This window comes from Giraffa tippelskirchi, chromosome 2, assembly GCF_054371585.1.
Source record: "Giraffa tippelskirchi isolate mGirTip1 chromosome 2, T2T-mGirTip1v1.2.pri, whole genome shotgun sequence".
Classification (NCBI taxonomy): domain Eukaryota; kingdom Metazoa; phylum Chordata; class Mammalia; order Artiodactyla; family Giraffidae; genus Giraffa; species Giraffa tippelskirchi.
This window is the reverse complement of record NC_137276.1, coordinates 104,553,612-104,625,700: the sequence shown is the minus strand read 5'-3', so window position 1 is coordinate 104,625,700 and position 72,089 is coordinate 104,553,612. Positions and strand designations below refer to the sequence as shown.

At 44.2% G+C, this 72,089-nt stretch overlaps 1 protein-coding gene across 1 annotated transcript; it reads right to left on the bottom strand.

Annotated features, from left to right (window-relative positions):
- Positions 1-53,174: 53,174 nt before the first annotated feature.
- B3GALT5 (beta-1,3-galactosyltransferase 5) lies at positions 53,175-54,110 on the bottom strand. The gene has a single exon (XM_081573637.1). It carries the CDS (start codon positions 54,108-54,110, stop codon positions 53,175-53,177), a length of 936 nt encoding a protein of 311 aa, XP_081429763.1.
- Between the last annotated feature and the right edge of the window lie 17,979 nt (positions 54,111-72,089).

Sequence of the window (72,089 nt, the reverse complement as noted above, 5' to 3'; positions counted from 1 at the left end):
GCTTCTATGCCCTGGCTATTATAAACAGTGCTGTGATGAACATTGGGGTACATGTGTCTCTTTCAATTCTGGTTTCCTCGGTGTGTATGCCCAGCAGTGGCATTGCTGGGTCATATGGCAGTTCTATTTCCAGTTTTTCAAGGAATGTCCACACTGTTCTCCACAGTGGTTGTACTAGTTTGCATTCCCACCAACATTGTAAGAGGGTTCCCTTTTCTCCACATCCTCTCCAACATTTATTGTTTGTAGACTACAAATGGTTTTTAAAAATCAAATAGTATGAAAGGTTACATCATTAAAAAGGAAGACTCCCTTGATCCCTAACCCCAGTGTTCTTCTGCGAGGTAATCACTATCAGCATTTTCAGGGTATACTTCCAGAGATGGGCTCGGCAGGAAATTATGTATTTTCATTCCATTTCAAAATCCAACCAAACTAGCAACAGCAATGTGGGCAAACTGGGCAAGATATCAATGCAACAACATCACATAAGCAGGATACTAAAAATTTCATCTTTCATGCACAGTTTCTCTGGATGCAACAGAAGGATGTGCTACACCCATAGAAGAGTGGAAACGGGAGAAAGGAGGCAGTGGTTCCAAGAAATGGGATCCAGCCTGTCAGCTATGCAGCCTCCCTGCCTGGTCCAACAGGGGCAAGAACTCCGAGAGAGGGCTCTGGGAAGAATTACATCAGGAAGGCTACCACTTGGTGCAGAGAGCTGACTCATTGGAAAAGACCCTCATGCTGAGAAAGATTGAGGGCAGGAGGAGAAGGGGGTGACAGAGGTTGAGATGGTTGGATAGTATCAACAACTCAATGGACATGAATCTGAGCAAACTTCGGGAGGTGCTGAAGGGCAGGGAAACCTGGCATGCTGCAGTCCATGGGGTCGCAAAGAGTCAAACTTGACTGAGCAACTGAATAACAACAACAAATATGTAAACTTTACAAATGAAAAATAGATAAATTCCAGCAGGGTAGGAGGAACTTTCATGAACAAAAATGTAAGCACTACACAATACTTTTCCTAGCAGTTAATGATATTTACATGGTTATAAATTTGTTGCTGTTCAGTCACTGAGTCATGTCCAACTCTCTGTGACCCCTTGGACTGCAGCATGCCAGGCTTCCCTGTCCTTCACTATATCCTAGAATTTGCTAAGACTCTAGTCTACTGAATTGGTTTTACTATCTAACCATCTTACCCTCTGCAGCCCTCTTCTTTTGCCTTCTGTAGGGTAAGGGAGTTAGAGAAGCCAAGGTTCGGAAAAAGAACGAGACTGGCACTTTACAGGAACAGATCAACTTCAATGAGGCAAGAAGGAGCAACAGTCAGATTAATAAGCTGCTGCACTAACCCAAGAAAAGAGTGAGTATATATAGGCATATATGTGGAAATCTACTGTCTTAAGGGTGCCTGTTCTTCTCCAAGGTTGTTCGGGTAAGTTATCTCTTAAACAGCTGGGACAAGGAATTCTGGAGATGGGCCGGAGGCTGGGACTGGCTGGGAGCTGGGCATAGTTAAACTTAATGTCCATTTTTTTCTTTGGGTGAGAGAGTTCTTTGTTTTGCATGGAATGGTGGTGAGGACCCAGAGGGGAGTTTTAACTCCAGGCTATTTTGAGCCGCATAAGTTTCCTTCACTTTCAATCTTTCCCTGCATCAGGGTCTTTCCCAATGGTCATAAATAATAAATAGCAAATAAAGGTTCAACCCCAAATTGTGATATAAGGAGAAGATAAGGGCGGTTAAGTGGTGGCAGGATGGGTGAAGTGGCTGAATCATTTTCTGCAGGAAGTCAATAGAAAATGCCTGAAGCAACGTAAGCATATTATTATAAGCATAGCATTATTATTATTATTATAAGCATAGCACTTTAAGTGTATTATTTAGAAATAGAGACACAAATACCAGAAGAGACAGCAGAGGGGATCAGTCTGGCAGGGGAGGTGGGGTAAAGGGCTGCTTTTTTCATTACTTAAAGCCCTATATAGCACCAGTGGCCTTTTACAGCATGTACACGTATCATTTTGTTTAAAAATAATTAATTTTTCAAATGTGTCTATAGGAAAATTCATATAAATTTAAACATAGGAATGACATTGCTCATCTTCAATGTGGTTCAGCATCCCAACTTCAGAGCTATTAATTTCTATGGATTCTTCAGCACACAGCTCTTAATCATATACTTAGAAGGGCTGAAAAGTAACTTTATTAATCAGGATAGGATGTTTGATTAAACAGCCAAATAATCCCTGAAATGTCAAGGACTGAATACAATAAAGGCTTACTTCTCACTCATGGATTGTGGGATCGAAGTCATGATTTACAAAGCCACTTCTGTGGACAAGTGTGGACACTGTCTCTTAGTCACCTTGTGTCTTGGATTGTTGATCAGAGGAGTTGGCCCCAAATGAATCACAAAGAAACTGACAAGACTTCCAAGATTATTAGGTGAACATTCTCAAGGTCAACCAGTAGAACAATCCAGAAAAGCATTATCTGTAAATGGACAAACAGTAGAGGAAAGTGGAGCACCATGTGACAGGGGATAGGTGTATGAATCTCACCTACCTTCCCAGGAAATGGGGATCGAATCCCTTTGCCCACCTCCCAGAGCCATCCTGAGACGTGTGCTAGGAGAACAGGCTCTGTAAATCATTGACAGTCCACAAACACGAGGTGTTAAATTGTGTCATATCCACAGGTAGATATGAGTACTCTTTGCCAAACTTATGTTCTATAACACATTTATTATCTGTATATTGCATTATTACTGGGAGAAAATTTCCTTATCACTTACTTTGTTTTTAAAGGTCTTAACTAAGGATTATATATTATATAGCTAAAAAAAAAAGATTCCCTTGAGTAACACAAAGGGTTACGGGTCACCTGCTTGTTCTCATGCTCTCTGCCCCTGTTGGGCATGGAAGGCTTGCTGTACCATCCTCTGTAAAATGAGCCTGCACACCATCATTCTAACTGAAACCAAGGCTTCCTTTAAGTACAAGTGTCAGGTTCACTGCTGACATCAGTCTCTAACCTACATCTTATCTTTCTAATCCAGTTATATTATTTTTGTCCCATCTTTATAATTCTCCAAATGTACATATGCTGCTTAATCTCTGCAACCTTTTACCTTTTGCTAAGCCATTTTTTTTCCTTTAGTGGCAGTAAGAATCTTTGATAAGAATGTAAGATATATTGGTGTCAGACTATAGAGAAAAAAAAAATATTCATCTGAATATATACCCTTGCTCACCATGATACTCTAAGATTTTATGGAAGAAACACACAATTTCACAGTTTCCTTAAATCGGTGTCTGCTGTTACTACTATCGAATGGGACTTCTGTGGTTCCCTGAGACATAAGCCATCTCTAAACAGGAGCAATACCATTACAACAAGTTGCCTCGAAATTCACTATCAACAGTGGAGAAAAGGCCTGAGGAACCCACACCTGTTCTTTAATGCTTCAACCCGGGAGTCACACCTGACATTTCTGCTTACAGCCTATTGGTTGGAACTGGTCACATGACCTCAGCCTAGTAGCAGAGGAGCCACTACCTTCTGTTGTACCAGGAAGAGGAAACTTAAATGAGATTTGGTGACACTGTGTCTATCTTAATAGGGAAATGCAAAGGTTCCCTGAGAATTCACAGCCAGAGTTCATAGGTTGACATAGGAACTCAGCAAGAAGGGCTTCAAGAAAGAAATCCCAAAGCAAGTGACCATAACAAAATACCTTTACATTTATACCCCAAGTATCAAGTGTTTCTGGAAACAAAGTAGATTTAAACTTCTCTTTGTCTTAATTAAATAGAGTGTAGGCAAACCTTAGAGATATGGGGCAGTTTGCTTCCAGACCACTGCAAAAAGGCAAACATAATAAAATGAGTCACACAAATTTTTGGTTTCCCAGCACATATAAAAGTTGTATTTACCCTATACTGTAGTCTGTTAAGTGTGAAATAGAAATGTCTTAAAAAGTACATACATAATTAAAAACTATTTTATTGCTAAAAAAATGCTACCCACCAGCTGACAACACAGGGTTGCCACAAATCTTCAATTAAAAATATACAGATCTCCACAAAGCAAAATCAAATGAAGCACAGTAACACCAGGTATGTCTATATTCTGGGGCAACTTAGCTTTTCTCTGGTGGCTGCAAAAGCAGTTTAGTGCAGGGGGATTAAAAAAAAAAAAAGCATTTAATTTCATTTTCCATCCTGCCAATTAACTAGAAAACATTAAAGCAAGTCAGGGTCTGTTGCGTCTCAATTAAGTTCTTCAGCTAAAAGTGAAAAAAAATTCTTGTTCTGCCCAACTCAAAGGCTGTTGTGAAGTCAAGTGAAATTATGCATAAAAGTGTTCTGTGATGATAAAGTGCTATCTTTAATTGATGGAGGGTTTTGTTTTACCAGTTGGCTTCTTTTTATATAACTCACCATGTTACAGTTTGGCTTTGAAAATTAAAAAATGAATTAGGACAAACAAGTTTTACTTGTGGTATCACCTTGTAATAACTCCTCTTTCTGTTTAATGCTTTAGATGCCATAAACATAGTGATGAGATTGCAATACCCACATTTTTCCTCTTTGGTCTAATATATTGGGCAAAAGTAGGACCATGCTCAACTTTTTGTTTTTGTTCCAGACCTACTTGGTAGTGCTGTTGACTTGTAAACACAGTCTAAGGAATACATTGAGGGTAATTTTTCTCTGTTTGTGTGTGTGTGTGTGTGTGTGTGTGTGTTTATTTTGGAAAATGTCTAACATATACTGTGGAAGGCAGAATAATGCCTCCCCCAAGATGTCTACTCCTTAATTCCTGGAACCTGTGAATACATTAGGTTACACAAAAATGGGAAATTAAGGTTGCAGATGGAATTAAGGTTGCTAATCAGCTGACTTTGAGATGGGAAATCATCTTGGATAAACCTGGTGGGCCCAAGGTGCTAGTCGCTCAGTCACATTTGACTCTTTGCGACCCCATGGATTGTAGCCCGCCAGGCTCCTCTGTCCATGGAATTCTCTAGGCAAGAATACTGGAGAGGGTAGCCACTCCCTTCACCATGGATTGTAGCCCGCCAGGCTCCTCTGTCCATGGAATTCTCTAGGCAAGAATACTGGAGAGGGTAGCCACTCCCTTCACCAGGGGATCTTCCCAACCCAGGGATCGAACCATAGTCTCCTGCATTGCAGGCAAATTCTTTACCATCTGAGCCACCCAGAAAGCCCTAGGTAATCACCAGGACTCTTCAAAGCAGAAAACATTCCCTGGCTGGTGAGAACCAGAGTGAGGACAGCATGAGAAGGCCTCAACCTGCCTTTGAGGATTTGAAGATGAAGGAAGCGAGGCATGAGCCTGGGAAGATAAGCAGTTTCTAGAAGATAGAAAGGCTAGAAAAGAGACTCTCGCCTGCAGTGTCCAAGGAGGCATGCAGGTCTGCCCTTTAGGCACCGCGGTCTTAGCCCAGGAAGGCCCCCGTCGAACTTCTGAGTCTACTGGATTGTAAGAGAATACATTTAAGTTGTTTTAAATCGCTGCACTTGTGGTTACTTCCTACAACATTCATAGAAAACTAATACATATATGAAAGTAGAGAGAAGAGTAAAAAAAAAAAAAAACATGCACCTATTAGCCAGACTTCAATAATCATCCACTCATCTTGCTTCACTGACACACTCCCCCACTTCCTTCCAATCACATCAAATAATTTTGAAGCAAATCCCAGACATTTTGTCTCTTGACACTTAAAAATTTCAGCACGTGTCTGTAAAATGGAAAAACTTTTTTTTTAAACTTTTTATTTTATATTGGAGTATAGTTGCTGGGCCGGGGGCTGGGGGCTGAGGGCCGGGGGCGGCAGTCGAGAGGGGCTAGGCCAGGCCGGGGGCTGGGGCCGGCGGCAGCGGTGGCGGCGGCAAGAGGAATTACCCAAGGCCCAAGGTAAGAGAAACCCAAGTAAGACGGTAAGTGTTGCGAGAGGGCATCAGAGGGCAGACACACTAAAACTAAAACTACAGAAAACTAGCTAATCTGATCACACGGACCACAGCCTTGTCTATCTCAATGAAACTAAGCCATGCCGTGTGGGGCCACCCAAGACAGATGGGTCATGGTGGAGAGGTCTGACAGATTGTGATCCACTGGAGAAGGGCATGGCAAACCACCTCAGTATTCTTGCCTTGAGAACCCCATGAACAGTATGAAAAGGCAAAAGGATAGGACATTGAAAGATGAACTCCCCAGGTCAGTAGGTGCCCAATATGCTAATGGAGATCAGTGGAGAAATAACTCCAGAAAGAATGATGGGATGGAGCCAAAGCAAAAACGATACCCAACTTTGGATGTGACTGGTGATAGACGCAAAGTCTGATGCTGTAAAGAGCAATATTGCATAGGAACCTGGAATGTTAGGTCCATGAATCAAGGCAAACTGGAAGTGGTCAAACAGGAGATGGCAAGAGTGAACGTTGACATTCTAGGAAACAGCGAACTAAGATGGACTGGAATGGGTGAATTTAACTCAGATGACCATTATATCTACTACTATGGGCAAGAATCCCTTAGAAGAAATGGAGTAGCCATCACGGTCAACAAAAGAGTCCGAAATGCAGTACTTGGGTGCAATCTCAAAAACGACAGAATGATCTCTGTTCGCTTTCAAGGCAAACCATTCAATATCACGGTAATCCAAGTCTATGCCCTGACCAGTAACGCCGAAGAAGCTGAAGTTGAACGATTCTATGAAGACCTACAAGACCTTCTAGAACTAACACCCAAAAAAGATGTCCTTTTCATTATAGGGGACTGGAATGCAAAAGTAGGAAGTCAAGAAACACCTGGCGTAACAGGCAGGTTTGGCCTTGGAGTACAGAATGAAGCAGGGCAAAGGCTAATAGAGTTTTGCCATGAGAACGCACTGGTAATAGCAAACACCCTATTCCAACAACACAAGAGAAGACTCTACACGTGGACATCACCAGATGGTCAACACCGAAATCAGATTGATTATATTCTTTGCAGCCAAAGATGGAGAAGCTCTATACAGTCAGCAAAAACAAGACCGGGAGCAGACTGTGGCTCAGATCATGAACTGCTTATTGCCAAATTCAGACTTAAATTGAAGAAAGTAGGGAAAACCACTAGACCATTCAGGTATGACCTAGATCAAATCCCTTATGAGTATACCGTGGAAGTGACAAATAGATTTAAGGGACTAGATCTGATAGACAGAATGCCTGATGAACTATGGACAGAGGTTCGTGACATTGTACAGAAGACAGGGATCAAGAAAATCCCCATGGAAAAGAAATGCAAAAAAGCAAAATGGCTGTCTGAGGAGGCCTTACAGATAGCTGGGAAGAGAAGAGAAGCTAAAAGCAAAGGAGAAAAGGAAAGATATTCTCATCTGAATGCAGAGTTCCAAAGAATAGCAAGGAGAGATAAGAAAGCCTTCCTCAGCGATCAGTGCAAACAAATAGAGGAAAACAACAGATTGGGAAAGACTAGAGACCTCTTCAAGAAAATTAGAGATACCAAGGGAACATTTCATGCAAAGATAGGCTCGATAAAGGACAGAAATGGTATGGACCTAACAGAAGCAGAAGATATTAAGAAGAGGTGGCAAGAATACACAGAAGAACTGTACAAAAAAGATCTTCATGACCCAGATAATCACGATGGTGTGATCACTCACCTAGAGCCAGACATCTTGGAATGTGAAGTCAAGTGGGCCTTAGAAAGCATCACTACGAACAAAGCTAGTGGAGGTGATGGAATTCCAGTTGAGCTATTTCAAATCCTCAAAGGTGATGCTGTGAAAGTGCTGCACTCAATATGCCAGCAAATTTGGAAAACTCAGCAGTGGCCACAGGACTGGAAGAGGTCAGTCTTCGTTCCAATCCCAAAGAAAGGCAATGCCAAAGAATGCTCAAACTACCGCACAATTGCACTCATCTCACATGCTAGTAAAGTAATGCTCAAAATTCTCCAAGCCAGGCTTCAGCAATATGTGAACCGTGAACTTCCAGATGTTCAAGCTGGTTTTAGAAAAGGCAGAGGAACCAGAGATCAAATTGCCAATATCCGCTGGATCATCGAAAAAGCAAGAGAGTTCCAGAAAAACATCTATTTCTGCTTTATTGACTATGCCAAAGCCTTTGACTGTGTGGATCACAATAAACTGTGAAAAATTCTGAAAGAGATGGGCATACCAGACCATCTGACCTGTCTCTTGAGAAACCTGTATGCAGGTCAGGAAGCAACAGTTAGAACTGGACAGGGAACAACAGACTGGTTCCAAATAGGAAAAGGAGTGCATCAAGGCTGTATATTGTCACCCTGCTTATTTAACTTATATGCAGAGTACATCATGAGAAACGCTGGGCTGGAAGAAACACAAGCTGGAATCAAGATTGCCGGGAGAAATATCTATAACCTCAGATATGCGGATGACACCACCCTTATGGCAGAAAGTGAAGAAGAACTAAAGAGCCTCTTGATGAAGGTGAAGGAGGAGAGTGAAAAAGTTGGCTTAAAGCTCAACGTTCAGAAAACTAAGATCATGGCATCTGGTCCCATCACTCCATGGGAAATAGATGGGGAAACAGTGGAAACAGTGTCAGACTTTACTTTTTTGGGCTCCAGAATCACTGCTGTTGGTGACTGCAGCCATGAAATTGAAAGACGCTTACTACTTGGAAGGAAGGTTATGGCCAACCTAGATAGCATGTTTAAAAGCAGAGACATTACTTTGACAACAAAAGTCTGTCTAGTCAAGACTATGGTTTTTCCAGTGGTCATGTATGGATGTGAGAGTTGGACGGTGAAGAAAGCTGAGCACCGCAGAATTGATGCTTTTGAACTGTGGTGTTGGAGAAGACTCTTGAGAGTTTCTTGGACTGCAAGGAGATCCAATCAATCCATCCTAAAAGAGATCAATCCTGGGTGTTCATTGGAAGGTCTGATGTTGAAGCTGAAGCTCCAATACTTTGGGCACCTCATGCGAAGGGTTGACTCATTGGAAAAGACCCTAATGCTGGGTAGGATTGGGGGCGGGAGGAGAAGGGGACGACAGAGGATGAGATGGTTGGATGGCATCACTGACTCGATGAACATGGGTTTGGGTAGACTCCGGGAGTTGGTGATGGACAGAGAGGCCTGGCGTGCTGCAATTCATGGGATCGCAGAGACTCGGACACGACTGAGCGACTGAACTGAACTGAACTGACTGATAGTTGATTAACAATGTTGTAATAGTTTCAGGTGGACAGAAAGGGACTCAGTCATGCATATACAGGTACCCATTCTCCCCCAAACTCCTCTTCCATCCAGGCTGCCACATAACGCGAACAGAGTTCCCTGTGCTGTACAGTAGGACCTTGATTGTCATCCATTTTAAATATAGCAGTGTGTGCATGTCCATCCAAACTCCTTAACTATCCCTTCCCCCATCTTTTCTCCTCTGATAACCATGATTTTGTTTTCTGTGAGTCCGTTTCTGTTTTGTAAATAAGTTCATTTTTTGTTTGTTTGTTTTAACTTCAAACTTTTTATTTTGTATTGGGGTATAGCCAGTTAACAATGTTGTGACAGTTTCAGGTGAACAGCGAAAGGACTCAGCCATACATATACATGTATCCATTTTCCCCCAAACTCCCTTACCATCAAGGCTGCCACATAACACTGAGCAGAATTCCCCATGCTGTACAGTAGGACCTTGTTGGTAGAGCTCTTCTTTTAAACGTAACTGTGACACAACCATCACAACTCAAAATTAATGATAATCCCATAATATTGTCAAGTATTCAGCATGAGTTCCTACTTCTTCATTATCTCGACATTATTTTATTAGAGTCTCTGTGTTTGAATCAGAAGATGAAAACAGCCATAAATTACAATTGGTCAAAATGCTCCTTTATTCTCTTTCACTCCATTACATCCTCCCCTTGCCACCATCTTTATTTCTAACAATGTACTTATGGAAGAGAGTGGATTGTGTGTCCCAAAGAGTTAGTTTCCCACCATATGGGACTTAACTGTGTGCTGTGTCATCAGGCAGGTTCTTCTGTCCCATGTGTTTCCTGCCCACTGGTAGTTAGATTAAAAGGTTTAATCCTATTAGAGATGTTTTTGTGTTTTTTTTGCAAGAATACTTCATGGCTGGTTTTGCTCCATTCTATCAGAAGGCCATAACACCTAGTGGTCCGTCTTTTCTCTGAAATAAATGTGTGTGCATGCATGTACATGTAGTCACTAAGTTGTGTCTGACTCTTTTACAACTCCATGGTCTGTAGCTTGCCAGTCTCCTCTGTCCATGGGATTTGCCAGGCAAGAATACTGGAACAGACTGCCATTTTCTTCTCTGAAATAAGTAGTCATTTATAATTATTGCTTTGTTCCATCCTTTGTAAACCAAGAGTTGCTAAATGGCGGCACTCTCAGTCTAAGGCTCCTTTACTTCCGATCTTCAGTGTTAGTTGCTCAGTCATGCCCAACTCTTTGCAAACACATGGACTACCCCACCAGGCCCTCTGTCCATGGAATTCTTCAGGCAAGAATATTGGAGTGGGTAGCCATTCCCTTCTCCAGGGCATTTTTTCCCAACCCAGGGATCAAACCTGAGTCTCCTGCATTGACAGGCAAATTCTTTACCATTGAGCCAGCAGGGAAGCCCAGGCTCTGGGTAGAGGTGGTGAAACTGGAATTTGACAAAGTTTGGAAGGATACAATGGAGCAGCACTATTACACTCTGCAGGCCCTCAGGGTCAGAAGCAGTGACAGAGAGACAGACAGACAGACACAGATATCCTGGTGTATTCTGGCTTGTCCCACCCCTCCTGAGCCTCTTGTCCAGCTCCTCCCTGCTCACCGCTCTCTTCAAGGCACATGGTCAAGCATCCATCTTCCCAACCACCACCCCCCCACCCGAGAAAAAAATTTGCTACAAATGGTCTTTGTGGTTTTTCGAGGTTTGGGGTTGAAACAGCCTATGTTCAGACCCTACCTGAGCCACCCACGACCTGGGTACCCTCTGATAATGGCAAACTCCTCCATTCTCACCTGCAACATGAAGGGACACTTTTTAGAGCCTAGTGGCAAGTTGCCAGGGCATATGGTAACAGATGAGGGATGTGGTTCTGGCCACACTCACCCTGATTAGCCCTGAATCTGTTTTCAGAAGAAGTAATGGCAAGGGGCAGGAAGTACTTTGGTCAACTCTTCCCACAGTGCACAGAAACCTTGGTGGGTAGTACTGTGGTTATGCCTTCAGTGCATGACAAATGCATTTCTCCAGGTGCAGACAAGATTTTTGCAAAGCACTGGCATTGAGCTGCATTTTATATATGTCCAAATAATTCCCAGCAGCTGACCACTCAAAATATATACTAAATAGACAATAGATAGGAAGGTAGATCAATCAATAGACAAAGATATAGGGATAGATAGATTTAGATATAAATGATAGGTATATAGATATAAACAAAGGACAGACAATATAAATGATAGATAGACATGATAGATGGATAGACAGATAGAAATAATAGAGATATAGATAGAAACAAAGAAATAAAAGAGATAGATAAGTAGAAAGATAGAAATAATAGAGAGATAGATAGATATAAATAATAGAGAGATATAGATATAAATGGGGCTTCCCAGGTAGCGTTAGTGGTAAAGGATCCTCCTGCCAATGCAGGAGACATTAGAGACTCAGGTTCAATCCCTGGGTCAGGAAGATCCCCTAAAGTAGGACATGGCGACCCACTCCAGTACTCTTGCCTGGAGAATCCCATGGACTGAGGAGCCTGGTAAGGTACATCCATAACATCACAAAGAGTCGGACGCAACTGAAGCAACTTAACATGTACACATAGATCTAGATAAATGGTAGGTAGATAGATAGAGCCAGACATCCAGGTGTATGAAGTCAAGTGGGCCTTAGGAAGCATCACTATGAACAACGCTAGTGGAGGTGATGGAATTACAGCTGAGGTATTTCAAATCCTAAAAGATGATGCTGTGAAAGTGCTGCATTCATTACGGCAGCAAATTTGAAAACTCAGCAATGGCTATAGGACTGGGAAAGGTCAGTTTTCATTCCAATCCCAAAGAAGATCTATGCCAAAGAATGCTCAAAATACTGCACAATTGCACTCATTTCACATGAAAGAAAAGTAATGCTTAAAAAGTCTCCAAGCTAGGCTTCAATAGTACTTGAACTGAGAACTTGAAGATATTCAAGCTGGATTTAGAAAAGGCAGAGAAACCATAGATCAAATTGCCAATATCCATTGGATCATCGAAAGAGCTAGAGAATTCCAGAAAAATATCTACTTCTACTTCATTGACTACACTAAAGCCTTCAACTGTGTGGATCACCACAAACTGTGGAAAATTCTGAAACAGATGGGAATAACAGAGCACCTTATCTGCCTCCTGAGAAATCTGTATACAGCTCAAGAAGTAACAGTTGGAACTGGACATGACAATGGACTAGTTCAAAATTGGGCAAGGAGTACATCAAGACTATGTATTGTCACCTTGCTTATTTAACTTGTGTGCAGAGAACATCATGAGAAATGCCAGGCTGGATGAAGCACAAACTGGAATCAAGGTTGCCGGAAGAAATATCAATAAATATGTAGATGATACCATCCTTATGGTAGAAAGTGAAGAAGAATTAAAGAACATCTTGATGAAGGTGAAAGAAGAGAGTGAAAAGGCTGGTTTAAAACTCAGCATTCAAAAAGCAAAGATCACAGCATCCTGTCCAATCACTTCATGGCAAATAGATGGGGAAACAATGGAAACAGTGACAGAATTTATTTTCTTGGGCTCCAAAATCACTGCAGATGGTGACTGCAGCCATGAAATTAAAAGATGCTTGCTCCTTGGAAGAAAAATTGTGACAAACCTAGACATGGTATTAATAAACAGAGACATTACTTTGCTGACAAAGATCCATACAGTAAAAGCTGTGGTTTTTCCAGTAGTCATGTACAGATGTGAGAGTTGGACCATAAAGAAGGCTGAGCACTGAAGAATTGATGCTTTCCAACTGTGGTGCTGGAGAAGACTCTTGAGAGTCTCCTGGACTGGAAGGATATCAAACCAGTCAGTCTTAAAGGAAATCAGCCCAGAATGTTCATTGGAAGTACTGATGCCGAAGTGTAAACTCCAATACCTTGGTCACCTGATGCAAAGAAATGACTCATTGGAAAAGACCCTGATTCTGGGAAAGATTGAAGGCAGAAGAAGAAGGGGACAACAGAGGATGAGATGGTTGGATGGCATCACCAACTCAACGGACATGAGTTTGAGCAAGCTCTGGGTGATGGTGAAGGACAGGGAGACCTGGCCTGCTGCAGTCCATGAGATCACAAACAGTTGGACACAACTGAGAGGCTGAACAACAACAATGCATAAAATATATGCTGTGGATATAATATTCCAATAAAATTGCTAATGAAAAAGAAAAAGAAAGAATCACAGATGGATTGAAGGGAAGCCAAGATCAGAGTAAGTGAGAATATGGAACTCTTTCTGTCAGAATGGGACAGGCTTGCCCACACTGCACCACATGATGTCAAGTAGACTGTGTGCATACTGGGGGCAGTGGGATGGGGATGGAAGAGAAGTGGAACTGTATGTTGGAGAACCGCTGGATTAAACAAAATTAAACAGGCTTCTTTACTGCAGGACTTTTGGGAAACTACAAAGTCCATGGGCAGAGTGAACCTCAAGAGAAGATTCACAGGCATGGCTACCCAAATTTCTCTGATCTTTGAACACACTGCCACAGACTAATGAAAAAAACTGAACAGATAAAGAACAGACTGACCAAGTGGTATTGCAGCCTGGATGGCGTGGGTCAGTAGGACATTAAAGGCCATCAGTTCCTTCTGAGTAACCAACCACATGCAAAATGCCTTTCTGACCTCAGAATTCTTTTCTAACCAATTCAAGTCTCCCACATGATGGCTGGAAGGTCAGGTTTTCATTAGCCTGAAAAAGCTCCTGATTTACTTGATGGAAAAACAAGTAGAGACTACAGATGATCCAAGAAGGAGTTTCAGTTAGATGAGAGTGAAGAGCATGTCAGATGTCACCAAAATAAAAACCTGGAAAAGTGAGTGTAAGATATTGGATGTAAGTGCCACACCCTAAGTCTAAAATGGGACATGTAGATCTGTAAAAGAGTGACTCAGGGAAAACTTCACATTTTGCATGCAGCTTAGTTAATTATTGAAAAGCAGAGACATTACTTTGCCAACAAAAGTCCGTCTAGTCAAGGCTATGGTTTTTCCAGTGGTCATGTATGGATGTGAGAGTTGGACGATGAAGAAAGCTGAGCGCCGCAGAATTGATGCTTTTGAACTGTGGTGTTGGAGAAGACTCTTGAGATTCCCTTGGACTACAAGGAGATCCAATCAATCCATCCTAAAAGAAATCAATCCTGGGTGTTCATTGGAAGGACTGATGTTGAAGCTGAAACTCCAATACTTTGGCCACCTCATGTGAAGGGTTGACTCATTGGAAAAGACCCTAATGCTGGGTAGGATTGGGGGCGGGAGAAGAAGGGGATGACAGAGGATGAGATGGTTGGATGGCATAACCGACTCGATGGACATGGGTTTGGGTAGACTCTGGGAGTTGGTGATGGACAGAGAGGCCTGGCATGCTGCAATTCATGGGGTCGCAAAGAGTCGGACACGACTGAGCGACTGAACTGAACTGAACTGAACTAGTTAAATAAATAAATAAATAAATAAATAAATAAATATATATATATATATATATATATATATGTGTATATATATATATATATATGTGTATATATATATATATATATATATATATATATATAAATGATGTTCCCCCATGAGAATCAGTTGGTAAACTGACTCTCAGAGTAGAAGCAAAAGCAAGATTTACAAGAGAATGAGGGTATGGAGAAAAAGCTTCATTTTGGGGTAATAAATCTTACTTATGCTTTTTGGGGGTGGGGAGTAAACTGACTAGTTAATAACTAGCAGGGTGGGAATTTGGACATTTTGTCCTTGAGGAATTCAAATAAGTGTATCCAAAAAATCCAATTTCAGTTACTTGTCGGTTCACCAGAAAACTTTGAGAGTTGACTATGGAGCAAGAGCAATCGCAACAGGTTATATCTATGGAATGTTGACCACCATTCTTCCATCTACACCTACACCTTAGTAAGGCCACACAACTAGACTGACAGAAATTTCACATGAATATAATGGAGTGTTATCTTCAAAATGTTGGAAGGAAATAATTGCTAATCTAGAATTTTATATCCAATTGAACTAACATGCAAATGTGAAGCCATAATTAAGACATTTTCAAACACACAAATAGTAATAACGTTTACCACCTGTGTGGTATCACTAAAACAATCAGGAAGATGTACAAACCCATATCTACATCATGGGATATGTTGTTCAGTCGCTAAGTCATGTCTGACTCTTTGTGACCCCATGGACTGCAGCATGCCAGGCTTCCCTATCCTTCCCTATCTCAAGAAGTTTGCTCAAGCCCATGTCCATTGAGTCAGTGATGTCATCCAACCATCTCATCCTCTGTGGCCCCCTTCTCCTGCCCTTAATCTTTCCCAGCATCAGGGTCTTTTCCAATGAGTCAGCTGTTTGCATCAAGTGGCCAAAGTATTGGAGCTTCAGCTTCAGTCCTTCCAATGAATATTCAGGACTGATTTCCCTTAGAACTGACCAATTTGATCCCCTTGCAGTCCAAGAGACTCTCAATAGTCTTCTCCAACACCACAGTTCAAAAGCATCAATTCTTCGGTGCTCAGCCTCCTTTATGGTCCAACTCTCACATCCATACATGACTACCAGAAAAACCATAGCTTTGACTGTACAGAACTTTGTCGGCAAAGTAATGTCTCTGCTTGTTAACGTGCTGTCTAGGTTTGTCATGGCTTTTATTCCAAGGAGCAAATGGTTTTTGGAGCCCAAGAAAATAAAGTCTGTCACTGTTTCCATTATTTCCCCATCTATTTGCCATGAAGTAATGGGACCGGATGCCATGATCTTTGTTTTTTCAGTGAAGAGTTTTAAGCTGCTTTTTCATTTCTTCTCACTGTTTCTAATATGCTCTCAATTCCTAGACATAGGTCTCCAGCTCAGATGTTTCTCCTGGGTTCTCAGACCTGTACAATCTACTACCTCCCAGACAGCACTATTCAAATGGCTCCATCCATTGCAAACTCTCTCTGTGCAAGTTGATAAAATAAAATGCATATGCTAGGGCAAAACAAGAAGAAAATAACATATAATTCTATCTGTGTGTCTGTTTGGGCCTCCTCCCTTCCTAATGAGTACTGGGTGTTGGCATTTCACATTAACCAGAGCTGCCCAAAGACCAGTGAGCCTGCTTGACTAAAAAGATCAATTTCTTTCTTTCTTCTGACTCTAACAGTGTAACTTCTTAAACAATAGCATTCTTTTCCAGCTCTACAGGAAGTCAAGGTGACTTGCTGCTCCCTCTGTCTGTTCTTATCTGGGTCATGCATCCTTGATGAACTTTATATAAAATATCAGTATGTCATTTTGATGTACGATCTTTCATCTCACTTTTTTCATTACAGTCCTTATATCTGTTTTTCATTTGCTTTGTTTTCTAAATTCTTTAGTATAACATTGAATAGAAACAGTAAATTAAGCTTCTTGTCTTGTTTCTTACTTTAAAGCAGGGTTTCTTCCCTTTGCTGAACTATGTATCCAAAAAAATTTTAAGGCCTTTGAAGCTATGTAATTCAACACAAAGGAACTGCATGATCTGGGTAGATTAACATGTGTGGGTCTTATTTTCCTCATGCATTAATTTGTCAGTTAATTGAGTAATCACAGTTAATACTCATTTATTCCACTTTGCTAAACATAGAGGTTTAGAGATGCTAAACATCCTTTTTTAAAAGTATTTTTTATTGAGGTACTGGTTTATAACATCATATGTTTCATGAATACAACATTATCTTTTGACTTCAGCGCAAGCTATATAGCTTGTTTGCTGCCAAATGTTTAGTTTTACCGGTCACCCTATAGTTGACCTCCTTACCCACTTTGCCCTTCCTCCACCTCACTCCCCCTCTGGTTACTACTCTGCTCTCTGTATCTTGTTTGTTTTGGTTTGCTTTGCTTTGCTCATTTATTTGATTTATTATTTTTATTATATTTCATATGTGTGCGTGCCCAGTTGCTTTAGTTGTGTCTGACTGTTTGCAGCTCTATGGACTGTAGCCCCCCAGGCTCCTCTGTCCATGAGATTCTCCAGGCAAGAATACTGGAGTGGGTTGCCATGCCCTCCTCCAGGGATCTCCCTGACTCAAAGATCAAACCCACATCTCTTATGACTCCTGCTTTGGCAGGCAGGTTTTTTTACCATTAGCACAACCTGGGAAGCCCTATATTTCATACATGAGTGCAAAAGGAAAAAGAAAGCAGGCAGGGTTTCTCAGTCTCAGCACTACTGACTCTATATGAGGTATATCAGCATTCCTGGCTTCCACCCACTGCACGCAATAGCACAGAGCCCGCACCCCAAACACACCCTCTGCCCCTGCAGGTCGTGACAACCAAAAACATCTCCAGACATTACCAGATGTCCCCTGAGGGGCAATATTGCCTCTGTCCCAGTCCAGAAGCACTGCTTTCAAAGATGTTCTCACGTTTCACCATTAGTTTTGAATTTTGCTCTGAGCTTTCTGTATACACCAATTAGGGTTTAGGGTTACAAACCACAGAAGCTGTTTCAGGCTAAACTTATCACAAAAGTCACAACAGAAGAGAGATACTTGGCTTCTAACAGAATCAATGAGAAGGCTGAGAAAAGCAGGCTTAGAGAATAGGCATGAACCAAGGAGTGATGTGGGAAGCCAGGGCCCAGGAAAGTTTCCAAGAACAACCTGGTGAGGGTACTGGCTAGAAGCTCCTTCCCTTTCCTGCTTCTTTATGAAAACTGTTTCTGACCAAGGTCACTGGTAGAGCATCGTATCCAAGAGGCTCAAGTCACAAAGAAGCTGGGGTGGGCAGGGGGCGGGATCTGGACTTTGGGACTTTCTAGAGTGGTAAATCAGAGAAGGCAATGGCAACCCACTCCAGTACTCTTGCCTGGAAAATCCCATGGACAGAGGAGCCTGGTTGGCTGCAGTCCATGGGGTTGCTAGGAGTCAGACACAACTGAGCGACTTCAATTTTCACTTGCATGCATTGGAGAAGGAAATGGTAACCCACTCCAGTGTTCTTGCCTGGAGAATCCCAGGGACAGGGGAACCTGGTGGGCTGCCGTCTATGGGGGTCTCACAGAATCGGACATGACTGAAGCGACTTAGCAGCAGCAGCAGAGTGGTAATTGGGACCAAGGTCTCACTGACACAGTTAAGTGGATTTTCCAGATGTAGGAAGGAGATTCAGATACTGGGCAGCCTAAAAATATGTGCAAATGTTGTTGTTCAGTCACTAAATTGTGTCCAGCTCTTTGCGACCCCCATGGACTGCAGCATGCCAGGCTTCCCAGTCCTTCACCATCTCCCAGAGTTTGCTCAAATTCATATCCATTGAATCAGTGATGCTATCTAAACATCTTATCCTCTGCTGTCCCATTCTCTTTTTGCACGAACATTGAGATGTAAAAGATAATCAGTATGCATTTATCAGGTTAAGGAAATAATTTCAAAGCCAATCTTTTTTTTTACATGAGGGCTAGTTTGTGATTTTTGCATCTATTTTCTTTTTAACTTGACTTGAATATGAGTTTTCCATTGCTGTGTAGCAAATTGCCTCATACCATTTATTCTCTCACAGCTCTGCAGGTGGCAAGTCTGAGTGTGCTGGAGAGGGTTCCACTAAGGACCTCTAACTGTTGCAAGGTGTCAGTCAAGCTGGATCTTTATCTGGAAGCTTGGGGGAAGAATTCACTTCCAGGCTCATCCAAGCTTTTGGCACATTCAGTTCCTCGAAGTTATAAGACTAAAGTTCAACTTCTGTGTTGGCTGTCAGCTGAAGATGCCCACATTCCCTGACAATGGCTGCCCTACCCTTAACCCAGCAATAGCATGCTGTTTCCTCAATCTTGGCATCACTATGACTTTTCCTTCTGCCACCAGCCAGGAAAAACTCTCTGCTTTTTTTTTCCTAATTTTATTTTTGGCTGCACTACAAGACTTGTGGGATATTAGTTCCCTGACCAGGGATCAAACTCACGGCCCCTGCATTGAAAGCTTGAAGTCCTAACCACTGGATTGCCAGTCTCCTGGAGAATTCCATGGACAGAGGAGCCTTGCAGGCTACAGTCCGGGGGGTTGCAAAGAGTCAGACACAACTGAACATGCACACCCACACACCAACCACCCAGATAATAGCTCTTTTCATTAACTCAGAGTCAACTGATTAGTAACCTTAATTACATCTGCAAAATCCCTTTATCCATGTAATACAACATAATCATGCCTGTGATGTTTCATCATAGTTACAGTTCTGGAAGTTAGGGTGGGAGATCTTGGAGGATCATTTTAGAATTCTGTCCCACCATATCTTATGAAGTTGTTCGTATCTGGCTCCAAATTATCTAGTCTTGTCCTTTCAGCTCAGGCTGTCATAACAAATACAACAGACTGGGTGGTTTAAAGGACCAGGTTTGGCTCAGAGTCTAAGATCAAGGCCCCAGCAGGCTCACTTCCTGTGTGAGAGACAATCTCTCTCTCACATCGCTTCTTATATGGGCATTGATCCCATCACGAGGACTCCATCCTCACAATCTAACCACCTCCACAAGGTCCCACCGGCAAATACCATCACACTGGGGTAAGGGCTGCAATATATGAATTTGAAGGGGGCACAGACATTGAGTCCAGAGCAATTCATCACTCAGTCCTTCCCTTTGGAACGTGCTTCTGTTGCATTGAACAATATTCCCCCCACCAACTCACCATGCTCCTACTGACATTCAGCCCTTCCACACACACAACTTCCTGTCCCTGAAGCCTTCCAGCTCCTCCCACGAGGATGAGTCTCACACAGGTCTCAGGTTAGAGTTCAGTTTTTCTGGAGAGCTTTCCTGGTCCCTCAAGAATACATTGACACCTCTCTATGTGCACACACTGCACCCTGCATGTAACTTACCAAAGCCCTTATCACACTGCACTGTGAACACCTGTCTACAAATCATTTCCTTTTTATAGAAGGCAAGAATCCTGGCCCACAACACAATAAATGTTCAACAAAAATTTGATGAATGAATGAATAGTAATTGGCAGTCAGTACACTTGGAAATCTAAGCATCTAATTCCCTTAATTTATATGCCTCTGGAGTGAAGTAAGTCAGAAAGAGAAAAACAAATACCGTGTACTAATGCATATATGTACTGAATCTAGAAAAATAGTACTGATGACCCTATTATAGGGAAGAAATGGAGATGCGGATGTAGAGAACAGTCTTGTGGACACAGCAGGGGAAGGAGATGGTACGAAGAACTGAGAAAGTAGCAAAGACATATATACACCATCATGTGTAAAATAGATACCTAGTAAGAAAGTGAAAGTGTTAGTCATTAAGTCGTGTCCGACGTTTTGTGACCCCTTGGACTGTAGCTCACCAGGCTCCTCTGTCCATGAAATTCTCCAGGCAAGAATACTAGAGTGGGTAGCCATTCCCTTCTCCATGAGATTTTCCCAACCCAGGGATAAAACTCAGGTCTCCAGCATTGCAGGTGGATTCTTTAGACCAGTTAGACCTAAACATTGACGATACTGACTCCTATTTACCTTACCACCGTCAGAAGAATGTCCATGAGCTGATCATGCCTTCTTTCACTATAAAACTTGTCACTGTCTTCTCCAAGTTGGGACAGTTGGTTTTGAGGACATTAGCCCACTGTAGTCCCCTTTGCCTGGCAAAGCAATAAAGCTCTCCTTTTCTACTTCACCCAAAACTCTGTCTCTGAGATTTGGTTCAACAATGGTGTTCAAAGAAGCTGAGCTTTGGGTATCATGGGTAACATTCTTTCCTTTGGATAAAGCCTCTGTCTTAATTCATGTGATTCCACTAAGACTGTATCAGTCACCATCTATGACCCTCAAGGCTGCAGGGCCATAAGAATGAACCACAATTCAGATGTGGCCCATCAGAACTCTCCCTCCCTCCACCACCCCTACCCTCACCAACATGGATTGACCCAAGGCATGGGCCTGTGTCACAAGCAGACCAGTCAGAGGACTTTGAATGAAGGAACAGAAGCTCAAAAGATGCTTTCTCCTTCTGCAGGTGCAACTCTCAGGGTTGATGGCCTCTGTCCACTGGCAGAGAAGAAAATAAGGTTATCTAGTCTTTGCTGGTAAGGTCTTTAAGGTAAAATGAAGTTGTTAGGGTGGGCCCTGACCCAATATAACTGGTGTCCTTATAAGACATCAGGATAGAGGGAGGGCCACCTGAGGACACGGGGAGAAAGTAGTCTACACAGGGGTTCCCAACCTCCAAAATCTAATGTCTGATGATCTGACATGAAGCTGATGTAATAATAATAGGAATAAAGTGCATGACAATGTGCTTGAATCATCCCAAAGCCATCCCCCTCCCTTGCTCCCTCCTGCCTCTGCCCACCCACCTGCCCCTGCTCAACCCCAACACCAAGTCCATGGAAAAACTGTCTTCCATGAAACCAGTCCCTGGTGCCAAAACGATCAGGGACTGCAGGAAGCCAAGAGGCCTCAGAGGGAACCAGCACTGCCAACAATACCTTGATCTAGGGCTTTCCACCTCTAGGGCTGACAGCAAATAAATGTCTGTAGTTTAAGTCTCCTGCTCTGTGGTATTTTGTTACAGCAGCAGGAGCAGACTAATACATGTGAAAAGAGGTATTTTGATCTTGGGTGGCCTCAGCCTGCAACAAGCTGGAGTAGGGCTTGGGTTCCCAGCCCAAGACTGAGGCTGGGTTGCATTAGATCCTAGCCACAAGACCAGTGGTCAGTGATAGGGGCCCTAGCCTTCAGCTTTGCAGAAAATAGTTTCTACAAAGATGGAAAGTAGTGAGGCAAGTAAAGCATTTGTTAAGAGAAGAAAAGTGCAGTACATGTGAATAGACACACACATGGACTCAGAGGGAAAGTCCCTGAGCCTCATCCTCATGACATTTAAATTACTTTTATGGGCTATTTCTTCTGGGTTTCATTGGGCCAGTCATTCTGATTTGTTCTGGTTCACAGACTATATTTGGTATATCTCAGGAACCTCCCGTGTGTGACCTTGCATCTCTTAGCCAAGATGGTTCCTACTGAAGAGGCCTGTGGGTAGAACATCCTTGACATGACTCTCCTTTGGCCTCCAAGGGGCCTTTTCTGTACATGTGTGGTCAGGGAGGTCTCCTGACTTAGGGAATGAGAAGTATGTGGTCTGTGCTGGGTCCAGCCTCCTCCCTTAATTGCCCTGCTATTCTTTTCTTGGAGTTTCAGTCAATAGAGAATAAATCTCCAACTGCTTTACCCTGGGGAAGGGGGGAGAGAGTGGCATCTGCCTCCTGCCTTGATTTGACTCAGAGGGAGTGTCAATGACAGGGAAGAGAAGAGGTGTGTGATTTCATCCTGGAGTTCTCCAACGCTGGCAGGCCAGCCTGGGGAGCATACGTGGAACCAGCAGAGGAGACCAGGAAGGAGAGGCCAAGGTGGGAGGAAATCCAGCAGAGCGTGTGGTCTCGGACTCGGGGGAGGGGAGCCTGAGGGAGCAGGCTGGGCTCAGCAGTGTTAGAGGGCGCTGAGGGTTCCAGCGAGATGTGGGTGATGGGCAGGTGGGTCATGGGTGCCTCCACCAGGACGGTCCGAACAGTGGCCAGGTGAGGGAGAACAGGAGCTGAGGAGGGGTGGTAGGAAGGCTGTTCTTTGGAGAGGTGATAATATTAAGGGAAAATAGAGGAAGGGACCGTACTGAGAAAGGAGGGAAGTCCAGTGAGTTGTCTTTGAGTGGAGAATGAGAGCACTTGTGTGTCGTGGGAATGTTCTAGAAGGGAGGCATGACTGGCACTGCAGATGGGGGAAGTGACAGTAGTGGGAGTGGAGTCTGAGGGGAGCATCAGGAGGGGCAGGTCGGGCCTTTCAGGGGACCAAGGACAGCCCCATCTCATCACTGGAGGGAAGGAAATTCTTGGCTGGGTGGTCACCCATCCTTCTGAAACCAAGCAGGACCCTGTGGGGCTCCTGGGCATGGAAGCCTTCCTGTGTCCCCCATTCCTTATTTGTGGAACAGACCCCAGCCTCTATGACCTTCCCTGTGTCCCAAAAGTGAAAGTAAAACTTGGTCACTCAGTCATGTCTGACTCTTTGGGACCCCATGAACTGTAGCCGCCAGGCTCCTCTGTCCATGGAATTCTCCAGGCAGGAATACTGAAGTGGGCTTCCATGCCCTTCTCCAGGGGATCTTCCCACCTGAGGGATCAAACTCAGGTCTCCCACGTTGCAGGCAGGTTCTTTACCATTTGAGAAACCCTCACCAAATGGAAGCGACCACATGGGGCCAGGTTAAAGGAGTGCAGGCCCTGAACACACCCTGATCCTATCAACCCCATCCTTGAATCATTGCTAGAAACTCCTCACCAAATCCTCCCAGGTGAGACACACAGTTTTGAGGACACGAGCCCTCTGTGTCCCCCTTTTCCTGGCAAAGCAATAAAGCTCCTTTTTTCTACTTCACCCAAAATTCTTGTCTCTATGATTTGATTCAGCACTGGGGCGGGCTTCCCTGGTAGCTCAGTTGGTAAAGAATCTGCCTGCAATGCAGGAGACCCTGGTTCAATTCCTGGGTCAGGAAGATCCCTTGGAGAAGGGACAAGCTACCCACTCCAGTACTCTTGACTTCCCTGGTGGCTCAGATGGTAAAGAATCCACCTGCAATTCGGGAAACCTGGGTTCGATCCCTGGGTTTGGAAGATCCCCTGGAGCGGGGAATGGCAACCCTGCCTGGAGAATCCCCACAGACAGAGGAGCCTGGCGGGCTACAGTCCATGGGGTTGCAGAGTCAAACACGACTGAGAGACTAAGCACAGCACAGAGGCAGTTTTCAGCATCACTTTGAAGCTGTCCCATTCTCTGCCGGTCCCTAGGCTTCCACCCCTCTGACACATACAGCCTGCACCCCTGCCTGATTCCTCCAACTTCTTTTTTTTTTTTTTTGCCTTTATTTGCATTCATTTTTGCAGCATTTATTCCCAGGCCATAAATTTTTGTTCCTCCAGTTTCTTCTGGGCTATCTTTTTCTTCTGTGCCACCTCCTCTTCTGGTTTAGGAACAATCTGTTCTTTTCAATAAGGATCATCTTACTGTGGCAGGGAGAGCCCATGTATGGGTTGATCTGACCATGAGCTCTGTAATTCCTGCACCGCATCTTGGGGGCTTTGTTCACCGGATGTGCTCAATGACCAGAGAATCTACATCTAAGCCCTTAAGTTCAGCACTACTCTCTGCATTTCTGAGTATGTGCAGTAAAAATTCAGCACTCTTTTTGGGCCACCAACCCTGTGTCCAGCCCCACTGCTTGGCCTGTGCACGTCTACCACCAACTTCACCATTGTAATGACGGAATGGCACATGTTGCTTCTTAAAGGTGACATCCTTCAGATTCATGGCTTTTTGGATATGCATACCCTTAATGGCCTGGGCAGTTTCTCAAGTGTTCTCAAAGTGAACACAAAGATCTGAACCTCTTGATCTGCATGACTTTGTGGGGTTTTCTGGGTCAAGCACACCATCTTTAGAAGTCATGTTTAGAAGTCACAGGTTACTTACTGGAAAAACTCCTTCCAACTTCTATCTCGAGTCTGAGATGGGCTGAGGTTGCCGTCTGCAGGAAGCATGGGTAGATGGTGACCTGCAGGTCTGCGGTACCACAGGAATTGTGGCAAATACACACTCAAGTCAAACAAAAATACATCTGTTTTGATCATTTTATTTCCATGTAAATGACACTTTGAAAGATCAAGGATTCTAGCTCTAACTCAGAGATGAGTCACCAGGAAAATTCTAAAGGTACAGTTGGTATCAGTTCGCAAGGCTTGAGTTCTTAAACTTAAATGGTAGTTTTAAAAAATAGAAATATACCTGAGAGAAAGAAAATCACAAAGGGTGCCTGCCCCTAAAGCCCCGGGCTTATGAGTCCTGACAGGAGACCTCATCTCTTGCCTCTCACCAAACACTGTACCCTCAGGACCCCACAAGAGTTCCAAACCTCAAGGGAAACAAGGAATCCCCATTTGTTTCAATGATAAGCATGTCAAGGTTGTTAAGCTTATTTTTCTAAACATATAAAATTAAAGTTGAATTTTTAAGATATTTTCCCCAAACAAAAAAATATAGAAAACATCAATGTTGGGGGAGGTGGAGTTTGTTCAGTTTAACTCTTACATTGCTGACTTTCCAGAACACAAGTTTATCACATCATCGACAACTGAGAACAAACCAAGTTAAGTGTACTCTGCTCTCATAATAGCTTAATTTTATTAAAGATAAATATCATTAATATATCATAAATAAATACATATGCCTACTTCCAAAATATGACATAAGAGTCTAGTAAATTCTCCTAAAATACAGGGAGACAACATTTTCAGGTTATCAGTCAGCAGTATAGTATTATTTTTACTTCTTGTCTTTTAGGTCCCCAGCCTCCAAGATCTAATGTCTGATCTGAGGTGGAGCTGATGTAGTAGTAATAGAAATAAAGTGCGTGATAAATGTAATGTGCTTGAATCAACCCCAAACCATCCCCCCCTCCCACGGGTCTATGAAAAAATTGTCTTCCAGGAAACCAGCCCTTGGTGCCAAAGAAGTTGGGGACCTCTGAGACAAGCAAATTTTGTCCATGAAGTGCTCTCAGTTGGCATTAAATAATTTCCAGGCATGCTGGATTTTTCTTGACGTCTTATTTGACCAGGTGAAAAACAGATCAATCCCCACCCCCACCCTCTGCCATCTGACATTTTCCAAAGCATAATTTAACTAAGAGTATCACTACTTCTTTGGTTTCTCTCTCTCTTTTAAATAGTTATCTACTTGGCTGTACTGGGTCTTAGTTGCAGCCAGAGAGATCTAGTTACCTGATTAATTAGGTATCAAACCCCAGCACCCTGCATTGGGAGCACTGAGTCTTAGCCACTGAACTACAAGGAAATTCCCAGTTTGTCTCTTTGTTTGGGGACTCAAGACCTTGCACGGCCTCCCCCACAGCATGTGTGGCAGGAACTCTGGGCCAGGCTGGGCAAAGGCCACCCCAGCCACCCGAACTCTGCCTGCATTGGGCAAAGGCCACCCCAGCCACCCTAACTCTGTGTACTCAACCAGAGTACACAGGCAGTGGAACAAACAGATAAGGCAAAACAGCGTGCCTTCAAAAACCACTTTTGGCTATGGAATTCATTTTTCTACTTATGCTTAGGCTGAGTGTGTCTGATAAGAAAAGAATTAGGTTTTTAAATTAATTAAAAACTAATTTTTTTGCCTGTCTCTACTACCATCGGCAGGCACTGGGACATACCCTGCTTCCTTGTCCCCTCGGCTCGTCCAGCCTTCATAGTTCTTTAACCCGTATGGGGGGAAGGTGGCTTCACTGCTCAGGTTCTGATCTGAGAGCAAAGAATTCTTCCCTCATAGTCATACTTAAAAGCAGCAAAATAAAGGAACTCAAGTTCCTAACTTCCCACAAGCTACAAATCCTCCCATCAAATTCAAAACAGAATGTCAGTACAGTTCATCTCCCAGACACATCGTTGGGAGTTTATTTCTAATACACCTCAGCCCAAGCTCACATACAGACTTCTGGATCATATAGAACCAAACAAATAAAATTATGTGTCAATAACACTCTAGAAAAGAGGTTTCAAGAATAGTGTTTGAAGGGACCTGCATTTCACTTCATCTTTTTCTCCAGTCCACCATTCTGCCCAAACATCTAACCCAAAAACTAACTGACAAAGTATTTCCTCCCTATCAGGCAGAGGGCTGAACAGAGAGAACAGACACCTACAAGAAGGTGACCACACCCAGGAAATTGCTAAAATGTCAGTCTTGATGTGACAAATACGGAAATAAATTCTTAAAAAAAAAAAGAAAGAGAAGACAAATACTTCCCAGTGTGGGATATGAAGGAGAGATAAGCATCTCATCTATTTTTAAAATCAGGAGGAACAGCAGCTGTTGTATTAAAGCAGTCTTGTTAATTACTGAATCTCTGGTAAAGTCATAGACTTCTGCCTGGAGAGCCCATGAGAACCACGGCAACCTGGCCTCTTCCTTTTAGCCTGTGTATCAGGGCTCAGTGGCACAGACCACTCTAAATAGTAGTGTATGCACAGTCCTTGCTTCTGAGAAATACATCCAAATTCAAGACGCTGTTTGATCTCTTTCACTTTCTTTCACTTTTTCTATATATCCTGCTTGAAAAGTGGAGTCTGGAAAATCTCTGAACAAGGCGACTCTAGACCATTCCTGCAGCCTCGATTCCTACCACACCCAGCGCAGCATGTACCTGCTCTGTCATAGAGGACAAAGGGACCTCTCAGACTCTCACTGACGCCCCCAGAGCTGAGAACACTGGGGGCGCCTTCTCTTTACATCCCACGTGAGCAAACTTCACCTCACTCCTCTTACTGCCCTTCACAGACTCGGGGAGGTCAAGTAACAACAGAAACTGGTCACCACTGAGCACCTCTGCTTACAGCCTCAGATCACCCACACGGGCACACACATACATGCACACATGCTGATAGAAGCCAATGCCTGTAGTGTTGAATCCACACTATTTTGAAGGATAGCTTCTTTTGCAAGGTCTTCAGATAAACAGAGGTGGAAAGTAGGCTGGGCTGGCCTGGAGGGGTTCATGTTCTGAAGCCAGACACTTGTTCAAACCATCAGATGGAGAGCTGAGTGAGCTCAGGACAGGGCTGGCCAGGACAGGACAGGTCAGAGGACCCAGCTAAAGAGGAGGTTCCTGGGACACCACTGATGACAAAGGGCCGAATCCCAGGAGATCACACAGGACAGGGAAGGAGCAGACAGAGATGTTGTCAACACTTGGGAAAGAAATGGTGGCAGATGGAACAAGACAAGATGGCAGACCCCTTGGACAGCTGGGCGGGGGCAGAGCTGAGCTTCCTGAGAGACTCATGAGGCTTGCCAGTCCCTAAGCGCCATGGGAGGGCTCACCTACCACGCCCTGGTGAAAGGGGGGGCACTGAAGGCCAAGAGGTGGGGAAGGGGTGGTCTCTTCACATCTGAGCATCCCTGTCAAGTCAACAAGTCACTCTGAACCTCAACTCAAAACCAGGGAGTTGTTTATAATAAGAATGGCTGCTGTGAGGAATTGAGACAGCAGGTGTGGAAGAGGTTTATGGTGTCTATTGACAGAGATGGCACTGAACAAACACTGCTTCTTTCGGTTGACAAGAGAACAGACACCCCCTTTATCCTCTTGACATCATGTGTTTGCCCAGCTAACGCTCTGTTTGCAGAACCCATGGCCGTGAACCTCAGCTTGACCCTCATTCCTGGTGTCGTGTAAAAAGCACTGACCATATTTGCCCAAAGAGTGAATAAACAGATGAATGAATGGCTGACATGAGCTTTCTGATGCTGGTTTCTGCTCCTGGAGATGCTGCTAATTGAAGGACTTGGAAATGTCACTCCACTTTCCTGAGTCCTGGTTTTCTTATCTGGAAAAAGCAGGCTATTTTTTGGACTGCAGATAACCTTGAAGGCACCTCCAGCTCCATTTGTTTATCACGTGTTCAGGCTGTCATACTTTTTTAATGAACTGAGTCAGAAACACAGTGCTCTGCAATGCTGAAGAAAGCAACGGATAGAAGAACTTCTTCAGGAGTGCCAGGGAACATCAGAAGGAGAGAAAGGAGCCAGAGCTGAACAAAGTCTTAAAGACTCGCCCCAAAGATCTCTTGATTGGCCCACAGATCACTATAAAATGCACCAAAATCCAAGTCCAGACACTGACCTTCAGCAGAACCACTCAAGTTACTGATCAATTCACACGCATCGTCTTGACTAACACAATAACCCTGTGAGGTGAGAACAACTACTGTCCCATTTTTCAGATGGAAAAAAAAAAAAAGCGAAGTCAAGATAAGTGACTTGCTTGTTGAGTGAGAGAGGGAGGGAAAATTCAAACCCAGGCAGCCCCACCCCCAGAGCAGCCACATTCAAGAGGATCCAAGAACTCCCAAGAAAATTAATTTGTTTTGTTTTAAAAGTGCATGTTAGCACTTTATGCCAGCCTTCGGGCATCAGTGGAGCATTGCTAGGGTGCCTAGCAGGACTTGGGGTCACCAGTCTGATCTCTGAAACATCCGGCAGCTCATGGACGGGAGGACAGAATTCCCTGAGGGAAATTGCTCAGCTTCCCTGACTGTTTGAGTTTCCTAATCAGATCATCTTTTCAAAAAAAAAAAAAAAAAATTTACTCTATTTACAGCAAAATGGATGGATCTATAGAATATTACACTAAGTGAAGCAAATATCACATGATATCACTTATATGTGGAATCTAAAAAAGAATGATACAAATGAACTCATTTACGAAACAAACTCACACGCTTAGAGAACAAACTCATGGTTACCAAAGGGGAAGGTGGGAGGTGGGGGATGGGGGGTGGGTAAATTAAGAGTTTGGGATTAACAAACACACACCACCATAAATAAAATAAACAACAAGGACATACTGTATAGTACAGGAAACTACAGTCAATATTAACCTATGATGGAAAAGAATCTGAAAAAGAAAATATACATATATATATATATATATATATATCACTTGGCTGTACACCTGAAACTAACACACATAGTAAATCAATTATACTCCAATGAAGTTTTTTAAAATTACTCTGGATGTAAAGTGGAGGAGAGGTTGGAAGGCACTGTGATTAGATCTGTGAGATCAGATAGAAACATGCTGCGTAAGGTCAGCTGACCCAAGATGGTGGCCTGCACTGAGGCTGCAACGATGCACGTGGAGAGACGGTGTCAAAATCACAGGGATAGGCAACCAACAGGCATGGCAGGGCGGCAGAGAGGCAGAGGAAAGTTACAGAACTGAAAGAGCAGATGGTCGGTGACAACATTCCCTACAACTGGAAACTCTGGGGGAAGACAAGGCTTCGGGGCCGGAGACTGAGGAATGTGTTTTTGATGTGTCTTTTAGATGCACCTGGAGAGTGTCTGGAAGCAGGTGCTACTGGGGAACTCCAGGAGAGAAGGTCTGGTGAGTTTTGGTGGTTTGGAGTTTTCCTTCCTTCCTTTTTTATAAAGTGCTCTATTGCTACAATGGTGTGCTTTAAGACAACAGAAATTAAGTACATAAGAAGGAAAAAGTCAGTACACAATTGTGGGTGTAGCATCAGACTGAGGGTCAGCACCCCTCTGAGTGCTGACTTGAAGCTCTAATTCTACAAATCTTGATTTTCACACATAAACTAAAGGGATGAGCTCCAAAACCTCTTGAAGTTTGGAAGCACAGCAATTCTACCTTCATCTGAAACTGCCTTTGTACCTTCTGTTCCAGCTGTCACCATTTTTAGAAATGAGGTCTATTTCCTGACAACTTGGTTTATTGTGTCATTCTCCTAGGAGTAAAAGTTGGATACAGTTGAGAAGAAGAAGCAAATTTCTATAATTATGAAAACAGAAGGACACTCCTGGTGGCTCAGTAGGTAAAGAATCTGCCTACAACATAGGAAACCCGGGTTCAAACCCTACATCAGGAAGATCCCCTGGAGAAAGGAATGGTTACCCACTCCAGTATTCTAGCCTGGAAAATCCCATGGACAGAGGAGGCTAGTGGGCTACAGTCCATGGGGTCCTAAGAGTCAGACATGACTTAGCAACTAAACCACCACCAGCAACAGAAGGAGGTTGTAGATGATAAGATGGGGTTGGGGGAATGTGGGCAGGCACACAAAGTACATTATAGAATTCTATTTACTTCTCAATGCGAGAGATTTCCTATTTCTTAAAGGAGAAGGCCTGAAGTCATGAAGCACTACTATATAGCATTTTTAGGTTTTCAGGTCCTAGTTTTCAGTAAAAACAGGATTTCAGCATCCCATTTACTGAATGATACTGGAACTACACGTTGGATCCATAGTGTTGGCTACATTTTAGAACTCTTTCACCATTAGTTGAGGCTCCCTGCTTCCCCTTTAAGATCACCTTAAAATGGCCACAAAGGTCATCACATGTCCATTGGGAAAAGATTTATTGAGTATAGACTGTGTACCAGGAATTGTGCTAAGAATGTAAGGTACATCAGTGGAGAAAACAAAGAACCATTCCTGCACAAAGCTTTTGTTCAACTGGAGCAAACTATAAACAATAACCAAAATAGATGCATGATAATAAGTAGATATGCTATACTCTGTTAGAAACTGATAAGTGCAATGAAACAATATAACAAGGCAAGGGGGCACCGGGTGCGATGAGTTGCAATTCCACAGAAAGTGATCAGGATGAGGCTTTTAAAGAAGGGATGATGTATGGCCAAAGACATTAAAGAAGCAAAGAAATAGGCCATGAGACTGTCCGAGGAAAGGGTGACCCTGACAGAGGCCCTGAGGCCATTAAGAGTGTACCTGGGACATTCTAGGAAGAGCAGGAAGGCCAGTGCAGCTAGAATAGTACTCCCTTTCAGGGAGGCCAGAGTGAGTGAGGGGAGGGCAGGAAGGGAGGAGGTTAAGAAATAACATAGGCAGACAATGATTTAAAAGATGTGACATCATTGGAGGGTTTCCTCAGAGATGGGTTTAGAGCAGAGAAATGAGATGCTCTGGTCCATATTTTCAAAAGAGCAGTCTGGACGCTGCTTAGGAAACAGATGAAGAGGATGCAATGATGGAGGCCAAGAGCCCAAGTAGAAGCTACTGCAGGGACACAAGTGCCAGATGATGGGGGCTTCGGGCAGGGACAGGTCGGGCAGTGATTGGCTTCTGGATATAAAACAAAGGCAGAGCCGATGCACTGGTTAAGAAAGAGGAGTCACAGATGCCTTTGAAGTGTCTGACTTGAGCCTCTTGATGAAGGTGAAAGAGGAAAACGGAAAAGCTAGCTTAAAACTCAACATTCAAAAAATGAAGATCACAGTATCTGGTCCCATCACTTCATGGTAAATAGATGGGGAAACAATGGAAACAGTGACAGACTTTATTTTCTTGGGCTCCAGAATCACTGCAGATGGTGACTGCAGCCATGAATTAAAAGACGCTTGCTCCTTGGAAGAAAAACTATGACAAACCTAGACAACATATTAAAAAGCAGAGACATCACTTTGCCAACAAAGGTCCATCTAGTCAAAGGTATGCTTTTTCTAGTAGTCATGTATGGATGTGAGAGTTGGACCATAATGAAGGCTGAGCGCTGAAGCACTGATGCTTTCCAATTGTGGTGCTGGAGAACAGTCTTGAGAGTACCTTGGACTGCAAAGAGATCAAACCAGTCAATCCTAAAAGAATTCAGTCCTGAATATTCATTGGAAGGACCGATGCTGAAGCTGAAGCTCCAATACTTTGGCCACCTGATGGGAAGAGCCAACTCTTTGGAAAAGACCCTGATTCTGGGAAAGATTGAGGGCAGGAGGAGAAGCAGGGCAGGGATGAGATGGCTAGATGGCATCACTGACTCAATGGACACAAGTTTAAGCAAACTCCAGGAGACAGTGAAGGCTAGGGAAGCCTGGGATGCTGCAGTCCAAGGGGTCGCAAGAAGTTGGGCACAACTTAGCAACTGAACAACAACAAAGACTGAGGGATGGAAGGGCCATTACCTGAGGAAGCGAAGGCTGCAGGTAGTGTGGATTAGGAGTTGGGGGAGACCGTCCCGGACCAATTCAGTTGTATATTTGCTCACTTTGTGCTGTCAAGTAGGCCATGAAATTTATGAGGCTGAAGAGCAAGAGAGAGCCCCAGGCTGGAGATAAATGGGCACCCTTGGCACAAAAGGATATTTTAAACTGCGGGGGGCAACCTGACCAGCAGGACGTGCTTTGGGAAACTGCCTTGTTAACTCAAGGGTTAAGTCCAGGGCAACCTGACAAGCAGGCTCTGCTTTGAGAGCTGGAGCTGCCTTGTTAACTCAAGGATCAAGTCCAGGCATAGCTCTCTGTCCCACCACCTCTTATTGATTACTAACGAAACTTCTTGCAGCCTTCTGGAGCGCATCTGACGCAGGACAAATGGCTTTTATGACCTGAGTCCTGAGATACGACCTGAGTCCTGAGATACGGAGTCATGAGATCTTAATTGATAGCTTTATGTTGCCTAGGCGATAACTGAGTCCTGAGATACAAAATCATGGGATAGTCATGGGATCTTGATTGATAGTTTTATGTTACTTAGGTGATTTTTGGTGCATGTTACTTGGGTGATTTTTGATGATAGTATTGTATAAGAATTTCCTGGTATAAGGGTATAAAATTCTGTGTGTGAAAATAAACAAGCATCACTGGCATGACAGGTTGCAGTGATCCTCTCAACCCCCGCTGTGTCTGTGTCTGTGTCTCTCTGTGTCTGTGTCTGTTTCTTTCTCAGCCGAGGAATCCCGCGTTTGTGCCTACGTTGACTCGTCGGCTGGCTCCGACAAAGTGGTGCCCAACGTGGGGCATCGACGTTTAGGAGATTCTCGGCCCCTGCCCAAAGGCGCGCACATAGGTACGCATTTCAAGCGTGAAGAAAAAAGAAAAATAAGGTATGGGCAGGTAGGTTTATAGTTGAGAGTAAAAAATGGGGCAAGATCATAGTCGTCAATTGTTTGTTCACATGTTATATGTAATGTTAAGAGACCGAGGGGTCAAAGTATCTAAGCCTAAATTACGCACATTCTTGCAGTTTGTTGAGGAAGTCTGTCCATGGTTCCCTGAGGAAGTAACTATGAGTTTAGAGATTTGGAAGAAGATTGGTAAGCAGATTCAAACACATTATACACTTTATGGCCCTTCCAAAGTTCCAGTAGAAACTTTCTCATTGTGGACTTTAATTCGTGATTGCCTTGATTTTAGTCATGAAGAAGGTTCTAAAATTAATCAAATGGTTGATGATGAGCCAATTTCTGCTTCTCCAGAGGGTCAAGATAAATTGGTCACTTTGTCCTATCTTGCAAAAAAGGAGGATGGGCTGTCTCCTTCTGATGAGGAAGATTTAGATGAGCAAGCAGCTGAATATCACCAGGATGATTGGGATCTGTTAGCTGAAGAGTCACCCCCTGCTGCTAATAAAATGGTGCAACAGTCCTGTTGTGCTCCTATGGAGCGTCTTACTTTAAAAGAACCACCTCCTCAAAAAATTGTGGTACCTGCTGCACCACCCACTTATGCCGCTTCTATTATTGCTGGGTTAGATCCTTCTCCCGCTCAGGCCACTGTGCAAGTCCAGGTTTTTTCCCTGTTACAGCAGGCTATTCACCAGGCATGTAAGGATGGAGAAAATGTTTCTAGTTTCCCAGTTCTATTTCCGGTACTGGAAAATGCTGGTCAGCGATATTATGATCCTCTTCCCTTTAAACAGTTAAAAGAACTTAAAGTCGCCTGTGCACAATATGGGGCTACTGCACCTTTTACACAGGCTATGATTGAGAATTTAGGGGCTTTAAATCTGCCTCCTAATGACTGGAAACAAATCGCTCGTGCATGTCTTTCGGGCGGTGATTATTTATTGTGGAAATCAGAATTTGCAGAACAATGTCACAATATAGCTGAAATCAATCAAAGACAAGGGATTCAAACAACTTATGAAATGTTGATAGGGGAAGGTGCATTTCAGGCTACCAATGCACAGCTGAATTATCAGCCAAGAGCATATCCTCAAATTTCCAACGCCGCACGACAGGCTTAGAAGAAATTGCCGTGTCCCTCTAATAGATCAGAAGATCTTGCAAAGATACGGCAGGGGCCTGACGAGCCCTATCAGGATTTTGTTGCCCGGCTTTTGGAAGCTGTGGAAAAAATAATGTCTGATGATCAAGCGGGTACAATTTTAACTAAGCAATTGGCTTATGAAAATGCTAACTCTGCCTGTCAGGCTGCCTTGCGGCCATATAGAAAGAAGGGGGCTTTGTCTGATTATATTCGTATTTGTGCTGATATTGGTCCATCTTATATGCAGGGAATTGCTATTGCAGCTGCTTTGCAAAGGAAAAGCTTAAAAGAGGTATTATTTCAGCAGCAGCGCAAGAAGGAGATGATGAAAAATTCGTCTAATGCTTGTTGTTATGCCTGCGGCCAAGCAGGACATCGAGCTGCAGTATGTCCTCAGAGGACTAACAAGGGGACAAGAGGTACAGCCCCGACTGTATGCCCTAGATGTAAGAGAAGAAGACATTGGATAAAAGACTGTAGGTCAAAAACAGATTCACAGGGCAATCCATTACCCCCCTGGCAGGGAAACTGGGTGAGGGGCCAGCCCCTGGCCCCGAAACAATGTTATGGGGCAATTCAGCAGACTTCTCCAGTCGAAAGCGGGTCTCAGACCTGTTTAGAGCCACCTCAGGGAGCGCCAGATTGGACTTGTGTGCCTCCTCCTACACAGTACTAACCCCTGAAATGGGAATTCAGACTATTGCTACTGGAGTGTTTGGGCCATTGCCTGAAGGGACAGTAGGCTTACTGTTAGGGAGAAGTAGTACCACTTTAAAGGGCCTTAGTGTCGCTCCAGGTGTCATAGATTCAGATTATCATGGAGAAATTAAAATTATGGCAGAATCACCTCGTACTATTAGTACTATTCATTCAGGACAAAGAATTGCACAACTTGTTCTCCTCTCTCTTAAAATCACAGGGCATGAGATTCAAAAGACACGTGGCACTGCTGCCTTTGGGTCTTCAGATGCCTATTGGATCCAAGCTATTAAAGAGTGCGGGGGGCAACCTGACGAGCAGGACGTGCTTTGGGAAACTGCCTTGTTAACTCAAGGGTTAAGTCCAGGGCAACCTGACAAGCAGGCTCTGCTTTGAGAGCTGGAGCTGCCTTGTTAACTCAAGGATCAAGTCCAGGCATAGCTCTCTGTCCCGCCACCTCTTATTGATTACTAACGAAACTTCTTGCAGCCTTCTGGAGCGCATCTGACGCACGACAAATGGCTTTTGTGACCTGAGTCCTGAGATACGACCTGAGTCCTGAGATACGGAGTCATGAGATCTTAATTCATAGCTTTATGTTGTCTAGGTGATAACTGAGTCCTGAGATACAAAATCATGGGATAGTCATGGGATCTTGATTGATAGCTTTATGTTACTTAGGTGATTTTTGGTGCATGTTACTTGGGTGATTTTTGATGATAGTATTGTATAAGAATTTCCTGGTATAAGGGTATAAAATTCTGTGTGTGAAAATAAACAAGCATCACTGGCATGACAGGTTGCAGTGATCCTCTCAACCCCCGCTGTGTCTGTGTCTGTGTCTCTCTGTGTCTGTGTCTGTTTCTTTCTCAGCCGAGGAATCCCGCGTTTGTGCCTACGTTGACTTGTCGGCTGGCTCCGACAAAGTGGCGCCCAACGCGGGGCATCGACGTTTAGGAGATTCTCGGCCCCTGCCCAAAGGCGCGCGCATAAATACGCCTATCAGGCTTGAAAAAAATCCTGTACAAGAAAAAAGAAAAAGAAAAATACGGGGGCAAGTAGGTTTATAGTTGAGAGTAAAAAATGGGGCAAGATCATAGTCGTCAATTGTTTGTTCACGTGTTATATGTAATGTTAAGAGACCGAGGGGTCAAAGTATCTAAGCCTAAATTACGCACATTTTTGCAGTTTGTTGAGGAAGTCTGTCCATGGTTCCCTGAGGAAGGAACTATGAGTTTAGAGATTTGGAAAAAGATTGGTAAGCAGATTCAAACACATTATACACTTTATGGCCCTTCCAAAGTTCCAGTAGAAACTTTCTCATTGTGGACTTTAATTCGTGATTGCCTTGATTTTAGTCATGAAGAAGGTTCTAAAATTAATCAAATGGTTGATGAGGAGCCGATTTCTGCTGCTCCAGAGGGTCAAGACAAATTGGTCACTTTGTCCTATCTTGTAAAAACGGAGGATGGGCTATCTCCTTCTGATGAGGAAGATTTAGATGAGCAAGCAGCTGAATATCACCAGGATGATTGGGATCTGTTAGCTGAAGAGTCACCCCCTGCTGCTAATAAAATGGTGCAACAGTCCTGTTGTGCTCCTATGGAGCGTCTTACTTTAAAAGAACCACCTCCTCAAAAAATTGTGGTACCTGCTGCACCACCCACTTATGCCGCTTCTATTATTGCTGGGTTAGATCCTCCTCCCGCTCAGGCCACTGTGCAAGTCCAGGTTTTTTCCCCGTTACAGCAGGCTATTCACCAGGCATATAAGGATGGAGAAAATGTTTCTGGTTTCCCAGTTCTATTTCCGGTACTGGAAAATGCTGGTCAGCGATATTATGATCCTCTTCCCTTTAAACAGTTAAAAGAACTTAAAGTCGCCTGTGCACAATATGGGGCTACTGCACCTTTTACACAGGCTATGATTGAGAATTTAGGGGCTTTAAATCTGCCTCCTAATGACTGGAAACAAATCGCTCGTGCATGTCTTTCGGGCGGTGATTATTTATTGTGGAAATCAGAATTTGCAGAACAATGTCACAATATAGCTGAAATCAATCAAAGACAAGGGATTCAAACAACTTATGAAATGTTGATAGGGGAAGGTGCATTTCAGGCTACCAATGCACAGCTGAATTATCAGCCAAGAGCATATCCTCAAATTTCCAACGCCGCACGACAGGCTTAGAAGAAATTGCCGTGTCCCTCTAATAGATCAGAAGATCTTGCAAAGATACGGCAGGGGCCTGACGAGCCCTATCAAGATTTTGTTGCCCGGCTTTTGGAAGCTGTGGGAAAAATAATGTCTGATGATCAAGCGGGTACAATTTTAACTAAGCAATTGGCTTATGAAAATGCTAACTCTGCCTGTCAGGCTGCCTTGCGGCCATATAGAAAGAAGGGGGCTTTGTCTGATTATATTCGTATTTGTGCTGATATTGGTCCATCTTATATGCAGGGAATTGCTATTGCAGCTGCTTTGCAAAGGAAAAGCTTAAAAGAGGTATTATTTCAGCAGCAGCGCAAGAAGGAGATGATGAAAAATTCGTCTAATGCTTGTTGTTATGCCTGCGGCCAAGCAGGACATCGAGCTGCAGTATGTCCTCAGAGGACTAACAAGGGGACAAGAGGTACAGCCCCGACTGTATGCCCTAGATGTAAGAGAAGAAGACATTGGATAAAAGACTGTAGGTCAAAAACAGATTCACAGGGCAATCCATTACCCCCCTGGCAGGGAAACTGGGTGAGGGGCCAGCCCCTGGCCCCGAAACAATGTTATGGGGCAATTCAGCAGACTTCTCCAGTCGAAAGCGGGTCTCAGACCTGTTTAGAGCCACCTCAGGGAGCGCCAGATTGGACTTGTGTGCCTCCTCCTACACAGTACTAACCCCTGAAATGGGAATTCAGACTATTGCTACTGGAGTGTTTGGGCCATTGCCTGAAGGGACAGTAGGCTTACTGTTAGGGAGAAGTAGTACCACTTTAAAGGGCCTTAGTGTCGCTCCAGGTGTCATAGATTCAGATTATCATGGAGAAATTAAAATTATGGCAGAATCACCTCGTACTATTAGTACTATTCATTCAGGACAAAAAATTGCACAACTTGTTCTCCTCCCTCTTAAAATCACAGGGCGTGAGATTCAAAAGACACGTGGCACTGCTGCCTCTGGGTCTTCAGATGCCTATTGGATCCAGGCTATTAAAGAATCCAGGCCTGAATTAGAGCTAAAAATTAATGGGAAAAATTTTAAAGGAATTTTGGATACTGGAGCTGATGTATCTGTTATTGCTGAACATCATTGGCCCAGTGGATGGCCTAAACATATAGCTATTTCCACTTTGCAAGGAATTGGGCAGTCCAGTAATCCTGAACAGAGTGCAGAGTTACTGCATTGGCAGGATCAAGACGGCCATCAAGGCGAGATGCGTCCTTACATACTACCTAGATTGCCAGTTAATCTTTGGGGAAGGGATGTTATGTCAAAAATGGGAGTCTTTCTTTACAGTCCAAGCACTGCAGTTAGTTCACAAATGTTTGATCAGGGTCTTTTGCCTCACCAAGGCCTAGGTAAGTATGGTCAGGGACGAATTGCGCCAATTCAGCCTCAAAAGCTAGCACCAGGAGCGGGGCTAGGATATTTTTAGTGGGGACTACTGATTGTCCTGTTACTCACGCTGATCCTATTGTTTGGAAAACCGAGGAACCTGTGTGGGTAGATCAGTGGCCCCTAACTATAAAAAAAATGCTGGCTGCACAACAACTGGTACAAGAACAGTTGACTTTGGGCCATATAGAACCTTCTAATTCGCCATGAAATTCACCCATTTTTGTTATCAAAAAAAATCTGGAAAATGGCGCTTATTGCAAGACCTTCGTCAGGTTAACAAAGCCATGCAGATCATGGGTGCTTTGCAGCCCGGGTTGCCTTCTCCAATGGCAATTCCTAGGGGAGCCCATATAATTATTATTGACTTAAAAGATTGCTTTTATACCATTCCCCTTGCACCTCAAGATTGTTATCGTTTTGCATTCAGTGTTCCTTCTGTTAACTTTTCACGACCCATGCAGAGGTATCAATGGAAGGTGTTGCCTCAAGGAATGGCTAATAGTCCTACGTTATGCCAAAAGTTTGTAGATGCAGCCCTAACAAGTGTGCGTGAAAAGTTTTCAGATGTCTACATGCTTCATTATATGGATGATATTCTTTTGGCTCATACTGATTATGCCTATTTATTAAAAGCCTTTTCTGAAGTAGAGATTGCATTAAAGTCTAGAGGTTTAATTATAGCTACTGAGAAAATTCAAACTTTTCCTCCATATTCTTATTTGGGTTTCCGTCTAGAAAAAGAAAAATTCTCTGTCCCTCATCTTCAGTTACGAAGAGATGGGTTACGCACTTTAAATGATTTTCAAAAGTTGCTGGGAGACATTAATTGGATACGCCCTTATTTACGCCTCCCTACTGTAAGTGTGAAACCATTGTTTGATATTTTGAAAGGAGATTCATCACCTGCGTCTCCTCGGCAACTAACACCACAAAGAGAGTTGGCTCTACAAACTGTGGAAAGGGCACTTGCTGAACAATACACGGTGTACTGTGATTACACCCGACCATGGGGATTATATATACTTGCTACTCAACATTCACCCACAGGAGTACTCTATCAGGATAAGCCATTAAAATGGATTTATTTGGCAGCTTCTCCTGTGCGGGCCCTTCATCCCTACCATGTTCAGGTTGCTAGGGTAATTGCTAGAGGGCGAAAGGATTCTATTCTATATTTAGGCAAGGATCCCTCCTTTATATGTGTCCCTTTTTCATCTGAAGGGCAGAACTGGCTTTTCCAGTACTCTGATGACTGGGTGCTTGCCTTAGCTGACTTCCCTGGACAATTAACTCAGCACTACCCAGCTGATAAGTTGTTGCAATTTGCTTTACAACATCCATTTGTTTTCCCTACTATTGTGAAAGAGCATCCTATTCCTAATGCTGTAACTATTTTTACCGATGGCTCTTCTACTGGAATAGCTAGTCTTGTTGTCGGTCAACAAACATTCTTTACTCAAACTACTTATGAATCAGCACAAGAAGTTGAGTTGTATGCGGTGCTGAGAGCTCTTCATACAGTTTCTTCTGCCTTTAATTTATACTCAGATAGTCATTATGTAGTCAGAGCCATGTCTGTCATTGAAACAGTCCCGCTGATTGGCTCGATTAAAACTTCAATATTTGATTCGTTTTTTCGTATCCAAAAGGCTATACAAACTCGTGTCAACCCCTGTTTCTTTGGCTATATACGAGCTCATTCGGCCCTGCCTAGACCCCTTGCTCAGGGTAATAAGATAGCAGATGCCCTGACAAAAAGCATTTATTTTCAAGATGCAGCCTTGGCTGCCAAAGCTTCTCATGCCATACATCATCAAAATAGTCATTCTTTACGCTTGCAATTTCAGATTCCTAGAGAAACAGCACGACAGATTGTTAAAAGCTGTTCAACATGTCCTCAGTTCTTTGTTGTTCCCTCTTTTGGTGTCAACCCTCGTGGCCTACGTCCTAATGATCTCTGGCAAATAGACGTTACCCATGTGGCTGAGTTTGGAAAGCTGAAATATCTTCATGTTACTATTGATACCTATTCTGGCTTCCTTATGGCCACAGCACTTTCTGGGGAGGCTAGTAAAAATTGTATTCAACATTGCCTCCGCTGTTTTGCTGCCATGGGAATACCCCGTGTGTTAAAAACTGATAATGGTCCTGGCTACACTGGGCGTAAATTCCGTTCCTTTTGTACCACCTTTTCTATATTGCATAAAACTGGTATCCCTTACAATCCTCAAGGCCAAAGAATTGTTGAACGAGCTCACTTAACCCTAAAACATCAACAAAAAAAACTAAAAAGGGGGAATTGGGTGCAGGGCAGTATCCCTTCTCTATTGAGCCACGCTTTATATGTTTTGAATTTTTTGACCTTTGATAATAAAGGCAATACTGCTGCCCAGCGCTTCTGGATGCAGGATCCACCACGGAAACACCCACTCGTACGATGGAAGGATCCTATGAACGGATCTTGGAATGGTCCTGATCCTGTGTTAATATGGGGGAGAGGCCATGTTTGTGTGTTTCCGCAGAATGCCGAGGCGCCGCGTTGGCTCCTGGAAAGGCTGGTACGCAAGTCAGAGGCAGCCCTTGACAACCCAGATGAGGCGATTAACGATAATGAACAACGTTGATTCGTCTCTTCCATCACCACAGCAAGTACAAGCCCTTTTGAGGCTGGCCCAACAGGGGTCTGATCAACACACCTCTCCTTTTAGAGTAATGATTCAACTATTACTGCTTTTGCAAAATCTTTCTGGTGTTCAGGGAAAGGTATACTGGGCCTATGTCCCTGACCCTCTCTTGCTGCAGCCAGTCACCTGGGAGATGGCATTCATTCCTGTATATGTTAATGACACTATAACATTGGGCAGATCATCGGATAAACATATTATTCCACAAAATGCTTCTCTAAATTATACAGGGTTCTCTGCTAAACTTCCCATATGTATGTATAAAAACTATAATGCTTCTAGCTGTCTTTTACTTACAGAAACTTTCTACAGAGACAAGATTGCTCAGAACACATGGATTCTACGTTTCCCATCAATAACAAAAAAGGCTGGACAGACCCAGCAGCAGAATGGAACAGGGCCTAGGATATTCCCTTTTGTGGACTTGGACTAAGGGAACAGCAGATTTATGTGCCTTGGACATCATGTAAGAATAAAACTGCTACCACGTATACTATCTATAATGAGACACAACGGCTTTGGGACTGGGGTCCTGATTTGATGACTGCCCAAGGGTTTGGCCTTCGAAACCTTCATCCTCCCATTTGGAATCTCGGTGGTAATAAGATCTTCCAGACAGATCTGTGGAAGCTCGCTGCCGCTGCAAGCGAAAAAGTGCCTTTGTCGTATACAGGCGCAAAAAATCCTATAGGAAGAGTGTTGAATGGACCTTACAGATATCCTCGTGCTTGTGTACCTTTTCCCTTCATGATAATAATAGGGTCTGTTGCTATTCGTAAACAGTCTGGTATGTACAATATTACCTGCTTAAACTGTACATTGTCAAATTGTATTCGAAGAATTGCTGACAATTCAGGCTTGCTTATAGTAAAGCAACCTCCTTTTGTTGTTATCCCTGTAAATGTGTCAGAATCCTGGTATGAAGATACAGGAATAGAATTGTGGAAACGCCTGAATGATGCACTCTCCAGGCCTCGGAGAGGAGTAGGTTTAGTTATACTAGGGGTAGTCTCTCTGATAACGTTAATAGCATCCACTATTACTGCTTCTATTGCTCTTAGTCAGTCTGTTCATGCTGCTGCTTTTGTAGATGGGCTTGCCAAAAATGCATCCAATGCTTTAGGAATACAAGAAGATATTGATAAACGATTGGAAGATCGCTTAAATGCTCTGTATGATTCTGTATTATACTTAGGAGAACAACTGCAAGAGCTGAAGCTTAGGAGTAAATTGAGATGTCATGCTAATTATTATTGGATATGTGTCACTCAAAAAGAGTATAATAAATCAGATACACCGTGGCAACATATTAAAGCTCATCTTGCTGGAATATGGAGTCACGATAACCTTTCCATAGATTTGGTAAAGTTACATCAAGAAATTCTAAACATTGAAAATACGCTCTCTCCAAACACTGATATTGGCTCCACTGTTAATGGATTTTTAGAAGGGCTATTTTCTCATTTTCCTGCCCTGAGTACATTTTGGCATTATATTCTCGGTCTTATGGTTGTACTGGCCGTTTTACTGCTGTTGATGTGTCTCATTCCATGCTGCATCAAGCGTCTAGCTTCAGAGCTGCTTAACATTAAAGCAGCCATTCATACTGATCATTTAAAGCACAAAATCAGTGCTTTAGTAAAAAAATAAGGGGGAGCTGTGGGGGGGCAACCTGACGAGCAGGACGTGCTTTGGGAAACTGCCTTGTTAACTCAAGGGTTAAGTCCAGGGCAACCTGACAAGCAGGCTCTGCTTTGAGAGCTGGAGCTGCCTTGTTAACTCAAGGATCAAGTCCAGGCATAGCTCTCTGTCCCACCACCTCTTATTGATTACTAACGAAACTTCTTGCAGCCTTCTGGAGCGCATCTGATGCACGACAAATGGCTTTTGTGACCTGAGTCCTGAGATACGACCTGAGTCCTGAGATACGGAGTCATGAGATCTTAATTCATAGCTTTATGTTGCCTAGGTGATAACTGAGTCCTGAGATACAAAATCATGGGATAGTCATGGGATCTTGATTGAGAGCTTTATGTTACTTAGGTGATTTTTGGTGCATGTTACTTGGGTGATTTTTGATGATAGTATTGTATAAGAATTTCCTGGTATAAGGGTATAAAATTCTGTGTGTGAAAATAAACAAGCATCACTGGCATGACAGGTTGCAGTGATCCTCTCAACCCCCGCTGTGTCTGTGTCTGTGTCTCTCTGTGTCTGTGTCTGTTTCTTTCTCAGCCGAGGAATCCCGCGTTTGTGCCTACGTTGACTCGTCGGCTGGCTCCGACAAAAGAGTCCAGGCCTGAATTAGAGCTAAAAATTAATGGGAAAAATTTTAAAGGAATTTTGGATACTGGAGCTGACGTATCTGTTATTGCTGAACATCATTGGCCCAGCGGATGGCCTAAACATATAGCTATTTCCACTTTGCAAGGAATTGGGCAGTCCAGTAATCCTGAACAGAGTGCAGAGTTACTGCATTGGCAGGATCAAGACGGCCATCAAGGCGAGATGCGTCCTTACATACTACCTAGATTGCCAGTTAATCTTGGGGAAGGGATGTTATGTCAAAAATGGGAGTCTTTCTTTACAGTCCAAGCACTGCAGTTAGTTCACAAATGTTTGATCAGGGTCTTTTGCCTCACCAAGGCCTAGGTAAGTATGGTCAGGGACGAATTGCGCCAATTCAGCCTCAAAAGCTAGCACCAGGAGCGGGGCTAGGATATTTTTAGTGGGGACTACTGATTGTCCTGTTACTCACGCTGATCCTATTGTTTGGAAAACCGAGGAACCTGTGTGGGTAGATCAGTGGCCCCTAACTATAAAAAAATTGCTGGCTGCACAACAACTGGTACAGGAACAGTTGACTTTGGGCCGTATAGAACCTTCTAATTCGCCGTGAAATTCACCCATTTTTGTTATCAAAAAAAATCTGGAAAATGGCGCTTATTGCAAGACCTTCGTCAGGTTAACAAAGCCATGCAGATCATGGGTGCTTTGCAGCCCGGGTTGCCTTCTCCAATGGCAATTCCTAGGGGAGCCCATATAATTATTATTGACTTAAAAGATTGCTTTTATACCATTCCCCTTGCACCTCAAGATTGTTATCGTTTTGCATTCAGTGTTCCTTCTGTTAACTTTTCACGACCCATGCAGAGGTATCAATGGAAGGTGTTGCCTCAAGGAATGGCTAATAGTCCTACGTTATGCCAAAAGTTTGTAGATGCAGCCCTAACAAGTGTGCGTGAAAAGTTTTCAGATGTCTACATGCTTCATTATATGGATGACATTCTTTTGGCTCATACTGATTGTGCCTATTTATTAAAAGCCTTTTCTGAAGTAGAAATTGCATTAAAGTCTAGAGGTTTAATTATAGCTACTGAGAAAATTCAAACTTTTCCTCCATACTCCTATTTGGGCTTCCGTTTAGAAAAAAAAAAAAAAAATTCTCTGTCCCTCATCTTCAGTTACGAAGAGATGGGTTACGCACTTTAAATGATTTTCAAAAGTTGCTGGGAGACATTAATTGGATACGCCCTTATTTACGCCTCCCTACTGTAAGTGTGAAACCATTGTTTGATATTTTGAAAGGAGATTCATCACCTGCGTCTCCTCGGCAACTAACACCACAAGGAGAGTTGGCTCTACAAACTGTGGAAAGGGCACTTGCTAAACAATACACGGTGTACTGTGATTACACCCAACCATGGGGATTATATATACTTGCTACTCAACATTCACCCACAGGAGTACTCTATCAGGATAAGCCATTAAAATGGATTTATTTGGCAGCTTCTCCTGTGCGGGCCCTTCATCCCTACCATGTTCAGGTTGCTAGGGTAATTGCTAGAGGGCGAAAGGATTCTATTCTATATTTAGGCAAGGATCCCTCCTTTATATGTGTCCCTTTTTCATCTGAAGGGCAGAACTGGCTTTTCCAGTTCTCTGATGACTGGGTGCTTGCCTTAGCTGACTTCCCTGGACAATTAACTCTGCACTACCCAGCTGATAAGTTGTTGCAATTTGCTTTACAACATCCATTTGTTTTCCCTACTATTGTGAAAGAGCATCCTATTCCTAATGCTGTAACTATTTTTACCGATGGCTCTTCTACTGGAATAGCTAGTCTTGTTGTCGGTCAACAAACATATTTTACTCAAACTACTTATGAATCAGCACAGGAAGTTGAGTTGTATGCGGTGCTAAGAGCTCTTCATACAGTTTCTTCTGCCTTTAATTTATACTCAGATAGTCATTATGTAGTCAGAGCCATGTCTGTCATTGAAACAGTCCCGCTGATTGGCTCGATTAAAACTTCAATATTTGATTTGTTTTTTCGTATCCAAAAGGCTATACAAACTCGTGTCAACCCCTGTTTCTTTGGCTATATACGAGCTCATTCAGCCCTGCCTGGACCCCTTGCTCAGGGTAATAAGATAGCAGATGCCCTGACAAAAAGCATTTATTTTCAAGATGCAGCCTTGGCTGCCAAAGCTTCTCATGCCATACATCATCAAAATAGTCATTCTTTACGCTTGCAATTTCAGATTCCTAGAGAAACAGCACGACAGATTGTTAAAAGCTGTTCAACATGTCCTCAGTTCTTTGTTGTTCCCTCTTTTGGTGTCAACCCTCGTGGCCTACGTCCTAATGATCTCTGGCAAATGGACGTTACACATATAGCTGAGTTTGGAAAGCTGAAGTATCTTCATGTTACTATTGATACCTATTCTGGCTTCCTTATGGCCACAGCACTTTCTGGAGAGGCTAGTAAAAATTGTATTCAACATTGCCTCCGCTGTTTTGCTGCCATGGGAATACCCCGTGTGTTAAAAACTGATAATGGTCCTGGCTACACTGGACGTAAATTCCGTTCCTTTTGTACCACTTTTTCTATATTGCATAAAACTGGTATCCCTTATAATCCTCAAGGGCAAGGAATTGTTGAACGAGCTCACTTAACCCTAAAACATCAACTAAAAAAACTAAAAAGGGGGAATTGGGTGCAGGGCAGTATCCCTTCTCTATTGAGCCACGCTTTATATGTTTTGAATTTTTTGACCTTTGATAATAAAGGCAATACTGCTGCCCAGCGCTTCTGGATGCAGGATCCACCACGGAAGTACCCACTCGTACGATGGAAGGATCCTATGAACGGATCTTGGAATGGTCCTGATCCTGTGTTAATATGGGGGAGAGGCCATGTTTGCGTGTTTCCGCAGAATGCCGAGGCGCCGCGTTGGCTCCCGGAAAGGCTGGTACGCACGTCGGAGGCAGCCCTTGACAGCCCAGATGAGGCGATTAGCGATCAACGTTGATTCGTCTCTTCCATCACCACAGCAAGTACAAGCCCTTTTGAGCCTGGGCCAACAAGGGTCTGATCAACACACCTCTCCTTTTAGAGTAATGATTCAATTATTACTGCTTTTGCAAAATCTTTCTGGTGTTCAGGGAAAGGTATACTGGGCCTATGTCCCTGACCCTCTCTTGCTGCAGCCAGTCACCTGGGAGATGGCGTTTATTCCTGTATACGTTAATGACACACTTACACTGGGAACATCCTCGGATAAACATATTATTCCACAAAATGCTTCTCTAAATTATACAGTGTTCTCTGCTAAACTTCCCATATGTATGTATAAAAACTATAATGCTTCTAGCTGTCTTTTACTTACAGAAACTTTCTACAGAGACAAGATTGCTCAGAACACATGGATTCTACGTTTCCCATCAATAACAAAAAAGGCTGGACAGACCCAGCAGCAGAATGGAACAGGGCCTAAGGATATTCCCTTTTGTGGACTTGGACTAAGGGAACAGCAGATTTATGTGCCTTGGACATCATGTAGGAATAAAACTGCTACCACGTATACTATCTATAATGAGACACAACGGCTTTGGGACTGGGGTCCTGATTTGATGACTGCCCAAGGGTTTGGCCTTCGAAACCTTCATCCTCCCATTTGGAATCTCGGCGGTAATAAGATCTTCCAGACAGATCTGTGGAAGCTCGCTGCCGCTGCAAGCGAAAAAGTGCCTTTGTCGTATACAGGCGCAAAAAATCCTATAGGAAGAGTGTTGAATGGACCTTACAGATATCCTCGTGCTTGTGTACCTTTTCCCTTCATGATAATAATAGGGTCTGTTGCTATTCGTAAACAGTCTGGTATGTACAATATTACCTGCTTAAACTGTACATTGTCAAATTGTATTCGAAGAATTGCTGACAATTCAGGCTTGCTTATAGTAAAGCAACCTCCTTTTGTTGTTATCCCTGTAAATGTGTCAGAATCCTGGTATGAAGATACAGGAATAGAATTGTGGAAACGCCTGAATGATGCACTCTCCAGGCCTCGGAGAGGAGTAGGTTTAGTTATACTAGGGGTAGTCTCTCTGATAACGTTAATAGCATCCACTATTACTGCTTCTATTGCTCTTAGTCAGTCTGTTCATGCTGCTGCTTTTGTAGATGGGCTTGCCAAAAATGCATCCAATGCTTTAGGAATACAAGAAGATATTGATAAACGATTGGAAGATCGCTTAAATGCTCTGTATGATTCTGTATTATACTTAGGAGAACAACTGCAAGAGCTGAAGCTTAGGAGTAAATTGAGATGTCATGCTAATTATTATTGGATATGTGTCACTCAAAAAGAGTATAATAAATCAGATACACCGTGGCAACATATTAAAGCTCATCTTGCTGGAATATGGAGTCACGATAACCTTTCCATAGATTTGGTAAAGTTACATCAAGAAATTCTAAACATTGAAAATACGCTCTCTCCAAACACTGATATTGGCTCCACTGTTAATGGATTTTTAGAAGGGCTATTTTCTCATTTTCCTGCCCTGAGTACATTTTGGCATTATATTCTCGGTCTTATGGTTGTACTGGCCGTTTTACTGCTGTTGATGTGTCTCATTCCATGCTGCATCAAGCGTCTAGCTTCAGAGCTGCTTAACATTAAAGCAGCCATTCATACTGATCATTTAAAGCACAAAATCAGTGCTTTAGTAAAAAAATAAGGGGGAGCTGCGGGGGGCAACCTGACGAGCAGGACGTGCTTTGGGAAACTGCCTTGTTAACTCAAGGGTTAAGTCCAGGGCAACCTGACAAGCAGGCTCTGCTTTGAGAGCTGGAGCTGCCTTGTTAACTCAAGGATCAAGTCCAGGCATAGCTCTCTGTCCCGCCACCTCTTATTGATTACTAACGAAACTTCTTGCAGCCTTCTGGAGCGCATCTGACGCACGACAAATGGCTTTTGTGACCTGAGTCCTGAGATACGACCTGAGTCCTGAGATACGGAGTCATGAGATCTTAATTCATAGCTTTATGTTGCCTAGGTGATAACTGAGTCCTGAGATACAAAATCATGGGATAGTCATGGGATCTTGATTGAGAGCTTTATGTTACTTAGGTGATTTTTGGTGCATGTTACTTGGGTGATTTTTGATGATAGTATTGTATAAGAATTTCCTGGTATAAGGGTATAAAATTCTGTGTGTAAAAATAAACAAGCATCACTGGCATGACAGGTTGCAGTGATCCTCTCAACCCCCGCTGTGTCTGTGTCTGTGTCTCTCTGTGTCTGTGTCTGTTTCTTTCTCAGCCGAGGAATCCCGCGTTTGTGCCTACGTTGACTCGTCGGCTGGCTCCGACATTAAACCATGGGGCTGGATGAGACCACCGGAGTACAATGAGAGGAAATAAATGAGGCCAAGGCAGAGTGAGGAGATGGAACAGGCAAAGGAGGGACCAGCGAGAAGGAGAGTCCAGAGCGTCCAGTGCCCCAGAAGCGGGCAAGACCAGTAGTGCCGGTGGCAGAATGAGGACAGAGACCTGACCTTGGAACCCACATCTCAGGTCATCAGTGACTTCAGTGAGAACCATCTGGTGGAGCCAGGCACCAGAGTCTGACTAGAGGGGATTTCAGATGGAACAGGAGATGAATTTAGGAGGACAAATATGGAAAACTGTCTCGGGCAGAACAGCCAAAGGAGCAGACATGGGGCAGTGAAGGGAACGGGCTTACTGATGGTTTAGAAGATCAGAAACGACAGCCTGTCTGGGTGTGTGGGGGCTGAGTCGGCAGAAGGGAAACAGAGCGAGGGTGAAAGTACAACCTGAGCAAGGGGCTTGCTCCACAGAGGTTAGAAGAGCTGGGAATCAAGCCCCAGAGTGGAGAGGCTGGCCCTATGGGAGCCCCACTGGTTCCTTTGTACACTCTCCAGCCCAGGGGAGGACTTGAGGTTCATGTCCTAAAGGGAGGGTATGCGTGGTGTGGGAAGTCTGTGGAAGGGCCAGACATACAGCCTGAGCCCCCAAGGTAGGGGTACCTGCCTCCCTCTGAACACGGACAGCATCCCTCATGCCAGCTGACTGCTTAGGAGCAGCAGTCCTGATTGTGACCAACACGCGTGGTGCCCCCAAGAACACTTCAGCTATATGACCTTGAGCTAGTTGTTCATGCTCTCTCTGCCTCGGTTTCCTCATCTGTAAAGAAGGTTGGATCGCATCACTGACTCGATAGACCTGAGTTTGAGCAAGTTCTGGGAGTTGGTGATGGACAGGGAAGCCTGGCGTGCTGCAGTCCATGGGGTTGCAAAGAGTTGGACACGACAGTGACTGAACTGAACTGAAAAGCAGGAAAGTGGCTAGTCACCTCCTGGGGAGTAGTTGTGAGCATTTGAGGAAGTAATACTTGTGAAGCCCTTATCTCAGTGCCTGGCAATTAGCCTTGGCCATCAGTGTCATGGACTTCCCAGGTGGCTCAGTGGTAAAGAACCCACCTGCCCATGAAGGAGACGCAGGAGATGAGAGTTAGATCCCTGGATCGGGAAGTTCCTCTGGAGGAGGCATGCAATCCACTCCAGTATTCTTGCCTGGAGAATTCCATGGACAGAGGAGTCTGGCGGGCTACAGTTACTGGGATCACAAAAAGTCAGACATGACTTAGCAACTGAGCACACATCAGCAGCGTTCCTCCCTGGACCTGTGAGTGAAGACAGTGCATCACCAGCCTGGCTCCTCTCCAATCCCATTCTGAAATTCACTCTGGGTGCTATTGGAAAAGCCTCGCTTTGCCTGTGAATTTGCACTATCCCAGTTTCTTACTCTCACATACAAGCAAGACAGCATCACGGACTACACCTCTGGCTGGAACCTGCACTCCACGACAAACAAGCTGTGAAGTCTGGGGCAAGAGTCTGGGTCTCTCTGAGCTTTATTTTCATCCTACGTAAATGCCGGACCTCAAAGGGAGCTCAAAGGTCCCTTCAAGTTCTGTAGTCACAAAAAATGTTTTTCCTTAGAGTATAAAAGGTCTTCATTATATAAAGACATAGAATTGGGGATGGGGGCAAGGGATGTGTTTTGCAGAAAACTGTTTCAGAGCACACAGAGGATGGAGCCAAGTGTGTGCTTGTGCTCCTGTGGTGAGGGCTTTGGGCAGGTGCTGAGACCAGATCCTGAGTGAGATGAACCTCCCCTCCCAGGCCAGTGGCCACATGGTCACGCACACCAGACAAGGTGGACAGGCGCAGCCCTATTGCCAAAGACTCCTTCACCCTCAAAGCCCAAAGCCCGCCGTTATCTCCCAAACTAGAGGCAGTCTATCTCACAGGACTGAGGACTGGCCCTGCTAAAATCCAGGCTTCAGAAAACAAGCTTAGTCCCTGATTTTCCCACCTGAGAAGGTAGCTTTCCTGAACATGACCCAGCATGTTCAGAGCAGCTGGGATAAGAAAACACATCCGCCAAGAAGCAGCTCCATCCAGAACCGAGAAACGCTGCGCGAGATCAACACACTGTGACCATTCTGCAGCAGACTCCTCTCCCCGTGTTCAGGTCAGAGCTTTGTCCAACATTTGTAAGTTTCGCAGCCATGTGAGGCCTCGGCTCTGAGCGCTGTTAAAGTTCGGTGCAATAAAGTAGAAAGTAGGAGCCGATCCTCCTGGAGATTGGGAGCGAGATGGCTTTGTATGTCATGTGACAGTGGCTGAATGGGCAGACCCTGGCCAAAAAAAAAGAAAAGTGCTTTGTTTCCACACAACCCTGCAGAACGGGCTCTTCCAAACCCCCAGGAGATGCATACTGAAGTCCACATCACAAAATGCAGCTGTTCCTTGGCCATCTGAGGAATTCAGTGACACTGAGCTGGGATTGGGCTTAGGACACGCACCCAGGGAGACGCACTTTGGACCAGAACTCAGTTCAGGGTTCAGTATCCCAGGGGCTGCTTGAGAGGGTCTTGACTTAAATCATTCCCAGTTCCCAGAAAAGCTCCCAGCACCCTTCATGGATGATGCATCCAACCACCCTCTGCTGTGCACTTGGAGACCTGAAGTGCAGACCAAGGACAGGTGGAGCCAACAGGCGAGGTCACCGCGGACAGCAGGGAAGAAATGCTGTGCTCTCAGGGATCCCCACTCAGCAGAAGGGCCAACAGGTCTGCACAGCAGGCCAAGCTTCACAGTGATTTCTGAGCTGAGTCTGTAAAGACTGGTTTCTATCCGGAGCTGGGTGTTTTCCGGAGGCGGAGCTGCAGCCACTGCCTCGGTGTCTTTGTAGTGAGTTGAGTGCCAAGCTGCTAACAGGGTCTCAGGCCAGCCAGACTCCTCGTGAACACAGGGAACTCGCACCGGAGGGGTGTGGAGCATTGGTTCACACCAGTCTCTGCACTAAAAAGCATGGGACTTGAGGAGGAGGAGGGGACTCTTACAAGGGACTGACGGATGCCAGCAGCAAGGCCCCCCTTGGAGCCCCCATCACCACCATCCTCTCCCAGGAGGCAGCTCACAAGGGTGGACTGAGACGGAGGCTGCTGCCTGGAATCTGACAGCACTGGGCTCTCACCCTCGCTCCGGTGTCTGCCGGCTGTCATCCTTGAGGCAGGTCCCCATCCCTCTCTAAGCTGCTGTCTCCTTGTGTGTGAAGTGGCAATGGTGACACCCACCACTCCATGTGGATGCTGTCCCCTGACATGAGAAGATGCAGGTGCACATCAGTTACTGCCACAGGGTAAGTGCTCAAGAGATGGTGTCTGTTATGGCTTGGGTACCAAATGGGGCTTCATCTGTGATGGCATTCACGTTGAGACGGGGAAGGCTGCAGGACCTTGTCCTCGTGTTCTGCCTCTTCCTTCCTCATTCCCTCCCTAACCCGGGGAGTCTCAGCCACACCATCAAAGATCTTTCAAAAGCCATCACTGCAGTGGTCCACAGGTGCTTCGAGGCTCCCCTCAGTTATCTGGACACTCTTCTTGCAGGGAACCTTCCAGAGCTTGCCAATACCTCAGGATGTCTGGCGGCTTGATATGATGGGAAGCCACAATCTTCTTATAACGGCAGATGGTGAACGGTAACCCGTCGGGGAAGAAAGTCTGTTCGGAGTGAAGTTCCTCTGGGCTGATCCTCAGTCTTTCCAGGCAGAGCCCCACAAAGACATCTTCCAGTTTAATGAAGGGCACGCTATTGGCAACACGGTACACCTCACCCGCCACGTCGCTAGAGAAAACGTAGCCAGTGCCAGAGCAGAAGGGCGGATACTTGTCCCATGGATATTCGTACTTACTGACAAACCACTTATTGAACCGTTTCCTGATGGGATACTCGTTCGGTTTTAGGAAGCCGGTGAAAAACCGAGTTGTTCTGTTTTTCTTCAGGAGCAGTTCAGTCAGATAGTAGATATTGACGAACATGTCAGAGTCTGTTTTCATCACGAAAGTCGTCTGTGGACAAAAGCGGTAGATCCACTGCATCCCCATCATGGTCTTCAGGGTCAGATTGAAATAAACATCCACGAAGTCCTTCTGGATAATATCACGAAACTGCTGGCTCTCCTTGGCCACTTCTCTTGAGATGCGTTTACTGGGGGAGGTTCCCAGGAGAAAGAATGTTTTTATCCGCTTTCCCTTTATGATCTTTTCTCTTCCCCAGGTGCTCCGGATGACAAAGCGGACCAACCGCTGCTCATGAGATGAAGCCACCAGCAGTACAAGAAAGGGGGGATCCTGCCCGCAATCTATATCTGGGAGTTGAAGGAAGTCCCCAAGTTCATTCTTGAAAATCACTGGTTCTCCTTTAAAAGGACTCAGATCCTCCAGGTTATAATACAGACAAAAGACTCCCAGGACCACCAGGGAAATATATACCCATTTCATCTTCATGTAAGCCATCTGAAAGGAAAACAATCAAATGGTTAGACCTCAAAAAGCAGGAGTATAGCTTTGCCCTGGGTGGCTGAGATGGGGGACGAGATGAGACCCATGCCTCATGGCTCAAGTTTTAGAAACTCTGGAGTCTTGTTGCAGACACAAGTGGAGTGATGAGATTCCATGCAGAGGCAGAGATGAGTGCCACCGTCTCTCACTCTCTGGTGGACAATCGGGACCACAGGAACCAGGCAGTGGTCCTAGCTCCTTCATGGTGGGAGTCTCAGATCCCTGATCTAGAAGGACATGGAACCATGTGGCTCACTAGATCTGTCCCTCCAGTTCTGCCTTTCTCTGACTCCATAATGACATCTAGCTAGAGAAGCTGCAAGGCTGGAAAGCACATGTCCTAGACCCAAATATACAGACCCCTGGCACTCTTCTCTGACTGATTTAAGCACCATTTCATCACTCCCAGAAAGAAGCAAGACCAGTCTTCAATGTGCACAACTACCTTGGAATTCCATCCATGCAAAGCAGTGGCTTTTTTTTCATTTGTTTTTTTTTTTTTAGGTTACTTTTTAAATCTCCTATTCTTTCATTGGGCTTCCCAGGTGGCACTAGTGGTAAAGAACTCACCTGCTAATGCAGGAGATGTAAGAGACATGGGTTCGATCCCTGGGTGGGGAAGATGCCCTGGAAGAGGGCATGGCACCCCATTCCAGTATTCTTGCCTGGAGAATCCCATGGACACAGAAGTCTGGCAGGCTAAAATCCATATGGTCACACAGAGTCAGACACAACTAACATGACTATACATGCATGCACGTTCTTTTGCTCACCTATCTCTTTTATTCTCCACAACCCCAGGATCATCCATGTCAGCGTTATAACATTAAGAAAGCAAATAACTCACCCTTTTCCTGGGTAAGATGAACCTCTTGTTTGAAAGCTAAGCCAAAGGGTAGATTTCAAGAGCTGTCAGCATGTGACATTCAGCACAATTAGATCTTGGGTTTGGTTTGTTTGCCAGAAGATGATGATTCTCTGCCTCAGGAAGCCCTACAAGGAAAAACCAAGAACAATGTCATTCAAATTGCTCATGCCTCAGCAGCAGCTCTTTACTATCTGCTGTGATGAAGCATTTGCTGTAGTGCCAATACACTACTCATCGGTAGGATATTATTCCCCAGCCTCATTTTTCTCATCTGTAAAATGGGTCCAGTCAAGACACATCCCACCACATGTTTTCTCTGTTGACAATAAGAGCATGCAAATATCTGAAAATCCATTTAGCCTAATGGGCTAGGACAGCATTCCAGAACTTTTAAAGGAGACACAGAAGACAACTAAGTCAGTTACAGTCAAATAATAGAGTCCATAGTTGATGTTTAAAGGGTTAACATAGGGAGGAAACCCATCAATTCTCAACTCAATGTCTGTGTTTTCAGAATATCATGCTGGATAAGAGGACAAAGGGCAAGAAAAGAAACCCACTGTGTGAAACGAAGAAAGGGTCGGTTATTTTGACAGCAAAAGAGTACTTTGAAATTTCATTAAGGAAAAATCTGTTCCAAATACATTCCCCATAAAAGAAATGGAACATCTAGCCGATTCTCTGGAGGTCAACTTAATCCAGCTCCTGTTCTCCTGGGTTCCCCGTGGAGCTCGTAATCAGCTGGAGCCCCCACCGACTTCAGAGAAATCACCCCAGGAGGCAAATGGACTTTGAGAACAATGCTGAGCCAATGCTGTAAGAGGCTAAGAAGTCTGTCCCTTTCTTTGTGAGACTGTACTTGCAGGGCTAGGATGTGTAGTCTATTTTGGCGGGGGAACGGGGAAGGGAAACCAAATTGCATTTTCTCCTGCAGTACACTTTAGAAAGAAACATAAAAGCCAATGCAGGAAAAAGATGCTCTTTCTCAATTTTGCTACCTTTCTCAGATAAGTCTGTTCTTCCTCAGTGGCTGTCTCAATAGTAACCCTCGGTTCTCACCCCCCATCCTGTACCCTTTCCTGGGACCCTCCATATGAATCTCAGTCCCCAGGAAGGGATGCTCAGCATCCAGGGGGCAGGGTGGGCGCCATACCTGACCATCCGACTGACCAAAGCTCGCTGGGGCTGTTTGTTTTCATGTGCAGTTGGAAGAAACTTCCTGCCTACAGTGCAGATACCAAGAAGCATGCTCTCCAGACGTTATACTTTGCACCCCCGATTACATCTGCATCTCTGATTGAGTATACAGTGTGTCACCAGGACCCAGAATCCAACCCTCCACTGAAGGACCTGAGGTTACGGTGCCTGGAGACAAAGGCATCAGAAGTCCACAGCCCAGGGGCTGGGAAGCCAAGGGGACGATCTTGAAAGTTAAGTTTAAGGGGGCTGGTGGGAGGACCTCCTGCTGAAGGGAAAGATCTGGAATGGACAGCAATGGTCCACTCTGAGGCCAGAGACAGTGCCTGGGGCTGAAGCACACAACCAAGGGGCCTGTGACCTCGAAGGAAAGAGAACTGTCCAGCCTGCTGGATAGGCCACGTGGAAGATGTGGTATTCAAGCTCATCCTTGAAGGGCAGGTATAATGTGACAGATGGGAACAGGGATGGAATCCCAGCCCCAGGACTCACAGAGGACAGTGAGCAGTTCAGAGGGCTGGGTTTCACCTTCAGCGCACCTGCTCCAGAGCCGCCATCCTCATACATCTAAGAAGACTCTCGCCATCCCCCAGGCTATTGGAGAACAGAAGGGCATTGTGGGGAAAGCAGAAAGAACAAGCGACTCTGAACAACCCAGAGGTGCTCAAACTCAGTGGGTATAAGAATCTCCCAAGAGGCTGGTTAAAAATGCAAGATCAAAGCTTCCATTCCTTTCAAAAAATGAAATAATGCCACTTACAGCAATATCGATGGACCTAGAGGTGAAGTGAAGTGAAGTAAGCCAGGAAGAGAAAGACAAATATCATCCAATATCACTTATATCTGGAATGTAAAATATGACACAAGTGAACTTATCTATGACACAGCAACAGACTCATGGATATAGAGAACGGACACGGAGTTCTCAAAGGGAAAGGGGTATAGGGGAAGGACAGACTGGAGTTTGGGATTAGCAGATGCTATTATATACAGAAAGGATAAACAACAAGGTCCTACCGTATGGCACAGGGAACTATATTCAATATCCTGTGATAAACTGTAATGGAAAAGAATACAAAAAATAATGTATATACAGGTAAAGCTGAATCACTTCAATGGACAGTGGAAATTAACACAACATTGTAAATCAACTATATAAAACTATATTTATTTCAATAAAATAAATTGTTTTAAAAAATGGTTCCATCCCACACAGACTCATATAAAGCAGGTCTGGAACCCAGGAATCTGCATTTTATTATATCCCAGGTGATTCCACTCTAGGCTGGCCCCTTTGAAAACACCAATGGGTACCACTTGGATAAAGCTGTGTGAATGAGGCTCCCTACAACTGCCCCAAGCCCACGCTAGGCCACAGCTCTCAGCTCCCAGCCGGAGTCCAGCCTTGGCCCATTGGAGGAGAGCCAGGAGTCAACATCTGAAGCTATGGGAGCAATACAGTTCTTGCAGGGCAATGACTGTGTGTCAGCTTGCCTGAGCCATGAGGTGCCTGAACATCTGGTCAGACACGCTGGTTGTGTCTGTGATGCTGTGTTTTGGATGATATGAGAATCTGAATCAAGAGTCTGGATAAAGCAGATTGCCCTCCCTAAGGAGGATGGAACCCCTCCACCCATCTCAGCACACAGTGCAAGCTCAGAGTCTGAACCACTGGACTGCCAGGGAGTCCCGAGAAAGGTTTTCTGTATATTATGATGCTTTCTTAATGTCAAAACACCATAATATAGAGAAAATTAAAAACAGGATTAACACAACCCCAGGAAGTCTGGGCTTTACTTTTTCTGCAAACTCTGAAGCCTGGACGGCTGCTGGCCTGGAAGGCTGCTGTAACATACCAGTTGGCTAGACATGAAAGGCAGGCTTCCAAATCAAAGTGTGAGGTTGCTATGATGATGCTCCAATATTTCATTAATTGCCAAATCAGTATGCACTCCATTTTCCATTTTAGATCAGTTTAAGACTCTGCAGAGCAGATTCTTAAAAGTCCTCTTTTGTTAACCTCAGGTAGCCTGCTGGGATGGAAAGATGGAGGAATTTGGAAACAAAAGATCTTGTTCACCTCAGGCTAGATCACAAGAGAGTGTTATTTGAGACAAAGTATTTAAATACTCCGCCACTTGTGTCCATGTCTCCAACTGGGGAGAACCATGCCTGCCTCTGAATATGGTTGGAAACCATTGGATGTCTGGTGGCAATTACTTCTGTCATGACTTTTTGGAGGCTTACAGCAGGTCACTCCAAAATATGTTTCAATGGCATATGGATTATTTTGAATTACAGTTATTTAAGAAGCAGCCAATGCAAGGGACACTCTGACCCTCCTTTCTGTCCCCAAAATCAAAAAATCTCTCATGTGAAAGGTGCCCTCTCTGAATCTGGAAGTAGAGAGACACCTTTATCTCCAGAAATGAAGACTCTGGGGCAGAAAAGCCGATATAAACAAACCTTGTTACTTCTTTAATTTACTACTCCAGCCCAGATGCTGTTTAGATTCTTCACTAAGGTAGCACCCAAAACCTGAGTGTCTTTATCTTGTCAACATCCCACAAGTCTACTGTTTCTTTGTCTCAAAAGTTTAAAGGCTGCCTGCTTTGATCTCTTCTCAAGTCCCAAATCTATGAGATTTCAGTACATAGGAAGTAAAATTGTTTCTTTTTCTCCTGTTCATCTGCCTGTGTCCAGTTTTACTAAGAGTACAACCACAAGAGCTCAAGATGGGTGGAGAGGGAAATGTCACCCTCCTGACTTCTAATTGAAGCAGGATGGGGACACTCCACACTGTCACCTCAGTCCTCCCTTTCGAGTCCACCTTGCAAGGGGATTCTGTCACAACAAGCAGAGGGTGCCCTACCCAGCCCAGAGGAGCGTGGGAAGAGTGGTCCAGGGACTCCTGGCTGGATGCTCACATCACAGGCCACAACCCTGGAGGGTCTGAGAGCACCAGAGAGAAAACACAGCCTGGTGGGTTCAGAGGACAGTGGCCACCTCTTGGAGGGCCAGTGAGAGGAAGAGAACTGGGCCTCCTAACAGCTCTCTGTGGAAGTGAGTTCTTCCTGAAGGCAGCGGGAGCCACAAACCTTCTACAAACATTTTTATATCATGGAAACTTTCAACACAGTTCATAAAACAAAAGATACAAGATAACCAAGGAAATCAAGTATATTGAAATAAATGTATCAAAATACTTTTTAAAGTGTACCAAAATAATACTCAGGCTTCCCTGGCGGCTCAGTGACAAAGAATATGCCTGCATGGCAGGAGACACAGAAGACGTGGGTTCGACCCCTGGATCAGGAAGACCCAGCACAGCCAAAATAAAATAAATAAATACATAAAATTTTAAAAGAAATTTGGACACAGATAGGCACACTGGAAGAACACCCAAGTGAAGATGAAGGCAGAGATGGTGGTGATATGTCTACAGACAGGGATCATCAAGGATTACCAGCAACCAGACTGGGACAGACTCTCCTCCCCACAGCCTCAGAAGGAACCAACCCTGCCCACACCTAACTGCCAATTTCCAGCCGCCAGCCCTGTGAGAAGATAAGGATCTGTCGACAGCCACACCATCCTATCTCCTCGGGTCCTGAGCCCTCGGTTTGTGGTACTTTGTTACCACAGCCCTAGGAACCTAACAGAGCTCCATATTCATGATGGAAGGAAGTGCTAAGTTTCAGTGAAAGGTTCGTGAAAAAAGAATGTAATTTTTTTTCCCTTTCAAGGTGCTGGACCTGCTCTGGTGCTCAAGGTCTTCTGTCACCATTGGTAGACAGGTTATCACACCCGAACTGAGGGATGGTCATGCTTCAAAACCATGATGGCCATGACCCCAGGAGAGGGAAGATGCGTGCATGCTCAGTCATGTCCAACTTTTGCGATCCCACAGACTGAAGTCTGCCAGCCTCCTCTGTCCATGGGATTCTGCAGACAAGAATACTAGAGTGGGTTGCAACTTCCTTCTCCAGGGGATCTTCTCGACCCAGGGATCGAACCTGAGTTTTCTGCATTGCAGGCGGATTCTTTACCACTGAGGCACCAGGAAAACAGAAGGAAAGATAGCAGTCATAGCAATTTGAAGCACTGGGTGACATCACCCCCACATTTCCAGTCCCTCTACGAAGGTTTTAATACTTGTTTTTATCTGACCTCCCTCAAGGGCCTGGGCGCCAGGGCTGAGGTTGGGTGGAGTGGAAGCTTTGCACATTTTTACCACTTTTGGGGGGTAAAATATATGTTTCAATTTTATGGGGGGGAAAAGGCTGATGGTGACTGACCATTAAAAAAATTTTTTTTTACTTAACAAAATAAACCATCAACTCTATTTCAACCCCTCTCCCATTTCAAAAATGTTCAAAACCATCTGCTTTGGCTCCCTGCACCAGCTCCATGGAGGCCCCCCTCCCTTCCCCTGGGAGGCATCCTTGGACTGTGGCCACACACACCAGCTGCCTTTGATGCTGTGGGTCATCGCCGGGCCAGTGGCTGGAGTCTGGGCACAGAGGTGTTCAGAGGGCATCTGGGGCCTCCTCTTTGGGAGAAGGGAATTTGAACATCCAGACCCATGACAAATGGTTTCTTTCTCTGCCTTTCCCATCACCTCAAGACCTCAACCAAGGACTGTGAACAAAAATCCCATTCACCATTTATCGCTCCTGCTGCTGGGACTGCAGGAAATTATATTGGTGAAGTGTCCCCACTGACACGGCCTCAGGGGCAACCTGTGCTTGTCCTCCATGGCTGACCAGCTAGGACAGGAACACTTCTCACTGGAAGAACTTTCATGTGGCCTCTGGCTTTCGAGAGGGAGCTAGCCCTGAGCCCTCACACCCTGGATGCTTTCACTGCCTCAGAAAACCTCTTCTGAGTGTCTCCTCTGTGGAGGAGGGGCGGAGTCCAGGGGCCGGGGCTCAAGGATAAAGGAAGTAAACTTTTGAGGTGCTCACAGCCCTCAGGATGAGCATAGCTATAACTATGGACATGACACAGCAAGGAGAACCTGCCTGTGAACCTGAAAGACCGTCCTTGACAGAACTTCCATCAGCCTTCTGTGAACCCCCTTCTCAGCAAGACCTCAGCCTTGGGCTCCCGTGCCATCTTTGTGTCACCCAGTTTCATCAAGCATCCTGATAAGTGGGTTTACCCAGAATCCCTCACCCTCAATATCTGGTCAAGGGACTTCCCTGGTAGTCCAGTGGTTAAGAATCCACCTTGCAATGCAAGGGACATGGGTTCAATCCCCAGTCAGGGAACTAAGAACCCACATGCCTCGGGACAACTAAGCCTGGCTGCCACAACTACCGAGACCATGCACCACCATGAAAGACCCCACATGACCTAATGAAGATTCCACATGCCACAATAGAGACCCAACACAGACAAATAAATAAGTTTTTTATTATTATCTGGTCAAATTCCCTCCCACCAAACTTGGGGCCCACCTTCAGCAATCATCCTGTCAAATTCAGTTTGGCCAGAATTCCCTGACCCTTAGTGTTTCCTCACAGTAAGTCCCCAGCCACGAACCCACTCCACCCCCCCAACCTCCTCCTTGGCTGTAAATCCCCAGTTCTCAGGGCCGTACTCAGAGTTGAGCCCAGCTCTGTGCCAAGGTAAAGTTTCCCCTATGACAGTACTTCTGGAATAAAATCTGTTCTTGCTGTTTTATCTGCATCCCACTCTGGCTTTGCTTTCACAGCACAGAGGAGAGAAGTCCTACCTGAGGATGCTCAGGATTGCTGCTCCAGGGAAGCCCACAGGCAGAGGCAGGAATCTAGGAGGGACAAAGGGGAAGCTTGGAAGTGAGGTTGGAGACCAGCACGGCCTTGGGGAGTCTGACTTTTCTGAGGACGTCAGGGAGTTGGTCCAGAGCTTCTCTAGGCTTTATGAACTACTGAGTCTGGGGTCCCAGGGTGGGGTGACCTCTCTCCCCACCCATAATACAACACAGAAGCCTCCTGCTTATTTTGAACATGGCAGCTCCAACCACCCCAAGTGTCTGAGAAAATAGAGCCCAGAGATTCACACCAATGATCTCTGGTCTCAGAACCCACGGATGCTGAGCTTTGAGAACACATTTAGTCTCCATTTCTGTTTTATAGTATTTAACTATTATCACAGAAAAGAAATGGCCAGAAGAAAGCCATGATTGTTAATAAGTTAGCACTTAGCAACTTAAAATACACCAAAGCAGGATAATTTCATTGGTTAATAATAATGCATTATATGAATTGCCTGGCTAGAAGACTCACAGGCAAGATTGGAATCAAGACTGATATCAAGATTGCCAGGAGAAACATCAGCTACATCAGATATGCAGATAATCTCACTTTAATGGCAGAAAGTGAAGAGGAACTAAAGAGCTTAAAAACCAATATTCAAAAAATGAAGATTATGGCATCTGGTCCCATCACTTCATGGCAAATAGATGGGGGAAAAGTGGAAACAGTGACAGATTTTATGATTTGGGGCTCCAAAAATCACTGCAGATGGTGACTGCAGCCATGAAATTAAAAGACACTTGCTCCTTGGAAGAAAAGCTATGACAAACCTAGACAGCAAGGTCTGTATAGTCCAAGCTATGTTTTTTCCACTGGTCATGTACAGATGTGACTGTTGGACCATAAGGAAGGCTGAGCGCTGAAGAATTAATGCTTTCTGACTATAGTGCTGGAGAAGACTATTGAGAGTGCCCTGGACTGCAAGGAGATCAAACCAGTCAGTCTTAAAGGAAATCAACTCTGAATATTCATTGGAAGGACTGATGCTGAAGCTGAGGTTCCCATACTTTTGCCCACCTGATGTGAAGAGCCAACTCACTGGAAAAGACCCTGATGCTGGGAAAGATTGAGGGCAGGAGGAGAAGAGGGTGACAGAGTATGAGATGGTAGGATGGCATCACTGATTCAATGGACGTGAGTTTGAGCAAACTCCAGGAGGTGGTGAAGGACAGAGAAGGCTGGAGTGCTGCAGTCCATGGGGTCACAATGAGTCAGACATGACCGAGCAACTAATAGCAACTATAATAATGCACATGTAGTATCTATTTGAACTTCTAATGGAACAAAAAGATAAAAAAATAAAGGTAATGAAGCCTGTTGCTGTTGGAATTTAAGTTGTTCAAAATAAGTAGAATTCTATATGGTACTCCAGAAATAATGCTCTAATGGTAATTCTACCCCTCTCCCAACCCATATTGAGACAGAAGAAAAAAAAAAAAGCTTAGTTATTTCACATGTAGACTTTAAACATTAAATGCACTAACAATTATGATATTCTAAAGATATTATTAGGACATGGATGAAATCCTAATGAAGAATTGAGTGTGTTATTTCATTTAGGTTCAGTTCAGTTCAGTTGCTCAGTCGTGTCCGACTCTTTGCAACCCCATGAACCACAGCACGCCAGGCCTCCCTGTCCATCACCAACTGCTGGAGTCCAACCAAACCCATGTCCATTGAGTCGGTTATGCCATCCAACCATCTCATCCTCTGTTGTCCCCTTAAAAGTGAACAAATAAGTTTAGGCAATACAGCTAGTTTAAAAACAAAAGGGAAATGATGTTTTATGAATTCATTCAGTGTGTGAAAATTCAATGAACCTTGTAGTTATGGTATTTTTTTTTTTCTGTATACATATTGTTCTTTAAGAAAAAGTTATCTCTGAATTTTTTTTTAAAAAAAAGCATTTTAGGGCCGTCAGTCTGCCTTAACAGAACACCGATGACATGGAGGCTTAACCCACGGACATTTATTTTCTCACAGATCCCGTGGCTGGAGTCTGAGATCAGGCTGGCAGTAGGGCTGGGTTGCAGCAAAAGCCCTCTTCCTGGCTTGTGATGGCCAGTTTCTCTTTCTGTCCTCACATGGCAGAGGTGAGAAAAGAGGGAGGAACAGAGGATGGAGAGGGAGACAGAGGCAGAGAGACTGCACTAAGTCTAAACCTAGTCAGCTCCCAAAAGCCCCAACTCCCAGCGTCACCATACCACCACAGCAAAGTAAGTGAGCCAGAAAGAGAAAGACAAACACCCTATGATACCACTTACACGTGGAACCTAAAATATGACACAAACAAACCTGTCTAGGAAACAGAATCAGGGACATAAAGAACCAACTGGTGGCTGCCAGGTGGGAGGTGGCTAAGAGAGGGGTGGAGTAGGAGGTAGGGATTAGCAGATGCAAACTTGTATATATAGGATGAATAAACAACAAGGTCCTACTGTAGAGCACAGGGAACTATATCCAATATCCTGTGATAAATCATAATGGAAAAGACTATGAAAAAGAATATATCTGTGTGTATAACTGAGTCACTTTGCTGTCCAGCAACAAGTAACACAACGTGGTAAATCAGTCATATTTCAATAAAAGAGAGACAGAGAAAAGATTGTCTTCATTTAGAGAAGAGAGCACACACAGTAATTTTTGTTGTTGTTCAGTCACTCAGTTGTGTCTTTGCAACCCCATAGACACCAGACTTCCCTGTCCTTCACTATCTCCCAGAGTTTGCTCAAACTCATGTCCGTTGAGTCGGTTATGCCATCCAACCACCTCATACTCTGTCGCCCCCTTCTCCTCCTACCCACAATCTTTCCCAGAATCAGGGTCTTTTCCAATGATTCGGCTCCTTGCATCAGGTGGCCAAAGTATGGTAGCTTCAGCTTCAGTCCTTTCAATGAATATTCTGGGCTGATTTTCTTTAAGATTGACTGGTTTGATCTCCTTGCTATACAAGGGATGCTCAAGAGTCTTCTCCAGCACCACAGTTCGAAAGCATCAACTCTTTGGCACTCAGCTTTCTTTATGGCCCAACTGTCACATTCATACATGACTACTGGAAAAATCTTAGCTTTGACTATACAGACTTCTGTTGGCAAAATGTCATCACTGCTTTTTAATACGCTGTCTAGGTTTGTCATAGCTTTTCTTCCAAGAAGCAAGTGTCTTTTAATTTCATGGCTGCAGACACACATAATAAACCATTGCTGTTCAGAGACAAAATTCAAAAGCCTATGTCACTTGTCAATATAGCAGAGTGACTTTTATTCAGAAGCAGATAAATCTCTGGTAGAACAGCTTCTTGACTTACAGACCTGCCCCTCCACAGCACAAGCAGATAACCCTCAACCAGAAACTTCCTTTCAGTGTGGGATGACTTTCTCACCACGGATTTCATCACTCAGCAGCTCACTCTCAAGCAAGACAGCCAACAACCAAAGAAATCTACAAGCAGGCAGGGGAAAAACTGAATTCAAACACAGGCAATCTCATCCACACAGGCAGGCCCACTCTTGAGCAGCCCATGGTAATTATGATTATCAGCATCTGTCTCCTGCTGAAATGTCCTTTGAATTGTGAGCTATTTCAGGTCCTAGATGTCACTGCAGGAAGTGTGGTAGGACAATCTGATTTCACAGTGGATGCTCTTATAACAAGTGCATGATGTCTATCCAAGATGACCAATACTTCTTTATGTCTGTCTTCTTTTGCTGTATAGTAATCACAAAGCTTCCTCCAGCCTGTTGTTACTCACTGCTTGTCTTTAAGAAAGTGGGCAGATTCTACTGATGACCTGTGGCTAGGAAAGGAGCTTTGCTTTTCTAGCAAACATACAGAAAACCTCATGACCTCTGTGAGGCTTCTCTGGTGGCTCAGTGGTAAAGAACCTGTCTGCCAATGTAAGAGACATGGGTTCAATCCCTGGGTCAGGAAGATCTCCTAGAGAAGAGAACGGCAATCCACTCCAGTATTCTTGCCTGGGAAATCCCATGGACAGAAAGCCTGGTAGGCTACTTCAGTCCACGGGGTCGCAAAGAGTTGAACGTGACTTAGTAACTAAATGGGCTTCCCTGATAGCTCATTGGTAAAAAACCTGCCTGCAATGTGGGAGGCCCCAGTTCGATTCCTGAGTCAGGAAGATCCCCTGGAGAAGCGATAGGCTACCCACTACAGTATTCTTGGGCTTCCCTTGTGGCTCAGCTGGTAATGAATCCCCTGCAATGTGGGAGACCTGGGTTCTACCCCTGGGTTGGGAAGATCCCCTGGAGAAGGGAAAAGCTACCCACTTCAGTATTCTGACCTGGAGAATTCCATGGACTTCATGGAAGTCTTTTAATTTCATGGCTGCAGACACACATAATAAACCATTGCTGTCCGGAGACAAAATTCAAAAGCCTATGTCACTTGTCAATATAGCAGAGTGACTTTTTTTCAGAAGCAGATAAATCTCTGGCAGAACAGTCTCTTGACTTACAGGCTTGCCCCTCCACAGCACAAGCAGATAACCCTCAACCAGAAACTTCCTTTCAGTGTGGGATGACTTTCTCACCATGGATTTCATCACTCAGCAGCTCACTCTCAAGCATAGTCAACCCCATAGTCCATGGGGTTGCAAAGAGTCAGACAGGACTGAGCAACTTTCACTTCCTTTCTTCTTTTCTTTAGTAACTAAACGGCAGTAGCAATAGCATGACTTCCACCAATTGAGTTCAAGATCACTTGGGCTGGCCTGAAGCAGACCCTGTCCCCAGAGTCTAGACAAAATGTTGAAGCCATGACACTCGGCCAAGAAATTCACTGATGGGAGAAAGGTAAGACCCTTTTTTTTTTATTCAAACACTGACCTACACAGTTGCCAAGAGACTTCAGTCAAACTCCCAAGACTGTTCAACCCAGACTTTCATTTGCAAAAATCACCGTGAAGAGTAAACAGTAGATATTTGTGGAGAATTAGTAACTAGGAGGAAAGATTGAGCAAACATCTCTGCAGTCTTCTCAAGAAAGCAAATTTCCACATGACATGCTAGATACAAGTTTCCCAAATGCCACAGGTATATAAATATCATGCTGGTTATGAACATTCCTACTCAGACCCTAGTTCAGACCTTGTCAAGACCCTTCCATAGCAATATCTGCTAACCATCCTGTATTTCCAGGCCTTATAGAGCACAGAAGTAAAGAAAATGAATGCCACTGCATAACATTCACTAATCTAAACTTGACCTTTCCTTACATTTTTAAACTTGGGATCACCTACCATAGTGGTGATAGGTATGCTGACAGGTATCACACATACTTTTTAGGAGTCCATTATTACCAAGGGGTCCAGGTATAAACACAGCTAGTCCTGTGATGGATGGAGCCGCCTGTCTACATCTGCCTCCCCAGCTAGAGCAATCATGCAACCATTGCCCTGTTTACAGACCTAAAGGCACACTCTTTTAATAGAAGAACTCAATAGCCACTTCCCATTGGGAATTTTTCAGTTAGGGAAAAAAACTAGCAAGGGAATGATGGGATATTCTGTCCACCTGCTACATTCCCAGAAACCCCAAGGAATAGCACAATTGGAAGGTAATGGTGGGAGATGCACAAATATTTGCTGAATAAATCGTCTGGGGGAAGTCTATGATCATAAAACAAAGGACACTTTTTCCCTGAATCATTCCCTATCACTCTTCTCATTCCTTCCCCTCAAGGTGGACTCCCATTCACAGCTCACCCTGTTCTCATAATGTTTAAACATCTCTAAGTAGAAAGCGGGGCTTCCCAGGTGGTTTGAGTGGAAAAGAACCCACCTGCCACTGCAGGAGACACAAGAGACGTGGGTTCAGTCCCCAGGTGAGGAAGATCCCCTGGAGAAGGGAATGGCTACTCACTCCACTATTCCTGCATGAAGAAATCCACGGACAGAGGAGCCTGGAGGGCTACAGTCCATGGGGTCGCAAAGAGTCGGACACAACTGAACACACACACACACACACACACAGTAGAAAATGTTCTTGTTCTGGGATCCAGGTTTCTGGCTGGGGAGGGGGAAGGACACTGTGAATTTCTTCCTCATCAGTTCCAGTGACAATACATACTGATAACAAGAAACACAAATGGTATTGTTTTTTCTCTTAAGATCACAGCCACTGCCTACATGAATTTCTGCTTTAAGTATGGTTGCAAAACAAAAATTCATGCCCCCCCCAAAAAAAAAACGATTAAGGGACCTTATGTAAGTAACCTGACATCTTCTAGTCAGCCTCTTATTTTCTTCTGCTTCCAAATCAAGTTTCTGGAATAAATAGCCTCCACTCACCACTTTGGATGGTCTTATTCACCAATGAATTAATCTTCAACACACTACAATCTGCTTCTGCTCCTGTTGCTTATTCTAAAAGCATTCTAGCAAAAGTCACCATTAACCCGCTTTAGATCAGCAAACAATTAACAGAGGAATACTGACAGGCTATTCCTCTGACCCACTCTGCCAAGAATGCTGCCTTTACCAACATGTTCCTTGCATGGAATTAGGGTCACAGTTCAGCTCAGTTCAGTCGCTCAGTCGTGTCCGACTCTTTGCGACCCCATGAACCGCAGCACGCAGGCCTCCCTGTCCATCACCAGCTCCCGGAGTTTACTCAAACTCATGTCCATTGAGTTGGCGATGCCACTCAACCATCTCACCCTCTGTCGTCCCCTTCTCCTCCCCTCAATCTTTCCCAGCATCAGGGGCTTTACAAATCAGTCAGCTCTTTGCATCAGGTGGCCAAAGTATTGGAGTTTCAGCTTCAACATCAGTCCTTCCAATGAACACCCAGGATTGATTTCCTTTAGGATTGACTGGGTTGATCTCCTTGCAGTCCAAGGGACTCTCAAGAGTCTTCTCCAACACCACAGTTCAAAGGCATCAATTCTTCAGTGCTCAGCTTTCTTTATAGTCCAACTCTCACATCCATACATGACCACTGGAAAAACCGTAGCCTTGATTAGACGGACCTTTGTTGACAAAGTAATGTCTCTACTTTTTAATATGCTGTTTAGGTTGGTCATAAGTTTCCTTCCAAGGAGTAAGTGTCTTTTAATTTCATGGCTGCAGTCACCATCTGCAGTGATTTGGGAGCCCCAAAAAATAAAGTCAGCCATTGTTTCCACTATTTCCCCATCTATTTGCCATGAAGTGACAGGACCAGATGCCATGATCTTAGTCTTCTGAATGTTGAGCTTTAAGCCAATTTTTTCACTCTCCTCTCTCACTTTCATCAAGAGGCTCTTTAGTTCTTCTTCACTTTCTGCCATAAAGGTGGTATCATCTGCATATCTGAGGTTATTGATATTTCTCCCAGCAATCTTGATTCCAGCTTGTGTTTCTTCCAGCCCAGCATTTCTCATGATGTACTCTGCATATAAGTTAAATAAGCAGGGTGACAATATACAGCCTTGACATACTCCTTTTCCTATTTGGAACCAGTCTGTTGTTCCATGTCCAGTTCTAACTGTTGCTTCCTGACCTGTATACAGGTTTTTCAAGAGGCAGGTTAGGTGGTCTGGTATGCCCATATCTTTCAGAATTTTCCACAGTTTATTGTGATCCACACAGTCAAAGGCTTTGGCATAGTCAATAAAGCAGAAATAGATGTTTTTCTGGAACTCTCTTGCTTTTTCGATGATCCAGCGGATATTGGCAATTTGATCTCTGGTTCCTCTGCCTTTTCTAAATCCAGCTTGAACATCTGGGAGTTCACGCTTCACATATTGTTGAAGCCTGGCTTGGAGAATTTTGAGCATTACTTTACTAGCATGCAAGATGAGTGCAATTGTGCAGTAGTTTGAGCATTCTTTGGTATTGCCTTTCTTTGGGATTTGAATGAAAGCTGACCTTTTCCAGTCCTGTGGCCACTGCTGAGTTTTCCTAATTTGCTGGCATATTGAGTGCAGCATTTTCACAGCATCATCTTTTAGGACTTGAAATAGCTCAACTGGAATTCCATCACCTCCACTAGCTTTGTTCGGAGTGATGCTTCCTAAGGCCCACTTGACTTCACATTCCAGGATGTCTGGCTCTAGGTGAGTGATCACACCATCATGATTATCTGAGTTGTGAAGATCTTTTTTGTATAGTTCTTCTGTGTATTCTTGCCACTTCTTCTGAATATCTTCTGCTTCTGTTAGGTCCATACTATTTCTGTCCTTTATGGGTCACAGATGAGGGAAGAATTGAGAAATACTGAAAAAGGTAGAGAGCTACAAGTAGAACAGAAGAAAATCAACATGGAAGATAAGAGGTGCCAGGATCAAAGAAAGGGATAGGGAGGGTTGGAGATACAGTAGAGGATTTAGAGCAAGGGGACAGGGTAACTCAGAAGGCAGGAGGTTACAGGGAGGGAGGAGGGTGAATTTAAACTTTTTGTTTTGCATTATGAATGGAATCGCCTTTGGTGTTCTTCGAAAGATTTCAGGGAAATTCCTTGGTGGTCCAGAGGTTAAGAATCTGCCTGCCAATGCTGGGGACACAAGATTGATCCCTGGTCTGGGAAGATTCCACATGCCACAGAGCAACTATGCCCACAAGCCACAACTATTGAGCCTGTGCTTTAGAGACTCAGAACCATGGCTACTGAGCCCACACGCTAACAACTACTGAAGTTCGTGCACCCAGAGCCTCAGCTTTGCAACAAAAGAAACCACGCAACTAAAGAAAGCCTGCATTCAGCAACAAAGACCCAACACAGACAAAAACAAATAAATAACAGACTTCAGCAAAGATTCTAAATGCCTTTTGGCTATCAAACTGCTGATATTTTCATATATATCAGATGAGACTGTAAAAGATACAGTGTCAAGACTGAGCCACTGGAATTTCCCTGGTGGTCGAGTGGCTAAGACTCTGCTCCCAATGCAAGGGGCCTGGCTTCAATCCCTGGTCAGGGAATTAGACCCCACATGCTGCAACTGAGAGTTGCTCATCTGTTTCTTCTCCAAGCACTCTGATTTTTCATTCCGACTCTCCTTTGTTAGCTCTTGTCCTCCTCTTGCCCCTAAAATTGAGGTGTGCTCTTGACCCTCTCTTCTTACTTAACACAATCTCACTTAACTACTTCACTGGTTATACACAAAATCATCCCTCAATCCATATTGTCCTTCCACACTTTTTGATACATGCTCACTCAGTCACTAAGCTGTGTCAGACTCTATTGCAACCCCATGGACTGTAGCCCACCAGGCTCCTCTGTCCATGGGATTTCCCAGGCAAGAATATTGGAGTGGGTTGCTACTTCCTTCTCCAGGGGACCTTCCCAACACAGGGATCAAACCCAAGTCTCTTGCATTTCCCACATTGGCAGGCAGATTCTTTACCACTGTGTCACCTGGGAAGCCTGTTCCATACTCCAAATCCAAAAGCCTATGAACACCCATAGACATCTCAAATCCTACTCCTCTTTTCAGGCTGAAGGGTCTTTGAATTCACCCACAAGAAGCAAACTCAAACCCATTTTCACTACTTTATCTCATGAACACTAGACTTAATTGCCTCCACTCCAGCCTCTATGTTGCATGACTCTGAACTTTTCAAAACCACAAGTCCAACAGAGTCATTTCAGCACTTAAAACTTTCCAGTGGCAATGGAATATTACTCAGCCTTTTAAAAAGAATGAAATATTGCCATTTGCAGCAACATAGATGGACCTAGAGACTGTCATAATGAGTGAAGTAAGTCAGACAGAGAAGAACAAATGTCATATGGTATCACTTACATGCAGAATCTAAAAAAAAAGATAATACAGATGAACTTATTTACAAAACAGAAACAGACTCACAGACTTAGAAAACAAACTTATGGCTATCAAACTAAACATTCACTGTGTGTGTAAATAAATATTACTGTTAGTGGCTTGAATTGTCTTCCCCCTAGTCCATATGAAGTTCTAACCCTCAACACCCCAGAAAGTGGCCTGATGTGGAAACAGGGTCCCTGCAGATGTAACTACTTAAGATGAGCTCATACTGGAGCAGGGTGGTCCCTGATCCAATATGACTGGGGTCCTTAGTGAACAGAAATTTAGATGAAGATGCACACACAT

What these genes read in the sequence shown, in the direction of transcription:
- B3GALT5 (XM_081573637.1), bottom strand. Translation starts at nt 54,110, where the DNA reads ATGGCTTACATGAAGATGAAATGGGTATATATTTCCCTGGTGGTCCTG.